Here is a 52,082-nt window from a genome sequence, read left to right as displayed (position 1 = left end):
CTTGCAGGTGCCTTGGTGGAAGAGTGGGGTAACATCTCACAGCAAGAACTGGCAAATCTGGTGCAGTCCATGAGGAGGAGATGCACTGCAGTACTTAATCCAGCTGGTGGACACACCAGAGACTGACTGTTACTTTTGACCCCCCCTTTGTTCAGGGACACATTATTCCATTTCTGTTAGTCACATGTCTGTGGAACTTGTTCAGTTTATGTCTCAGGGAAATGCACTTTTGAGTTCTTGAACAAACCTTCCAGACTGCCTCCCCACTGGGCACAGACGTCAGTTAAACGTCTAGTTTTGATTTACATTTGGTTGAGTTGTCAACTAACGTGAAACCAACAAAAAAATTCACCATGTCATTGGATTTAGGTTAAAAGTTGGGTGAATAAAATAAGACATTCAATTACCTTTTACTTTTTTCAAATCCAATCAGTTTTCCACATTTATTCAATGTCATCAAAATATATTTTGTTGTTGTTGAAATGTTGTGGAAACAACGTGTATTCAACCAGTTTTTGCCCAGTGGGTATGTATGTCTGGCATGAACCATCAGATTTCATGGAAAGCTACAGTTAACTGCCAAAATAATGGAAACACTTGAGTAAATGAGTGATACAAAGTATATTGAAAGTAGGGAATTCCACACAGGTGTGGTTCCTGAGTTAATTAAGCAATTAACATCCCATCATGCTTAGGGTCATGTATAAAAATGCTATACAGGCCACTATGTTGGCTACCATAGCTATGCCCCCATTGGATCACAATGCCCCAACCACAGGGCATGAGCGGTCACTGAATGGTTTGATGATCATGAAAACGATGTGAACCATATGCCATGGCTGTCTCAGTCATCAGATCTCAACCCAATTGAACACGTATGGGAGATTCTGGAGTGGTGCCTGAGAGTGTTTTCCACCACAATCAACAAGTCACCAAATTAGGGAATTTCTCATGGAAGAATGGTGCATCATCCCTCCGACAGAGTTCCAGACACCTTTAGACTCTATACCACGGTGCATTGAAGCTGTTCTGGCTCGTGGTGCCCCAACGCCCTATTAAAATACCCTGAGTGTACAAAACAGCTCTTTCCATGATATAGACTGAACAGGTGACTCCAGGTGAAAGCTGTGATCCCTTCTTTATGTCACTTGCTAAATCCACTTCAATCAGTGTAGATGAAGGGAGCCTTGTTAAGCCTTGAGACAACTGAGACATGGATTGTGTATATGTGCCATTCAGAGGATGAATGGTCAAGACGAAAGTTTGTTGTGTGTATCAAGAATGGTCAAAGGACATCCAGCCATCTTGACATAACTGTGGGAAGCATTGGAGTCAACATGGGCCAGCATCCCTGTGAAACGCTTTTGACACCTTGTAGAGTCCATGTCCTGACGAATCGAGTCCGTTGTGATGGCAAAAGGGGGTGCAACTCAATATTAAGGTGTTCCTAATGTTTTGTGCACTCAGTGTACACTTAATTATTTAGATTTTTCCTTTATTTTGGCAGTTACCTGTACTTCTAGAGTGCAGCTAGATTTGGTTCTAAGGACATCCAGTGAGAGCATTCTAAAAATCAATAACGCCATTTGAAACATAATCAGTGTAAAGTGAGTGTCACGTAGCTCTGTGCCATCATGTGAGATTCTCTCCACAGTATTGGCCTCTACTGGAGATGGCTCTCAGGACCTCTCCACAGTATTGGCCTCTACTTGAGATGGCTCTCAGGACCTCTCCACAGTATTGGCCTCTACTGGAGATGGCTCTTAGGACCTCTCCACAGTATTGGCCTCTACTGGAGATGGCTCTCAGGACCTCTCCACAGTATTGGCCTCTACTGGAGATGGCTCTCAGGACCTCTTCCACAGTATAGGCCTCTACTGGAGATGGCTCTTAGGACCTCTCCTACAGTATAGGCCTCTACTGGAGATGGATCTTAGGACCTTTCCTACAGTATAGGTCTCTACTGGAGATGGCTCTCAGGACCTTTCCACAGTATTGGCCTCTACTGGAGATTGCTCTCAGGACCCCTCCCACAGTATAGGCCTCTACTGGAGATGGCTCTTAGGACCTCTCCTACAGTATAGGCCTCTACTGGAGATGGCTCTCAGGACCTCTCCTACAGTATAGGCCTCTACTGGAGATGGCTCTTAGGACCTCTCCTACAGTATAGGCCTCTACTGGAGATGGCTTTTAGGACCTCTCCTACAGTATAGGTCTCTACTGGAGATGGCTCTCAGGACCTCTCCTACAGTATAGGCCAGTACTGGGGATGGCTCTCAGGACCTCTCCTACAGATAGGCCTCTACTGGAGATTGCTCTTAGGACCTCTCCTACAGTATAGGCCTCTACAGGAGATGGCTCTTAGGACCTCTCCTACAGTATAGGCCTCTACAGGAGATGGCTCTTAGGACCTCTCCTACAGTATAGGCCTCTACTGGAGATGGCTCTCAGGACCTCTCCTACAGTATAGGCCTCTACTGGGGATGGCTCTTAGGACCAATCCTACAGTATAGGCCTCTACTGGAGATGGCTCTTAGGATCTCCTCTACATTATAGGCCTCTACAGGAGATGGCTCTTAGGACCAATCCTACAGTATAGGCCTCTACCGGGGATGGCTCTCAGGACCTCTCCTACAGTATAGGCCTCTACAGGAGATGGCTCTTAGGACCTCTCCTACAGTATAGGCCAGTACTGGGGATGGCTCTTAGGACCTCTCCTACAGTATAGGCCTCTACTGGAGATGGCTCTTAGGACCTCTCCTACATTATAGGCCTCTACAGGAGATGGCTCTCAGGACCTCTCCTACAGTATAGGCCAGTACTGGGGATGGCTCTTAGAACCTCTCCTACAGTATAGGCCTCTACTGGAGATGACTCTTAGGACCTCTCCTACAGTATAGGCCTCTACAGGAGATGGCCCTCAGGACCGCTCCTAAGGTATAGGCCTCTACTGGAGATGGCTCTTAGGACCTCTCCGACAGTATAGGCCTCTACTAGGTATGACTCTTAGGACCTCTCCTACAGTATAGGCCTCTACTAGGTATGACTCTTAGGACCTCTCCTACAGTATAGGCCTCTACTAGGTATGACTCTTAGGACCTCTCCTACAGTATACCTTCTACTGGGAAGGACCTTCTAATGCCTAGTCATTATAGGCAGCAGCTGCATTACAGCATCAATAGTCCATTGTGCAGTGCATCATTTATCAAAACATCTATAGCTCTGTGGCTTCCTTCCTCATACAGCCAGATGCATTTCCTGGCAAAGGGAGGGTTATTTATTACTCCCCCTCCCTCCCTTTCTTTCTCCACCTCCTCTCCCCCCCTTCCCTCCCACCTCCACTGTCACTAATGTGTCCTTTAAGCCCGTGGTCTTTTGAATATGAGTCGTGTCTGCTCTCTCATTTCCCTGCTGATTTGTGTATCTTTCCTTTTCTCGAATCAGCGATTGGATGGAGCGATAGGAGAGGTCCTGGAACATGCAAACTCAGTCAAATCTCCCAGGGTCCAAGGGCCAGGAGGAGGAAGAGGAGAAGAAGGATGCTTTGATGCTCCAGTGACAATCCTAAATCCTCTGGTACTCTCCTGGGGATGTACTGCTGTGTCCAACCTTGAGTCAACAGAAGAACCATCCAGACACACACAGAGACACTTATTCCTACAATCAAGCAAGTAACTTTCTAGCTGGACACCCTTCTCTTCTACCTCTGCAACAGCAACTCCAGGTACTGTTTGACTTGATCATATCTGCCCTCTGTGATTTCTGAGTTTCATGGTATGTATTGAGAGAAGATAATCAGGATGTTTTATAGCTGGATCGATATAGGCATACACAGCTTTGACCATCAGAACAGTAAGATACAGTATGTTGTGGACTTTGTGACATTGACTGAATCTAATGTATAGTAATGGATGTCAATGGCAACGCAGTGCTTTTGAATGCTTCTCCATCTTCTTCCGACAACACCCATTTTTTGATGCAAATACATTCGTTCTGCAGTAAAACTCCATAAATCCTGAAATTGATATTGAAGTCATTTTTAATATCCATCTCAATAACCTCCTGTGTCAGATAATGCAATTTGGTTCAGTGGTTACAGAAATACTCCTTCTTCCAGGGTCCAAAAATCAGGTCCAAGGAACTTTCCCTCATAGATTGAGATTGCCTGTATCTGAGAAACATGGAGTACACATTCAGAGCAGTATCCCACAATCCTGGGATTATAATCTGGCGAATCGAGGTAAGGCAGCTGTCAGTCAGTGTATTCTTTGAAAATGATCAGGGTGTGGATTTCACAAAGTAAGTTGTGAAAAAGACAGACGTCTGCATTTCTTTGTCCTCACAGAAAATGGAGCTGGTGCAGGTCCCTGAAAAATCACATGGAAACTTCTACGAGGGCGACTGCTACATCCTACTCTCTGTGAGTCTCGGGGCCATGATACTCATCAGGGATGTCATGTCAGCACATTCATTTGTTGAATGAGGGAGTTATGATTTGCAGTGCCTAGTGAAAGTCTACACACCCCTCTTCACATTTGTCTGTCTTAAAATGTAATCTAAAAGGGATTCAATAGTTTTTTCCCCTCTACAGATATACACAACTTCTCCCAAAAAATTTTGTGGTACTTTTTACCCTTTTTTTGTGATATCCAATTGGTAGATCCAGTCTTGTCTCATCACTTCAACTCCCAACTCGGGAGAGGCGAAGGTCGAGAGCCACACATCCTCCGAAACACGACCCTGCCAAGCCGCCCTTCTTTTTGACACACTGCTCGCTTAAGCCGGAAGCCAGCCGTAACAACGTGTCGGAGAAAACACTGTCCAACTGGCAACCGTGTCAGCGTGCAAGTGCCCGACCCACCACGGGAGTCGCTACAGCGCGATGGGACAAATACATCCCGGCCGGCCAAACCCTCCCCTAACCTGGACAACGCTGGGCCAATTGTGCCCTGCCTCATGGGTCTCCCGGTCACGGCTGGCTGCAACACAGCCCGGGATTGAACCCAGATCTGTAGTGACGCCTTTAGCACTGCAATGCAGTGCCTTAGACCACTGCGCCACTCGGCAGGCCTACTCCACATTTTCAAAGTGAAAGAAAGCTATAGAATAATTTCCAAATTAACACAAAAAACCCTAAGATTTCTTGAATGCGCATGTCTTCACACGCTAGAGTTAATACTTGGTGAAAGCATCTTTGGCAGCCATTACAGCTGTGAATAGTTTTCAATATGATTTTACCAACTTTGCACAACTCTTAGCGTAACATATATCCATAATTTTTGTCAAAACTGGTCAAGCTCAGTAAATTTGCTTGGGAATTATTGATGGAAAGCAATATTTAATCCTTGTCTCAGATTTTTTAAATAGATTTAAATCGGGATTGAGACTGGACCATTCAAGAACACTCAACTCCTCTTAGTATGCCATTCTGATGTCTTTACATAAACATTTGTGTAATTGTCCTGCGGAAATATAAAACCCTATCCCAAGGTTAGGTTTTCAGAAGACTACGGTAGGTTTTCCTCTCAACTTTTTACCTGGGATTTGCTCCGTTCATATTTATTTTGACCCTGGCAAACTCCCCAGTCCCTGCCAGTGACAAGCATACCCATAACATGATGCTGTCACCACAATCCTTGAAAATACAGAGGGATCCACAACATTGCATTCACTCCAAACTAGCCTGTGTGATAAAGTAAAACATCCACTCCAAATCATCCATTCTGTTTCCAACAAGGATGTTAAGCAATACTGCAAGACAACACAGTGAATACATTAAATAAAAAAACTACAGGTTTGGGTCAAATCCAATACATTACAGAGGGAAACCCTCACTATTTTCAAGTATTGTAGTGGCAGCATCATGTTATATGTATGCTTGTCATCGGCAGGAACTGAGGAGTTTGTCAGGATCAAAATAAATATGAAAATAGCAAAGCCCAGGTAAAAGGTTAGAGGAAAACCAGCCTCAGCCTTCTGAATACCCTGGGATAGAGTTTTATTTTACAGCAAGACAATTACACCAATGTTAATGCCAAAGACACACCAGAATGGCTTTCAAAGTGGTGTTGAGTGTTCCTGAATGGTCCAGTCTCAGTCCTGACTTAAATCTCCTTGAAAAATCTGAAACAAGGTTTGAATATTGCAGTCCATCAATGATTCACAACCAAATGTAATGTGATTGAGCAATTTTGACAAAAACAATGGATATGTTGCCCTATATGTTGGTAGAATCATTTTCTAAATGATTCACAGCTGTAATGGCTGCCAAAGGTGCTTCCACCAAGATTTTTTTATATTTTTTTATTATTTAACCACATATTGACTAGGCAAGTCAGTTAAGAACGCATTCTTATTTACAATGACGGCCTACCCAGTCCAAACCCAGACAACGCTGGGCCAATTGTGCGCCGCCCTATGGGATTTCTTAACTCTGGGTTGTGAAAACATACGCAATCCAGACATATTTGTCTTCCTTTAAACTTTGAAAATGTTGTGTTGATCTGTAGGGAACCCCCATCCCCCCACACACACATTTAATCAATATTTAGATAGAATTTTAAGGCAGCAAAATGTGAAGACTGTACATAGGGTGTGTAGACTTTCACTAGGCACTGCATGTTAATTAATGCCCTGGAGGGAATCAGTGTGTTTGCTTTGGAGTCTGTTTTGCATGATTATCATAGTGGTGACAGTATTTGCTTGCTAACGGCTATATACCATTGGTCCTGGTTTGAAGGCCTGTGAGTCACAAAATGCTCTTTGTGATGTTTCCTCTTTCTATCTCTGTCGGTTTGTTTGTTTGTCTGTCCGCCTCTACCTCCTCTTCTTTCAATCTCCCTCCATGCTTTTTATCTCTTTCTATCTCCACCCTCTCCCTATCTGTCGCTCTGTTAATCTATCTACAGTGCCTTCAGAAAGTATTCACACCCATGACTTTTTCCACATGTTGTTGTGTTACAAGGTGGGATTAAAATGGATTTAATGGTCATTTTTTTGTCAATGATCTACATAAAAATTATAATATTGGTCCCCAAAAAATTCATGAAAAATAAAATACTAATATACATTATCTTGATTACATAACTATTCAACCCCCTGAGTCAATACATGTTAGAATCTGTGAGTCTTTCTGGGTTAGTCTAGGATTTTGCCTGTGCTTAGTTCTATTCTGTTTATTTTTATCCTAAAAAAATCTTCCTAGTCCTTGCAGATGACAAGCACACCCATAACATGATGCAGCCAGCACCATGCTTGAAAATATGAAGAGTGGTACTCAGTCATATGTTGGATTTGCCCCAAACATAACACTTTGTATTCAGGATATAAAGTTAATTTCTTTGCCAAATGTTTTGGGGCCTGCAAACAGGATGCATGTTATGGAATATTTTTTTATTCTGTACAGGCCTACTTCACTCTGTCATTTAGGTTAGTGTTGTGTACAATGTTGTTGATCCATCCTCAGTTTTCTCCTATCACAGCCATTAAACTCTGTAACTGTCACAATTGGCTAGTGGTGAAATCCCTGAGTGGTTTCCTTCCTCTCCGGCAACTAAGTTAGGAATGACGCCTGTATATTTTTAGTGACTAGATACACCATCCAAAGTGTCATTAATAACTTCACCATGCTCAAAGGGATATTCAATGTTTGTTTTTTGTATTTTTACCCATCTACCAATAGGTGTCCTTCTTTGCGAGACATTGGAAAACCTCCCTGGTCTTTGTGGTTGAATCTGTGTTTGAAATTCACTGCTCGACTGAGGGACCTTACAGATAATCGTATGTGTGGGGTACAAATCATGTTAAACACCATTATTGCACATAGAGTAAGTCCATGCAATATATTATGTGACTTGCAATAACAAAGGGGTTGAAGACATTTTAGTAAAAACATAATTCAACTTTAACATTATGGGGTATTGTGTGTAGGCCAGTGACACAAAATCTCAATTTAATCCATTTTAGTTTCAGGTTGTAACACAACAAAATGTGGAAAGAGTCAAGTGGTGTAAATACTTTCTAACGGCACTGGATCTATTTCTCTCGCTCTCTCAATTCAATGGGGCTTTATTTACATGGGAAACATGTTTACATTGACAAAGCAAGGGAAGTAAACAATAAACAAAAGTGAGAAGACACAAAACATCAACAAACAATTATTAGAAATTAACAGTAAACATTGCACTCACAAAGGTTTCAAAATGATAAAGACATTTTAAGTGTAATATTATCAACTATGTACAGTGTTTTAGCAATGTGCAAATAGTTGTAGTAGGAATAGTAGGGAAGATAAATAAACAGATAAGTGTTGGTGGTATTTACAGTGTTGTTTCTGCTCCACTGGTTGCCCTTTTCTCATGGCTACGGGCCACACATCTTGCTGCTGCGATTGCACGTTGTGGTATTTTGCCAAATAAATATGGGAGTTTAATAATGTTTTATTTGTTTTCAAATTCTTTGTGGGTCTGTGTGATCTGTGAGAAATATGTATCTCTAATGGGGTCATGCATTTGACAGGAAGTTCAGCTCAGTTTCCTCCACATTTTGCGGCCAATGTGCACATAGCATGTCTTCTCTCGAGAGCTATGGAGCTATGGCGGACTCTCTCAATAGCAAGGCTATGCTCACTGAGCCTGTACATAGTCAAGGATGTTCTTTAATTTTGGGTCAGTCACAGAGGTCAGGTATTCTGCCACTGTCTACTCTCTGTTTAGGGCCAGATAGCATTCCAATTGGCTGTTTTTTGGTTAATTAATTTCCAGTTTGTCAAATAGTTCTCTTTTTGCTTTCTCATAATTTGGTTGTCTGATTGTGTTGCTGTCCTGAGCTCTGTGGGGTCTGTTTGTGTTTGTGAACAGAGCCCCAGAACCAGCTGGCTGAGGGGACTCTTCTCTAGGTTCATCTCTCTGTATGTGAGGGCTTTGTGGTGGAATGTTTGGGCATCGGTTTGTTTTAGGTGGTTGTACAATATAACACCTCTATTCTGGATTTGGATAACTACCGGATATAGCCCTAATTCTGCTCTGCATGCATTATTCTGAGTTTTGCGTTGTACACAAAATATATTTTTGCAGAATTCTGCATGCAGCGTCTAAATTGGGTGTTTTTTTCAAATTTTGTGAATTCTTGGTTGGTGAGTGGACTCCTAGACCTCACAACCAGAGAACAATGGGTTCTATAACTGATTCAAGTATTTTTTATCCAGACTCTAATTGGGATGTCAAATTTTATGTTCCTTTTGATGGCGTAGAAAGCCCTTCTTGCCTTGTCTCTTAGATCGTTCACAGCCTTGTGGAAGTTACCTGTGGTGTTGATGTTTAAGTAATGCTTGACTTGGGATGAAAGAAGTGCAGGAGCTGTCTTTTTCCAAGTTGGTTCATTAGACTATGCTCACCAAAATTCACAACTTACATTATGCTACAGAGACCTGATTATTCACTGTTAATGGTTTATACAAATTTTCCATTACTTCTCCAAGATTTTTAACCACGTTTTCATGACTATTATTATAGCGTACATGAAAAGCAAGCATTATTGACACTGACAGGCTGTTGTGTCTGATCCCATGTAGACTTACCATCTCCTGCCATTGTGCCCTTGATCAAGGCACTTAACCTTCAACTAAGTAGAACTCCAGTTGTCACATGTTGTCAACATGTGGTCAACCCTCAATCTGAAGAGCTCCTGTGTAAGGAGGCTTGGCTATTGATCCAGCCCTGAAACACCCAAGTCTACCCTGTTGAGCAGCTCCTGTTTTGACTACTATGTGGTTAGACCAGGGCTTGAACAAAAGCCTGCACACTCAGTAGCTAACCTGGAGGATGGTTACCACCCTTGATATAAAATATTGCAACATTACAACAAAATTATTTTGTCTTTATAAAATGATTCCCTCATTCAATGAATCAGGGATCAAATGGATAAAGTAAGCTACTTCAAAGCCAGGTATCTAACTAGACATATTTATATATAAGGCTATAATATTCATGTTTTGGGGGAGATCTATGCACAGCATGTTATTTGTCAATTAGACTATTCTTCGAATATTTTTTAACATTGTCGCAATTATGGCTACTGTCTAGTAGAGGGGAATCCCAACTTTCCAACATTGCAGATTTATTTAGGCTCTACAGTGGTGGTGGAAATGTGACAACGACATTAATGCTTAGTTAGCTATAGCAAGATAACTTGTAGAAATTATGTTTTGAATTGGCTATCTAGTTAGTCTTGTCTGTAATTATTTTATACCTTCTGCTGAAATGTCGCGCTCTTCCTCAGGCAACGGCCCACGCGCACTGGCACACAAACAGCACACACAGACAGGCACTGAAGGGTCATTCCCATTTAAAAATGTGCCTTTATGAATTACATAACAAAAATTATTCAACTAATTTCCATGATTTTTCATGACCTTACAATCCCTAATTTGACAACTTGGAACAGCATTCAGGCTGGCACATTTTCAATATGCGCACTTTCAAACAGTTTACTGTTACGCACAGATTCACAGACTAGCAGCAAGTAAACTTGAACAAAACGGAATCAGGAAATGAATGCCCACTCTACATTGCTATTCAATGCAGATCTCGCCTTCATTCCACTTCGATCAATCATTTTTTGCCTGTGTGTGAATCTGGGCCCAGCGATAGACTACTTTGTTTTATAGAGGAGGTGGTACGCAGTTCCCCTAAACTTTGAAGTGCCGGTATGGCGCTATGTACTGCTCTGGCCGAAGTCAAGCAATGTGTCACGCCCTGACCTTAGAGAGCTTTTTATGTCTCTATTTTGGTTTGGTCAGGGTGTGATTTGGGTGGGCATTCTATGTTTTGTATTTCTTTGTTTTGGCCGGGTATGGTTCTCAATCAGGAACAGCTGACTATCATTGTCTCTGATTGGGAAACATACTTAGGTAGCTTTTTCCCACCTATGTTTTGTAGGTTTTTTTTCTGTTTAGTGTTCTTCACATGACAGGACTGTTTCGGTTTCGTGTATTCACTTTGTTATTTCTGTTTATGTGTTCAGTTCAATAAAAGTAATGAACACTCACTACGCTGCGCTTTGGTCCGATTCCTCCTCATCCGACGACGACACCCGTTACCCAATGTGTTTAGGCCAGGAGCTCAACTTTCACATGCCTCCTAATGAAAATGAAAAATCGTTTTTTTTTTAGAAATGTTTGCAAATGTATTTACAAAAACAACAGATATGTAAATAACGTAAGTATTCAGACCCTTTGCTATGAGACTCGAAATTCAGTTTAGGTGTATCCTGTTTCCATTGATCATCTATGAGATGTTTCTACAACTTGATTGGAGTCCACCTGTGGTAAATTCAATTGATTGGAAATTATTTGGAAAGGCACACACCTGTCCTATATAAGGTTCCACAGTTTACAGTGCATGTCAGAGCAAAAACCAAGCCATGAGGTCGAAGGAATTGAATTTACCACAGGTGTCTCATAGCAAAGGGTCTGAATACTTATGTTAATAAGATATTTCTGTTTTAACATTTCTAACATTTCAAAAAACCTGTTTTCACTTTGTCATTATGGGGTATTGTATGTAGATTTGTAAGGTAACAAAATGTGGAAAAGTCAAGGAGTCTGATTACTTTCCGAATGCATTGTGTACGTGGTCTGTCGTATGTTTTTTTGGTAAGAAGCCAATTTGACATTTGCTCAGGACATTGTTTTCACTGAGGAAATGTTGGTGTCTGCTGTTGATACTGCAGAGGATTTTTCTGTGATTGCTGTTGACACAGATTCCACAGTAATTATTGGGGTGAAATTTGTCTCCACTTTTGTGGCTTGTGGTGATCAGACTTGGGTTCCAAATATTGGGGAATACGCCAGACCTAAGAATAATGTTGGAGAGTTTAAGAATAGCCCATTTGAATTTGTGGTCTGTATATTTTATCATTTTGTTTAGTATACCATGAACAACACAGGCCTTTTCAGGTTGGAGGGTTTGTAATTTGTCCGGTAGCTCATCCAATGTAATTGGAGAATCCAGTGGGTTCTGGTAGTCTTTTAATAGCTGATTTATGCTCTTATTCTTTGCCTTATTCTAGAATGTATTAAATTGGATTTTTCTCTCATCAATCTACATACAATACCCCATAATGACAAAGTGAAAACTGTTTTTTTTTTTTAATGTTAGAACTGTTTATATTGCTGAAGCGGTTGGAGAAGTGGTTTATCCATACATCTCAATTTTGAATAGATAGCTCTTCATTAAACCATGTCTCATTGAGGTTAGTTTTCTGCCTGAATTAAAATGTGATATGTTAGCTGATAGGTCAAATATATTGTTCAGGCTTCCTACTTCTAAGTTTACACCTTCACTATTGCAGGGAAACATTTTGTCCAGGAAGTTCTCTAGGGGTGATTGGCTTTGTTTTTGGCCAATTGTTTTTTGGTAGGTATCTACACTACCCTCCTTCCATCGATAGCATTTCTCAATAGCATGCAGTTTTTTCGGCTTCGATGCCTCATGGTTGAGTATTGTTCTCTTCAAGTAGATTGTGATTTTGCTGTGATCTGATAGGGGTGTCAGTGGGCTAACTGTGAACACTCTGAGAAACTCTGAGTTAAGGTCAGTGATAAAGTGGTCTGCAGTATTACTGCCAAGAGATGTAGTTCCCTCGAAGCCTATCATTGACTATGTACAGACCCAGCGTGAAACAGAGCTGCAGGAGTTGTGACCTGTTTATGTTGGTTGTTTTGTTGTAGTTGTGTCTAGGGGGGCATATTGATCTCTATCTCCCCCTGTCTATCTCAGACCCAGAAAGTGGGTAGCTCTCTCTCCTATGACATCCACTACTGGATCGGCTCCCAGTCCAGTCAGGATGAACAGGGTGCGGCCGCAGTCTACACCATCCAGCTGGATGAGTTCCTGGGATCAGGGCCCATCCAGCACCGCGAGGCCCAGAACCATGAGTCGGATGCCTTCCGGGGATACTTCAAACAAGGGGTCATGTAAGTACATACAGTGGCTTGTGAAAGTATTCACCGCCCTTGGATTTTTTCCTATTTTGTTGCCTTGCAACCTGGAATTAAAATAGATTTTTTTGGGGGGTTTGTATCATTTGACTTACACAACATGCCTACCACTTTGAAGATGCAAAATATTTCTTCTTGTGAAACAAATGACAAATAAGACAAAAAAACATACCCCAATAGGTGTGCACCATCAAGTTATGTCTCTATAAGCTTGGCACATCTAGCCACTGGGATATTTGCCAATTTGTAACAATCTTCATCTGAGGAACAGGAAAGATCAGACCAAAACGCAGCGTGGTAAGTGTCCATGTTAATTTAATAACTGAACACGAAATACAAAATAACCAAGTGAAACAACGAAAATTGAAACAGTCCTGAAAGGTGACACAACACAAAACAGGAAACAACTACCCACAAAACCCATGTGGGCAAGAGCTACCTAAGTATGGTTCTCAATCAGAGACAACGATAGACAGCTGCCTCTGATTAGGAACCATACCAGGCCAAACATAGAAAAACAACATAGAATGCCCACCCCAACTCACTCCCCGACCAAACCAAAATAGGGACATCAAAAAGGAACTAAGGTCAGGGCGTGACACCATTCTTCAAGGCAAACTGCTCCAGCTCCTTCAAGTTGGATGGGTTCCGTTGGTTTATAGCAATCTTTTAGTCATACCACAGATTCTCAATTGGATTGACGTCTGGGCTTTGACTAGGCCATTCCAAGACATTTAAATGTTTCCACTTAAACCACTCAAGTGTTGCTTTAGCAGTATGCTTAGGGTTATTGTCCTGCCGGAAGGTGAACCTCCGCCCCAGTCTCAAATCTCTGGAAGACTGAAACAGGTTTCCCTCAAGAATTTCCCTGTATTTAGCTCCATCCATTATTCCTTCAATTCTGACCAGTTTCCCAGTCCCTGCCGATGGAAAAACATCCCCACAGCATGATGCTGGGGATGGTGTTCTCGGGGTGATGAGGTGTTGGGTTTGCGCCAGACACAGCATTTTCCTTGATGGCCAAAAAGCTCAATTTTAGTCATCTGACCAGAGTACCTTCTTCCATATGTTTGGGGAGTCTCCCACATGCCTTTTGGCGAACACCAAACATGTTTGCTTATTTTTTTCTTTAAGCAATGGCCTTTAACTGGCCACTCTTCCATAAAGCCCAGCTCTGTGGAGTGTACGGCTTAAAGTGGTCCTATGGACAGATACTCCAATCTCCACTGTGAAGCTTTGCAGCTCCTTCAGGGTTATCTTTGGTCTCTTTGTTGCCTCTCTGATTAATGCCCTCCTTGCCTGGTCCATGAGCTTTGGTGGGCGGCCCTCTGTTGGCAGGTTTGTTGTGGTGCCATATTCTTTCCATTTTTAAAAATGGATTTAATGGTGCTCGTGGGATGTTCAAAGTTTCTGATATTTTCTTAGAACCCAACCCTGATCTGTACTCCACAACATTGTCCCTGACTTGTTTGGAGAGCTCCTTGGTCTTCATGGGGCCGCTTGCTTGGTGGTACCCCTTGCTTAGTGGTGTTGCAAACTCTGGGGCCTTTCAGAACAGGTGTATATATACTGAGATCATGTGACACTTAGATTGCACACAGGTGGACTTTATTTAACTAATTATGTGACTTCTGAAGGTAATTGGTTGCACCAGATCTTAATTAGGGGCTTCACAGCAAAGTGGGTGAATACATATGCACGCACCACTTTTCCGTTTTTTATTTTGTATAATTTTTGAAACAAGTAATTCTTAAAATTTCACTTCACCAATTTGGACTATTTTGTGTATGTCCATTACATGAAATCCAAATAAATATCCATTTAAATTACAGGTTGTAATGCAACAAAATAGGAAAAACGCCAAGGGGGATGAATACTTTTGCAAGGCACTGTACATAAAATATATATAGACAGAGACGGGGAGAAATCAAACAATCTCATCGTTATACTCTGTTCAGTATTCCTATTCTGATCTTATTCTGAGGCACTGTGGGTAATTCTTCTGTGGGTGTAGGTTGGGCAAAGCATCATAGTTATCAATGGTGATTAGTGTACCCACCCATACAGATTTGATTATTGAGCAAAAGCTCTTATTTCAACGTCACTAAAAACAATGTATATTGTGCACGCATTACAGACATTACACTGTAATAAAACCAAGAGAAATGTATTTTATAGCCTACTTACCTCTCTGTCTCCTACAGCTATAAGAAGGGTGGGGTGGCATCAGGAATGAAACACATAGAGACCAACAGTTATGACATCCAGAGACTGCTGCATGTGAAAGGGAAGAAAAGGGTCAGCGCCATGGAGGTGAGAAACATAGATACAGGGGGATTTCATTCTGTGTAACACAATAGGAAGTGCTGCTGAAATGCTTGAAAATTAACTTGTAATGTATCTGGCACAATTCTGCCTATACTGTAGGTAGAGATGAGCTGGAAAAGCTTCAATCTTGGGGATGTCTTTCTGTTGGACTCTGGTAAAACCATCATTCAGTGGAATGGACCAGAGAGCAACAGACAGGAGAGGCTCAAGGTACGGTAACGATCTGTGCAATTGCTATTCTCAAGGAGTGCATCAACAGTGAAGTCAATGTAATCTTATTAACACCTACCTCCTATCAGTGACACGATGAAGCTAATTCCACATTGGTAGCTCAATAAACCAAGAGTGGTTGAAGTGAAATCCACTTCACTCCCCTAAAGATTGGCTGAAGAGACTCCTAGTAGAAACACATTAGAAGCAACACTTTAGATTAGAATCACAGTAAATCAATCACGCACCTCTGGGTTATTCCACCAATTCTGTGCCTTTTGAAAATATTTGATTTCACCTAATTTTAACATTCTGTCATAAAGAGCACATGTTCATGTAATGCGGTGTGTGCTGGTGGCAGGGAAGTCAGGCGCAGGAGAATGAACTTGGTAAAAATGGAGCTGTTTAATAAACATACAAAAAACCTAAAAAAAAACAAATACAAAAATAACATAATAGGGTGCAAAACCCATCTCACACCAGAACAAATAACACACCTACATATAACAAACTATCTCTGACAAGGACATGAGGGGAAACAGAGGGTTAAATACACAACATGTAATAAATGGGATTGGAACCAGGTGTGTAGGAAGACAAGACAAAACCAATGGAAAATGAAAAATGGATCAATGATGGCTAGAAGGTCGGTGACTCGACCGCCGAACACCACCCGAACAAGGAGAGGGACCGACTTCGGCGGAAGTCGTGACGGTTCAACTTTATTCAAAACAAATCTTTCCATCTTGAAAGGTTAAATGAATAAAAAATACTAAGTGCCTATTAAGTGCCAAATAAAGTAACAGGGTTGACCATAACAGGGTTGATGATTTCATCTTAAATCCGACATAAATCCCATTGTGACAGGGGGAATGGAAGCTTGTTGTGTGCAACAGAGAGCGGCAGTTGAATGCAAGCTTCACAAAAAAAACGTTTATCTTGCCTGTCTATCTTATGGGTAACAGGGTTGACAGGTGTTATGCTCGACCTGTTTAGTTGTCCCATCACAAAACACCAGAAAATTGCCAAAAAGAGTAGAACCAGCTCACTTGCGTTTACACTATGATTTGACTATTAGATGTTCAATGTTTCTTTTGGAAAAAATGATCCAAAACTCAATAAAAATGCAGTTATTGTAACAGAGTTGACCTTAAAAGAGGGAGAAATGTAAATTGAACCACTTATCACATTAAATAAATAATCTTTTGAAATTAATTTGGCAAATCAAGTTAATAACTAGGGCTTTACAATGATGATGAAACTTGGGGAAATGTTTGGTGGGTTGAAGTGGGTTGAAATCTTCCTGAAAGTGACACAGGGTTGATAGAGGGACATGTACAAATGCAGAAGTTTTGCACTTTATAAGCCATGATTCATATAAACAAATCTGATTTATCGAATTCTCCAGATGGTATATATTAAAGGGCACTTCATTTAATTTAACAGACTTTTAAAATGCAATATTGGTGAACAATTTCTACTGAAAATATCAAAGGGACGCAACATACACTCTTTTCATGGAATGACATCTTTAACTTTACATTCTGTGACTCTTAGGGCATGCTGCTGGCTAAAGACATTCGGGACAGGGAGCGAGGGGGTCGGACGGAGATAGGGGTGATAGAGGGGGAAGCAGAAGCAAATTCCTCTAAACTGATGGACATCCTGACTAGCATCCTGGGGCAACGGACCTCCAAGCTGCCCAGTGGAACGCCTGATGAATTAGCTGACCAACAACAGAAAGCACAGCTTACTCTGTACCAGTGAGTGGCTAAGGGCCCATGTCCAGATGTCCTGTATTTTTGCCTGTTTGGATTGTGTCAGGCATTTATTCCAAAAAAAGTTAACTCCAAAAAGTTTAAAACTCATTCTGAATCATAGTTAGCCTAGTCCAAGCCATGTTTGGCATGACAATAAGATACAAGGAGTTGACATGATAGCATGCTTAGTCATTAGTAAGTATGTCCTGTCCCCAACAGTGTATCTGATGCTGAGGGCCAGATGAAAGTCATAGAAGTTGCCACTAGGCCACTGGTTCAGGACATGTTGAATCATGACGTAAGTCTGCAGAGCAGAAAATTGTACAAGTCGGACATCATTTGATATAAGCATTATGAAGAGTTGTGGGCTCCCAGTTATAGACATTTGCTCATGTGACTTAATCATTCTCCAGGACTGTTATTTCCTAGACCAGGGAGGGGTGAAGATCTTTGTGTGGAAGGGGAAGCGAGCCAACAAGGCAGAGAGACAGGCTGCCATGTCCAGAGCTTTGGTGGGTATAAGAGATCACACATACTGTACATACTGTATGGTATCTTCTTTTTGTTTCCTCTTTTGTAACCAAAAAATCAGCTATAGTGGCAGCTTGAGTTTTGTGTGCCAAGTAATCAGTTGCAGTATCTGATGGGAATGCACTGAATCTGTCTCCTTCCTCTGTGAACAGGAGTTCATTAAGCTGAAGAACTACCCCACCACCACCAATGTGGAGACAGTGAATGACGGGGCAGAGTCTGCCCTCTTTAAGCAGCTGTTCCAGAGCTGGAGTGTGAAGGATCAGACTGTAGGCCTGGGCAAAACACACAGTGTGGGGAGAGTGGGTATGTGTTTCTATGTTAGGTACCAGATCCAAATCAATAGCTAGAAATGGGATAAAAGTTATCGTCTTTAAGTGACTACCTTTCCCCCTTTTGGATGTATGTTTGACATGAGTGCTTGGAAAATACTATCTTTAGTATCTAATTGCTCACTTTGTATTTGTCTATATTTTGTGGAGTCATTAACTCATTTTTCAACCACTCCACAAATTTCTTGTTAACAAACTATAGTTTTGGCAAGTCAGTTAGGACATCTTCTTTGTGCATGACACAAGTAATTTTTCCAACAATTGTTTACAGAGAGATTATTTCACTTATAACTCACTCTATCACAATTTCAGTGGGTCAGAAGTTTACATACACTAAGTTGACTGTGCCTTTAAACAGCTTGGAAAATTCCAGAAAATTATGTCATGGCTTTAGAAGCTTCTGATGGGCTAATTGACATCATTTAATTCAATTGTAGGTGTACCTGTAGATGTGTTTCAAGGCCTACCTCCAAACTCAGTGCCTCTTTGCTTGACATCATGGGAAAATCAAAAGAAATCAGCCAAAACCTCAGAAAAAAATGGTAAACCTCCACAAGTCTGGTTCATCCTTGGGAGCATTTCCAAACGCCTGAAGGTACCACGTTCATCTGTACAAACAATAGTACGCAAGTATAAACACCATGGGGCCACGCAGCCGTCATACCTCTCAGGAAGGAGACGCATTCCGTCTCCTAGAGATGAACGTACTTTGGTGCGATAATTGCAAATCAATCTCAGAACAACGGCAAAGGACCTTGTGAAGATGCTGGAGGAAATAGGTACAAAAGTATCTATATCCACAGTAAAATGAGTCCTATATCGACATAACCTGAAAGGCCGCTCAGCAAGGAAGAAGCCACTGCTCCAAAACCGCCATATAAAAGCCAGACTACAGTTTGTAACTGCACATGGGGACAAAGACCGTACTTTTTGGAGAAATGTCCTCTGGACTGATGAAACAAAAATAGAACTGTTCGGCCAAATTGACCATCGCTATGTTTGGAGGATAAAGGGGGAGGCTTGCAAGAGGAAGAACACCATCCCCACCGTGAAGCACGGGGGTGGCAGCATCATGTTGTGGGGGTGATTTGCTGAAGGAGGGACTGGTGCACTTCACAAAATAGATGGCATCATGAGGAAAGGAAAATTGTGGATATATTGAAGCAACATCTCAAGACCACAGTCAGGAAGTTAAAGCTTGGTCACAAACTGGTCTTCCAAATGGACAATGACCCCAAGCATACTTCCAAAGTTGTGGAAAAAATGGCTTAAAGACAACAAAGTCAAGGTATTGGAGTGGTCATCACAAAGCCCTGACCTCAATCCTATAGAAAATGTGTGGGTAGAACTGAAAAAGCGTGTTCGAGCAAGGAGGCCTACAAACCTGACTCAGTTACACCAGCTAGGAATGGGCCAAAATTCACCCAACTTATTTTGGGGAGCTTGTGGAAGGCTACCCGAAACATTTGGCCCAAGTAAAACAATTTAAAGGCAATGCTACCAAATACTACTTGAGTGTTTGTAAACTTCTGACCCACTGGGAATGTGATGAAATAAATAAAAGCTGAAATAAATCATTCTCTCTACTATAATTCGGACATTTTACATTCTTAAAATAAAGTGGGGATCCTAACTGACCTAAGACCGGGTATTTTTACTATGATGAAATTGTGAAAAACTGAGTTTAAATGTATTTGGCAAAGGTGTATTTAAACACTTTTTTGTTTGTGTGTTATTATAAGTGTTATATCATAGTTTTATATATGTGTTTTCATAGCTTTGATGTATTCTACAATGTAGAAAATAATAAAAATAAAGAATGAGTAGGTGTGTCCAAATTTTTGACTAATACTGTATACATGTATATGTTAGCCAACGTCACTCAGGAGAAGTTTGATGCCACACGGATGCATGTGATGCCAGATGTAGCAGCACAGGAGCGCATGGTGGATGATGGCACTGGCCAAGTGCAGGTAAACTCACAAAAACATTAACTCTGATTTATGTCATTTGTTCCAAGATATCTCTCGGTCATTTGACTCACTGTTTGTTCCTTGTGGACATTTCATACACTCTCTGTGACACATGCAGGTGTGGCGTATCGAGGACCTGGAGCTGGTCGCAGTGGAATCCCAGTGGCATGGCTTCTTCTATGGAGGAGACTGCTACTTGGTCCTCTACACTTATGAGGTCCACAACAAACTCAACTACCTCCTTTACATGTGGCAGGTAAAGGAGCTCACTGCCATTGTAGAATGCATGAAGGTTCATCCATTTATTTGGAATAACATGGCAATAAAATTGCATTACTTTAGACCTAAATACATCATTATAGTTCTTTTTTTTTCAGGGGCGTCATGCCTCTCAGGATGAGATAGCAGCATCTGCCTTCCAGGCCGTGGCCCTGGATCAAAAGTATGGTGACCAGCCTGTACAAGTAAGGATCACCATGGGCAAGGAACCCAGACACTTCATGGCCATGTTCAAGGGTAAAATGGTTATATTTGAGGTGAGACAGTTTTATTTTTTGATTTAATGGTACAATTATACAATTTAAGAATTGTGAAACTGGTTTTCATTTTCTGATATCCATGGCTTGTCTTTTGTTTATCCGTGATTATAGGTTGATTTAGGATTTCAAACCATGAAGTAATTTATTACAACATATTTAAATCAAACCTGACCTGCTCTCCTCATCTTCTGTTCCTCAGGGTGGTACCTCCAGAAAAGGGACATCTGACCCAGAACCCCCCATCAGATTGTTCCAGGTCCGCGGTTCTGACGCCTCCAACACCAAAGCCATCGAGGTGCCGGCCCTGGCAGCCTCGCTCAACTCAAACGATGTCTTTCTGCTGAGGAGCCAGTCCGGGATTCACCTGTGGTGTGGCAAGGTACTGTAGGGAGGATAAATAGATATATCCAGGTGTGGAATCTGCTGGTTTTCTGTTCAACCAGATAATTAATTGCACACACCTGGTGTGACAGGTCTAAATCAGTCCCTGACTGAAGGGGAACAATTAATAAAATGAAGTGGAACATGCTTCGAGGTCCAGAGTCGAGTTTGTGGGGAATAGGGTGCCATTTGGGACACAGATATGGTACAACATTCTGTCTAATAGTCTCTCTCTGATTGGCCAGGGATCAAGTGGGGATGAGAGAGCCATGGCTAAGGAGGTCAGTTCTGTAATTGGACAGCACTCAACTGCTGAGGAGATTGTGGCGGAGGGTCAGGAGCCTGTTGAATTCTGGGATTTACTTGGAGGGAAGGCCCCTTATGCCAACGACAAGAGGTAATAAACGGTCATAAAGTATGGCAGTATGTTACCGTGCCATTATCTGTATTTCAACCAAATATTCTCTCATATAATGTCAATTGGAGCAGCTGTATTACGTTAGTGAAGTGATTGCAATCCTAAACCATGTACAATTGATTGATGTGAGTCACTGTGCTAGATATGTTGGATTTCAAGTAAACAGTTTGGTGTATTTACGTGTGTGTGTGTGTTTCTTGTCTCTGATAGACTACAGCAGGCTGCTCTGGATCATCAGCAGCGTCTCTTTGAATGCTCCAATAAGACTGGCCGTTTCATCGTTACCGAGGTGACCCAGTTCACACAGGATGACCTCAGCGAGGATGATGTCATGCTGCTAGACACGTGGGACCAGGTACAGTGTGTATTATTAAAACACAACTTGCAATGTTAACCAAATTGGTATAAAGTAAATCACACAATTATAAAACATTATACGAACAAAAAGGTAATAGGTCTGCAATCAAAGCGCTGTCACATGAAGCTTACTTTATTTTGTATATTTTATATTACATTTGTGAACTGTCATCAAATATCTGATCATGTTGCATCCAGGTTTTCCTCTGGGTAGGGAATGAGGCCAATGAGTTGGAGAGGAAGGAGGCTGTGGTCACCAGTCAGGAGTACCTGCGAACCCACCCAGGGTCCCGGGACCCTGACACCCCCGTCCTCCTCATCAAGCAGGGGTACGAACCCCCCACCTTCACCGGCTGGTTCACCGCCTGGGACCCCTCCAAATGGAGCGTGAGTGCAAGTGATCTCCTTCTCTTCCAGTTGAACTCTCGGCCTGTGTGTGCGTCAAAAATTGTACACAACTGTTTAAGTATATAGATTCCATCAATAATACTGTACACACATTTGTTGTGTTAGGGAGGGAAAACTTACGAAGAGCTGAAGAAAGAGTTGGGGGAGGTGACATTCCTCGTAAGGATCACAAATGTAAGCACAATTTTATTTATCTATGCATTCACCAAAACTTGGTGTAAAGAGGGGGATTGAGAAAATTATGAGCTGAATCCATCAATCAATTGACCTAACCTTGCTGTGAACTCAACCCAACAGACGAAAGGATACCTCAATTGTATTGGCCCTGTACACACTCAGGCCATTACAAAATATTTACAACCCACTTTGGTTGTGATACAACTGATCGTTTAGTTTGTCTGAACAAAAATTATTACACATCCATTATGCCTCGCCAGCCGTTGTGTAAAAAAAAATTGTCAGACAAACTCCTGAATCTAATCTTTGCCTCTCAGGAGCAGAATGGTGTTGAGACCAAGAAGAACTTCCAGTCTTACCCACCTAAAGACCTGATCAACAAACTAGCCAATGAGCTGCCTAAGGGTGTCGAACCCACCCAAAAGGAGGTAGGTGTACTGAGCTGCTATAATGAAGTGACTAGTGTTCAAAGTACTGCCACACTGATACACTGAGATGCTGTATTCATTGGTAGTTTTTAAAGTGTGAAAAGTATATTCTCTCCTCAATATGAGTTACGCTGTAGTACAACTTGTTTTAAGTGTCTTGACAAATGTATTCTTTACACTTGAATGTTGCCTTGAAACATGTAAATGGTCTCCTTCTATCTCTCCCTCCTCTGTCTTCCAGAAACATCTCTCAGACTCAGACTTCAGTGCCATATTTGGAATGTCTAAAAACCTGTTTGCCAGCCTGCCTCTATGGAAGCAGCTGAGCATTAAAAAAGGCAAAGGCTTATTTTAAGGGGACTGAATCTCTCATCATTTTGCATCAATTTCCAGATGTTTAAATTTGCAAAGCATACTAATTGTACCTTGTTCCAACATTACTTTTAATTTGTGTCTTTATTATTTTGTTCTAATTTCAAAGACTGTCATAAATTCAATGGATGTCAGAAGACATGAACTGAGATATTTAATGTTTTGTGCACTTAAAAAAACATTTTGATTGTACATGTCTACCTCTCAATCAAACATCCATGTTAAATACAATCAATCAAATAAAAACATCAATGTGTGTATTCTCTGATTATATTATTGCCTCTTCGGACCACGCGCAACTACCATATCCTGTAGTTTAGTTGATTGTAATATGGTAGGACTCAATATACAAATAAAAAAGGGGATATGTCTATCATTGTTATGTGTGTAGTTCACAAGAGGCTTTCAGGGTCTTGATTTCTTGGTGTAATTATCTTTCTCCTAATCCATCTTCAATAAATTGATAATGTCAAAATCAAACATGCATAATTGTGACTGAATTGTTTTGAGTCCTGAATATATATATTTTATGGCAAACTATTTTTATTAGCAGACATTTTTGGAGGTGTGTTGTGTTCAATGCAATGCATGCAACCTTTGTACCATGTCGTTGCACTATATTCAGGGCGTGTCTATTCCTATGATGTCACCACGTACCCTATAGTTACATACACATTGAAACAACAACAGAATCTAAAGCAGAGCTACAGAAATACACTATAGAAAAAGAAGGAACAGCACTGTCAGAAATCAACTCAATGTAATCGAAGACTCCATAGACTAACCACTTCTGGGAAAATTGGAAAACACTAAACAAACAACACGAAGAGTTATCTAAAACTGAGATGCATGGGTAAACCACTTCTCCAATCTTTGTGGCCCAATAACAAAGAACAAACAGCAAAAACATATACATTATCAAATCTTAGAATCAACTATTAAAGACTACCAGAACCCACAAAATGCAAACCCTCCAACCCAAAACGGCCTGTGGTGTTGATGGTATCCTCAATGAATTTAGAAAATATACAAACCACAAATTCCATTTGGCTATACTTAAACTCTTTAACATCATCATTAGCTCTGGCATCTTCCCCAATATTTGGAACCAAGGACTGATCACCCCAATTCACAAAAGTGGAGACAAATTTGACCCCAATAACTACCATGGGATATGCGTCAACAGCAACCTCGGAAAAATCCTCTGCATTATCATTAAAAGCAGACTCGTACAATTCTTCAGCGAAAACAATGTACTGAGCAAATGTCAAATTGTTTTTTTTTAACCAAATTACCGTACGACAGACCACGTATTCACCCTGCACACCCTAATTGACAAAGGGTCTGCTATACAAATTGATGGAAAGTGGTGTTGGGGGAAAAACATACGACATTATAAAATCCATGTACACAAACAAGTGTGCAGTAAAAATGGAAAAAAACCACATTTCTTTCCACAGGGCCGTGGGGTGAGACAGGGATGCAGCTTAAGCTTCACCCTCTTCAACATATATATCAACGAATTGGCGAGGGCATTAGAAAAGTCTGCAGCACCCGGCCTCACCCTACTAGAATCTGAAGTCAAATGTCTACTGTTTGCTGATGATCTGGTGCTTCTGTCCCCAACCAAGTAGGGCCTACTGCAGCACCTAGGTCTTCTGCACAGATTCTGTCAGATCTGGGCCCTGACAGTAAATCTCAGTAAGACTAAAATAAGGGTGTTCTAAAAAAGGTCCAGTTGCCAGGACCACAAATACAAATTCCACCTCGACACCGTTGCCCTAGATAACACAAACAACTATACATACCTCGGCCTAAACATCAGCGGCACAGGTAACTTCCACAAAGCTGTGAACGATCTGAGAGACAAGGCAAGAAGGGCCTTCTATGCCATCAAAAGGAACATCAAATTCGACATACCAATTAGGATCTGGCTAAAAAATACTTGAATCAGTTATATAATTCATTGCCCTTCATGGTTGTGAGGTCTGGTATCCGCTCACCAACCAAGAGTTCACAAAATGAGACAAACACCAAATTGAGACGCTGCATGCAGAATTCTGCAAAAAATATCCTCTGTGTACAACGTTAAACACCAAAAAATGCATGTAGAGCAGAATTAGGCCGATACCCGCTAATTATCAAAATCCTGAAAAGAGCCGTTAAATTCTACAACCACCTAAAAGGAAGAGATTACCAAACCTTTCATAACAAAGCCATCACCTACAGAGAGATGAACCTGGAGAAGAGTCCCCTAAGCAAGCAAGCTGGTCCTGGGGCTCTGTTCACAAACACAAACAGACCCCATAGAGCCCCAGGACAGCCACACGATTAGATCCAACCAAATCAAGAGAAAACTAAAAGAAAATTACTTGACACATTGGAAAGAATTAACAAATCAACTGAGCAAACTAGAATGCTATTTGGCCCTAAACAGAGAGTACAAAGTGGCAGAATACCTGACCACTGTGACTGACCCAAACTTAAGGAAAGCTTTGACTATGTATAGACTCAGTGAGCATAGCCTTGCTATTGAGAAAGCTGGCTCTCAAGAGAAGACAGACTATGTGCACACTGCTCACAAAATGAGTTGGAAACTGAGCTGCACTTCCTACCAAATGTAGAGACACATATTTCCCTCAGATTACACAGATCCACAAAGAATTCAAAAACAAATCCAAATTTGATAAACTCTTATATCTACTAGGTGAAATACCACAGTGTGCCATCACAGAAGCAAGATGTGTGACCTGTTGCCACAAGGGCAACCAGTGAAGAACAAACACCTTTGTAAATACATCCCATATTTATGTTTATTTATTTTCCATGTTGTACTATTTGCACATCGTTACAACACTGTATATAGACATAATGTGACATTTGTAATGTCTATTATTTTGGGTCTTCTGTGAGTGAAAAAAAAACAATAAAAATGGACATTACTGTTCATTTATATTGTTTGTTTTTTTCACTTTTGTTTATTATCTACTTCACTTGCTTTGGCAATGTTAACATATGTTTCCCATGCCAATAAAGCCCTTAAATTGAAATGATATTAAAGAAAGGAGTAGCTCTGGCTAAAGTACGTAAAGAAGCTGCAAGATTATTCTACTCAAGATAGACCACAGCATTTCGTTTCAAATGGGAACAAATAAGTCATAGTGGGCAGAGCCAAGCAGCATGTATTTGATAGAAATCTAAACAACGCAATTTTTAAATAAACTTTTGCAAAGGTTCAAATCTACAAAACTCAGTCCACTCTGTTCATAACAGATTCTAGTTTTGGCAACAGTAAACGGTATTGAGATCAAATGTTTCATCGATGAGAACCTTTACATAATTCCGGCCAAATTCCATCTCACTCCATCTTCTCCCACTGGGCTTCCTCTCATCGCCATATTTGGTAGTGAGCGGAAACGCCAACCGGATGCTTCACACTTGTACTAACAGTGAAATATCTGGCTCATCTGTGGAAACAGCTTGCCTTTCGTTAGCTATTTAAACATCTATCTGTTGCTGATCGTTGTCCAAATATCACCATCAGGTAATTAGTATTATATATAAAATGCAGCTATCCAGAAAGTTGTAAACGACACCTGCCCTTATGTTCGTTTTGACGTCTGACAATGAAAAGCGTTGTTAGCCAATGTCGATGCTAACATAAACTAGCTAGTTAGTGGGCTTGTTCGACATTGCAGCCAACAGTGTAGGCGGCTACCGACTGACTGATCTAAATAACTGTCAATTAAAATGTCTAGATCAGTCAGTCAATTCACCCATGCTACATTACGTTTTTGATGCTCTCGAACACGGCCAATGTTAGCTAACTAACGTTAATTAGTTGACTTTCTACTCACATTTTATTTATCCACAAAAATGATCTAACGTTATCATGTTACCTGGTTTTTATGTAAAGGGTTGTGGTTATCTATATTACAATAGGCAACTGTAATTAATCGGAGTGAAGTTGGCTAGTTTTAGATAGCTTGTTCGCCGTTTCGTGTAAGGTTAAGTTTGTTTGAGTTACGCATGATTGGGTAAGGGCCTTCGTTAGCCAAGTTGTCTAGGATAGCGTGCTGGCATTAGATGTCTGGCTATCATGACAGCGCCCCCTTCAACTAGCCATCTGTTTGGGAGCATCTAAGCGCTAGCTATCTTAGTTTACGATTGCATTAAATAGCTAGATACATTAACAATGTAATCTGAAGTTAGTTAGCTTCCTGGTTGCACTATCCTCTTCCACCACTAAAAGCACTTGCCGCGTTCATGTACTAATCGGAACTCGGAAATGTACGACTTGCTTACTGGTTGTCGTTATACTCGTGACGCGTTTAACCATTTGGCAAGGTGTACAATTCCGAACTTCCTGGACGGTGCCAAGATGGCTGCTTGAACAGATGCGTTTTTACCGAGCTCCGTACCAAACTTCAGAAAGATTGTGAAAAATGTAAATAAAAAAAAGTTTAGTCATTATCTTTATTTGTTCAAGATATAAGACCTTTCCTGTGACTGGAATGATAATTGGATCATTTATTTCAGCATGTCCATGCAAAGTCGTGACAAAAGAAAGGAAAAAGTTAGCCGTTCTATTGCTAATCAACAAGAGAGAAACGTGCTTTTAGACAACTGCCATAACTACACTTGGCCTATGGATAATATCATGCTTTCGAATGCTGAAGATGACGAATTCCCCTCTTTACCGGTTACTCCGTGCAAACCTCCACCCTCCAAAAAAACCAACATGAACTCTGACATCGTGGCTACCCTCTCCTTACTCATCAACTCCAGGTGTGACGCCATTGAGAAAATGGTAGGCGCGAACACCATGGTTATCGAAGGCTTGAAAAAGACTGTGGAGTTTTTGCATGTGGTGAAATTAATGATGTGAAAACGAGAGTGGCAAAAGTTGAAAAAAATGTGGAAAGGGTGGAAAAGAATAACAATGTCTACCATAGACGTCTCAATGATCTGGAACAATACACAAGAAAATGGAACCTGAGACTCTACGGCTTGCCAGAGGTGGAGAAGGAAGATGTGCGAGGAGAGGCTATCCGTACCTGCCAAGAAGTTTTGCCTGCAGAGAAGAACAAAGTTGGTGATACCATCGACGTTGTACATCGCCTCAGCAAGAAGCAACAGCAAAGCGATTCAAGACCCAGGGGTATCATCATCCTATTCACTACCAGATTCTACAGGGATGCTGTCTGGAAAGCTGCTAGGAAGAACGCCTTCCTTCAGAGCCATGGTATGCGTTTCGCCGAGCATCTCAGCCCGGAAGACATAGAAAGAAGGAACCAAGTTGTGGCCAACGATCAAAATAGCACGAAGTGAGGGGAAGGCTGCTTACTTCGTAGGAGGACAAGGTTTCATCAACGGTTCAGAAATCCATATTCCTCCCTAAAATCTCACCAGAAGGAACAGGTTGATGGTTTCAGCCATGGTATTCTCATTTTCCTTATGTGGTTTACCTAACAAGCATCAGGTGACTATTTTACAGGAATACTCAGGTATTTCAATTCATTAGTTTGTTCTTGTATGACCAGAAGTCCTATTTTGTTTACAAACTTACGAAGAAGATTGAAAGCTGAATTTATGTTTTATGTATACAGTAACTAAGATGCTGTTTTAAATGGCATACAGGTCTGCTCTGACTTTACACGGTTATTGTTCTATTTAGTTATTAATACTTATTTCCAAAAAAGGTCTTAGGAACGTTTATATGTAAAACATTTTGTTATTCAATTATTTTATGATCAGTTTTCATATGTACTTAATATAGTAGGTACCCTTTTATTTAAATTATTATTTGTTGTTTTATTTCTCAGAATAGTTCCTGATTACACTAAAGAGGGTTTTTAGTCTCTCTTACTACAAGAACCCTTGGTTTGGTCTTGAACATAATTTCCAGTTGAGTTGAATTTCAAAGGTTATGGAATAAGCTATTTTCACTTTAAATTGACTTAAATGGTGCAGGTCTCGTTTCCTTATCGTTTACGTTCACTGCTCCTACGTCTTTGACTCATCCTACTACAGTTTATACTTTTATATAATCTTTGTTGTTTTGTCTTTTCGAAACAGTGTGAAGCGCAAGGCCTTATTTTTATTTGCTAAACAATTTCGAACAGATTTTTGCTTTTTTTCAAGAGTCTCACTCAATTTCTGCTGATGCCAACTTCTGGAGGTCACAGTGGGGCAACGATATTTGGCTTTCCCATGGATCTGAACGCTCTGCTGGTGTCACTACAATGAAAAATACCTTTGGTGGTAATATTCTACACTCGGAAAGTGACCCCTTTGGTCACTTTATTTGTCTTGTGATCAGTTACAATGACATTACACTCATTACTGTAAACTTCTACGGGTACAACACCAAACATGAGAATGATGAGTTGCTTGAATCTATAGAGACACATATACTTCATTGGTTATCTAAATTTCCCAATTCGCTATTATTGATAGGAGGGGACTTTAACATTACAATAGATAATTCAACTGATAGATGGACCCCAGGTAGGCCAACCAATCAGAATTTGGGTTTAATACTTTTTATGGAAAAGTTTGATCTTACTGATATATGGAGAGAGAGGTTTCCGTCCGAAAGATCATTCACCTGGAGTAACAAAACAGGCTCCAGACAATCCAGAATAGATTTTTGGCTTATATCCAAATGTATTGATAGTGAGTGTGTTACTACAAATATTTGTACTACTCCCCTCACAGACCATAAGGCTATTTACATTGATATCAAAATATTTAACCCTGATACGAACCTTGGTAGAGCATCCTACTGGATGCTAAATAGCTCATTATTAAATAATGATATAGTTACATTTGAGGTTAAAGATCTGCTCTCACACTTTTGGGAAAAGGCTTGTGAAGAAAAATCTTATTGCAAGAACTGGGAGCTCTTTAAATTTGAGGTGTCCAAATATCTTAGAAAATATGGTAGTAATCTTGCTAAGACCAGAAGAGCTGAGGAGGAAAAGGTATCTTCCCTTTCTCAGAGGTCCCCAGCTGACCTCTTGGGGGAGGAGAAGATGGAACTAATTGAGTTACAAAATAAACTGGATAATATATATAAATTAAAAGCAGAAGGAGCCTTTATTAGATCTAGGAAAAAATGGATTGAGGAGGGAGAACAGAATTCATCCTATTTCTTTAGACTTGAGAAATTTCACTCTAAAAATAACACTATCCAGAAGTTAAACATTGATGGTGTTATTACAGATGACCAAAAATGAATCGCTAAATACTGCAGCAATTTTTACAGAAAATTGTATAGCTCCTGTCAGGAATCCACAGATATGTTTTTTAACTCACTGAATAATGTTCACTCTATCAGTGATATAGAATCTAAACAGTGTGATGAACCCATCAAAGTTGAAGAGATTATAGAGTCTATAAAACATCTAAAGAACAATAAATCACCAGGTGTTGATGGAATTACATCAGAATTTTACAAATTATTTTCTGAACAAGTAGCTCCCTTCCTATTTGAAGTCTTTTTAGAGAGTATTAAAAACAATGTTCTCCCTCCTACAATGAGTCAGGGGTTAATAACACTGATACCTAAGCCTAAAAAAGAAGTGCTGCTCATCGATAACTGGCGTCCAATTTGTCTTCTTAATAATGACTAAGATATTAGCCTCACTACTTGCAAAAATAATTAAAGAAGTCCTGGATGCAATAATTTATGAAAGACAGTCTGGCTTCATGAGGAACAGACATATTTCTAACAATGTCAGACTAGTATTAGACATACTTGACTACTCAGACCTAATAACTGAGGATAGCTTCATATTATTTTTAGATTTTTATGAAGCATTTGACACAGTAGAGCATCAGTTTCTCTTCCACTCCCTTGAGAGACTTGGCTTTGGGGATTTTTTCTGTAAGGCTATTAAGACTCTCTATGCAAATGGTAACAGCTCTATCAAATTGAAATATGGCACCTCACATAGATTTGAGTTAAAGAGAGGAATTAGCCAAAGTGGTCCTATCTCTCCGTACCTGTTTTTATTAATCACCCAACTTCTTGCAAATTCTTTAAATAATAGTCCTGTACAAGGTATTTCCATAGCTGGTAAATAAATTATTATAAACCAGCTGGCTGACGATACTACACTTTTTCTGAAAGACGCTAACCAAATTCCCATATCGATCAATGTGATACAATCCTTTTCCAAAGCATCTGGTCTATATCTTAACATTAAGAAATGTGAACTCATGGCTGTCAACGATTGTGTGAGACCTTCATATTATGGTATTCCAGTAAAAGAAGAACTTACATATTTAGGCATAACCATTACAAAGGATCAGAAGTCTAGAGGCTTACTAAATTTTAACCCTCTTATTAAAAAAACCCAGAAGAAACTAAATCAATGGCTACAGAGGGACTTATCTTTAAAAGGTAGAGACCTTCAGCCTTGGTTATTAGGAATCTCTAGACTAACATATAGTGCTCTATCTTTATATCTTGACAGTAAAATAAGCAAGGAGATAGACCAGATGCTTTTCAACTTTCTTTGGAGAAACCGTACCCATTACATTAGGAAAACTGTTGTAATGAACACTTATGAGAATGGTGGACTGAATGTTCTGGATTTTACTACTTTAAATAATACTTTCAAGATCAATTGGATAAAACAATTCCTAAGAAGACCCACTTCTATCTGGAATTTTATTCCTCATCATGTCTTCTCTACTTTTGGTGGCCTTAACTTCATGTTGTTTTGCAATTATAATTGACAAAGTTCCAGTGAAACTTTCTGCTTTTCATCGGCAGGTTTTCTTGTCATGGTCCTTAATTTATAAACACAATTTTTCTCCACACAGATATTATATATGGAATAATCGGGATATATTGTATAAAAATACCTCTCTGTTTTTAGAATATTGGTTCAGAAATAATGTCCTATTGGTGAGCCAACTGGTAAATGCAGAGGGTCTTTTACTCAGTTATAAAGAATTCTTATCACTTTACAAGGTCCCTGTAACACCTAAAGATTTTGCAATTGTTTTAGATGCCATTCCCTCAGGTGTTGCTATGTTATTCAGGAACATGTCAAGACCTGACCCTCAGAGCCTACCTTCTATTGACCCTGTTGACTCATCAGTAGGAAAGATTTGTTTCTCTTTTGGTCCATTCAACAACAGAGCGATACGATCCTTGTTTCAGCAGGATGTTGTATCTATACCTTATGTCATGCCTTATTGGAATGGATTTATTGATAATATCTGTTGGAAAAAAGTGTGGATGTTGCCACACACATACCTACTTGTTAACAAAATTAAGGAAGTTTCCTTTAAAATTATTCATAAATATTATCCTGCCAACCACTATATGAAGAAGTTTAAGGAAAACATCAACTCCAATTGCTCCTTTTGTAATGACCACCCAGAAACAGTTGTGCATCTTTTTTGGCATTGTATGCATGTAAGAAAACTGTGGCAAGACATCAGTAGGTTTATAATTGAACACATTTATGAAGATTTTACACTATTGTGGAGAGATGTACTGTTTGGATTCTTTACATACAATAGAAATAAGCGGAATCATTTTTATGTAATTAATTTCATTATTCTTTTGGCCAAATTTCATTTACACAAATGTAAATTTACAAACAGAAAACCACATTTTCGTACCCTACAAAAATAAATGTAACTGTATTTAACTGTATTTTAAGACGGTTAAATGCTCTACTAACAAAAAATCTGTTAGAATTGTAAGTATATGCATGTCCCTTAAGGTCCTTGTGTAATGTAATGTGATATTGTACCTCCTAGCTCGATTGTCCATTGTTTGTAATCTATGTATGCTTGTGTTCCCTCATGTGCTTTATGTATTGATTTGTTGTTAATAAAAAAATAAAACATGTAAAAAAATTCCGAGCTTCCTAGTTCAGACTAGCAAATGAACCTGGCAACTGTCATTTTGAATCAGTGCGTCTGTGGCCTGAGGTCAATTGTCGACTCTTGTGCGATTACGACAAGGTTTCATTACGTTTGACAAAAGTGTTGACTATTTGTTTACTGTAGGCCTAATTACCCGTAATAGTTTGTTACTCTGGGGGATTTTGGCCAAGGTGTATTAGCTAACTGTAGCAACAGTTGCTTACCGATAACTAAGTAAATCTGAAACGTAGCCAGAGATGGTCATGGTGAGACCGAGTGCTATATAAGAATTGAACTCAGGAAGCCCCTTATCATAATCCCTTACAACCAAGTCAGTAAAAAGCTCAACCCCATCCCAGACCTTCGTAATGCCAGACCTAATCATTACACAAATTATTGCTTTGCATAAGAGGAGGCTACATTCATTCAATTTCAGACCCACACAGTTAACGTTAGCTGTCTATTTGATCTGTCCAAGTATGTGATCCATAATATAAAGAATGAAGTGAAAAAAGTACTTTTGGCTCGGGTGATTCAGCCAGATATCTTTTTTTCACTTTCATTCCAGGACATATAGCTAGTTCAAATTTGATTTAATTAAGAAGGCTGTTTTTATTTCAATCCATTACTGTACTAATCAACAGTAATGCCTAATGTCCATCACATATTTGTTTTGTTTCAGGAAATTTTACTCCAGGAACAGGGTCCAACCAAGTCCAGACAAGATGAACATGTTTGATCGGAATATACATTTTGATTCCCTTTTTAAATTTTCCCAAATGTAAGTAACTTGCTTGGTTTACTATTTCCACACACTATCTGACAACATTAAGGAGACTTACTGGCATCATTAGTGTTGGCATCATTAGTGTTGTCATCATGAGTCAGTCATTGAACAGAAGCAGTCTGTACTGGTTCACTAACAGGCTTTGCTACTGTTGCAGGCATTGATGTGTTACTAAATTACAATATGACTAGATTAGTCCTAACTGATGAGTTGGACATTTTATGTTAAAATACATTTTCTGTAGAGCTAAACCTGTTCCTCATACAATAAAAACTCTCCCCTTGATCTCACCTCCTGTTCCACTCAGGCTACAAGCATACCTGATGCTGGGTGGGTTGGGTGTAGTCATAGATCAATTCTCTGTTGATGTTAGGCTTTGTGGGTGTTGCATGTGATGTGCACTACCGTTAAAATGTTTGGGGTCACTTACAAATGTCCTTGTTTTTGAAAGAAACGCTCATTTTGTACATTAAAAACACATCAAATTGATCAGAAATGCAGTGTAGACATTGTTAATGTTGTAAATTACTATTGTAGCTGGAAACGGCAGTTTTTTTAAAAGGAATATGTACATAGGCATACAGAGGGCCATTATCAGAAACCTTCACTCGTGTTCCTATGACTCGTTGTGTTAGATAATCCAAGTTGATCATTTTAAAGGGCTAATTGATCATTAAAACACCCTTTTGCAATTATGTTAGCGCAGCTGAAAACTGCTGTCCTGATTTTAAAGAAGCAATAAAACTGTCCTTCTTTAGACTAGTTGAGTATCTGGAGAATCAACATTTGTGGGTTCAATTAGACTCAAAATGGCCAGAAACAACTTTCTTCTGAAACTTGTCAGTCTATTCTTGTTCTGAGAAATGAAGGCTATTCCATGCCAGAAATTGCCAAGAAACTGAAGATCTCATACAACGCTGTGTACTACTCCCTTCACAGAACAGCGCAAACTGGCTCTAACCAGAATAGAAAGAGGAGTGGGAGTCCCCAGTGCACAACTGAGCTAGAGGACAAGTACATTAGACTGTCTAGTTTGAGAAACAAACACCTCACAAGTCCTGAACAGGCAGTTTCATTAAATAGTACCCGCAAAACATCAGTCTCAACGTCAACAGTGAAGAGGCGACTCCGGGATGCTGGCCTTCTAGACAGAGTTCCTATGTCAAGTGTCTGTTTGACCATCTTAATCTTTTCTTTTTATTGGCAAGTCTGGGATATGGCTTTTTCTTTGCATCTCTGCATGAGACATGAGATACATGAGAAGATTAAGAGAGATGTGTATGTATGTGCATGTATATACAGTTGAAGTCGGAAGTTTACATACTTAGGTTGGAGTCATTAAAACTCGTTTTTCAACCAGTCCACACATTTCTTGTTAACAAACTGTAGTTTTGGAAAGTCTGTTAGGACATCTAATTTGTACATGACACAAGTCATTTTTCCAACAATTGTTTACATACAGATTATTTCACTTAAAGTTCACTGTATCACAATTCCAGTGGGTCAGATGTTTACATACACTAAGTTGACTGTGCCTTTTAAACAGCTTGGACAATTTCCATAAAATTATGTCATGGCTTTAGAAGCTTCTGATGGGCTAATTGACATCATTTGAGTCAATTGGAGGTGTACCTGTGGATGTATTTCAAGGCCTACCTTCAAACTCAGTGCCTCTTTGCTTGACATCATGGGAAAATCAAAAGAAATCAGCCAAGGCTTCAGAAAAAAACATTGTAGACCTCCAAGTCTGGTTCATCCTTGGGAGCAATTTCCAAACTCCTGCAGGTACCACATTAATCTGTACAAACAATAGTATGTAAGTATAAACACCATGGGACCACGCAGCCGTCGTACTGCTCAGGAAGGAGACGCGTTCTGTCTCCTAGAGATTAATGTACTTTGGTGCGAAAAGTGCAAATCAATCCCAGAACATAAGCAAAGGACCTTGGGAAGATGCTGGAGGAAACCGGTACAAAAGTATCTACATCCACAGTAAAACAAGTCCAATATCGACATAACCTGAAAGGCTGCCCAGCAAGGAAGAAGCCACTGCTCCAAAACCGCCATTAAAAAATAAAAGCCAGACTATGGATTGCAACTGCCCATGGAGAAATAGAACTGTTTGGCCATATTGACCATCGTTATGTTTGGAGGAAAAAGGGGGAGGCTTGCAATCTGAAGAACACCATCCCAACCGTGAAGCACGGGGCTGGCAGCATCATGTTGTGGGGGTGCTTTGCTGCAAGAGGGACTGGTGCACTTCACAAAATAGACAGCATCATGAGGAAAGGAAAATTATGTGGATATATTGAAGCAACATCTCAAGACATCAGTCAGGAAGTTAAAGCTTGGTTGCAAATGGGTCTTCCAAATGGAAAATGACCCCAAGTTGTGGCAAAATTGCTTAAGGACAACAAAGTCAAGGTATTGGAGTGGCCATCACAAAGCCCTGACCTCAATCCTGTAGAAAATTTGTGGGCAGAACTGAAAAAGCGTGTGTGAGCAAGGAGGCCTACAAACCTGACTCAGTTACATCAGCTCTGTCAGGAGGAATGGGCCAAAATTCACCCAATTTATTGTGGGAAGCTTGTGGAAGGCTACCTGAAACATTTGACCCAAGTTAAACAATTTAAAGGCAATGCTACCAAATACTAATTGAGTGTATGTAAACTTCTGACTCACTGGGAATGTGATGAAAGAAATAAAAGCTTTAATAAATTATTCTCTCTACTATAATTTGGACATTTTACATTCTTAAAATAAAGTGGTGAGCCTAACTGACCTAAGACAGGGAATTGTTACTCGGATTAAATGTCAGGAATTGTGAAAACTGAGTTTAAATGTATTTGGCGAAGGTGTATGTAAACTTCCGACTTCAAGTGTGTGTGTGTGTGTGTACACACACACACACACACACACACGTACGTGTCTGTGTGTTCCTCATACAGTGCAACTCTCCCTTCTGTCTCAGCTCCCGCTCCACTCAGCTGCACCTGAAGAATGTCTACTCCAGCCTGGCCCTGTGCATGTTTGTGGCTGCAGCTGGAGCCTACGTCCACGTCATCACCAGACTATTCCAGGTAAATGGAGATAATGGTAGCCATAGGAACAAGTACAACCAAACTGAAGCACTCTATTAGTGTTGTAACTATTAAGAACACTTAAGTGTGGAGTTTGGGGTAGATTTCACAAAAGAGGGCCATATAACATATGATTGTGTGGTAATGTTTCGTATTAACTGGTAATTGACAATCACCCTTTATCTTATTACATTATAATAACGGTTGCTGTGTGTTTTATGTCCATTAGGGTGGGCTGTTGACAATAATGGGCTCCCTGGCCATGATGGTCTGGCTGACGATGACCCCCCACTGCCCTCAGACGGAGAAGAAGAGACTGGCTATCCTCTCTGGCTTTGCCTTCTTCACAGGTAATCTCTTGTGGACAGATCTACGTAAATATAACTGGTAACGTAGAGTCTGTCGGGAAGGAATGGGACGCGTAGGATAACGAGCAGCAGTAGTTTTGTTGTTTGGGTTTTCCGTCACTGGTTATCTGGACAATCACGATTTCGCAGGTGTAAGCATTTTTTGGAAGGGGAGGGGACATTCAGCCCCGTAACTTGCAAAGAGGGGGTGGAGCTCCTCGTTCCAGTTCCGCTCTGTTTTAGCATCTCTTGATCCCTTCTCTTAACACCTATGGACCCAGAACTTAATTGAGCAGCTGAGCAATTACACAAGACTTTAGTTCTGGGTTAACCAAGGTTACTTGACATCTGGTTACCAAGGTTACGTGACCTCTGGTTACCAAGGTTACTTGACCTCTGCCTCATAGCACTGTCAGGGCCTACACTGTGTGTGTGTGTGTGTGTGTGTGCTTTTTCACTCACCCTCATGCATTTTAAAAGCTTTGGATTGGTGCAAACATGGCTGGAGGGAGTTGCCACCATATTCCTAACACCAGTCCATTCTTTTTAATAAATCCTTGATTGGGAGGGTACGAGTGCACACTTCCAAAGAAGGGTAGAGAACCTAAACGCAGCCTATGTATTTTTAGCTATTGTAGTGGTCATGTGCTGATATTTTGTTTTGTTTTCTTCTCCATTCCAGGTGTTGGTTTGGGCCCAACCATGGATTACATCATCTCTATTAACCCTAGGTAAAATGACAATAATGATCTGTAAGTAGCTAGTTTCCTTTTGACTGAAGATTTTTTCTAAATGTTTCTCAATCTACTCTCCTTCTCCAACCAGCATCATAGTTACAGCCTTCCTGGGGACCTCCATCATCTTTGTGTGCTTCACACTGAGTGCTCTTTACGCCCAGCGTAGGAGCTTCCTCTTCCTCTGGGGTAAAGTGTTGTCTGCTGCTAACCACATTGTGTAATGTAAAAGAATTGAAACTATAGAACGTAAACTTGCACACCTTGACATGCTACTAGGTCAGATACATGGACAAAATAGTCTAGTCATTACCAGTGTCCTGGAGTTTTATTTTTTATTAAGGGACTGAAACTAATCACTCCGGTTTTAGTGAAACTGTACTGTTGTACAAAATAAATGTTACTAAATTAAAATACCCCATGTCTGCCTTTCAGGTACTCTGACATCTGGATTGTCCATCCTGCTCCTGGTCTCTTTCCTCAACATGTTCCTGGGGTCTGTCATGTTGTTCAAGGTAAGAGGAAAACAACCTACTATAGTCATGTTTGCATTGTTTTGAATAATAATAATAATAATACTATACACAGTGCTGTCCAACACTACTCTTCATGGACTTAGGTATAGTATGACTTACAGAATGTGTGTTAGTTGTCATTTTTACCAATCAAGCGTTTTTGTGTGTGTAGGCTCACATATACCTTGGCCTGGCCATCATGTGTGGATTTGTGCTGTTTGACACTCAACTCATCATTGAGAAGGCTGAGATGGGAGACAAAGACTACATATGGTAAGGGGGACACACTCTCTGGACCTGGTGAAGAGGGTGGGGGACTAGTTGTTGAAACAGTCTTTTGCCATTGTGATCTGGAATTTACAAATGTGTATGGGTGTGTCTGTGAGACCATGCAATCTTTCCTTATCTAACACAGTAAAACGTAGAGTAGGGTATACAATGCAATTGGTACGGACTTGGTATTATGTAGACTGTGTCAATTGCTTGGCTCTTTTACAATGAGCTTTTCAAGTGTTTTATAAGATATTTTTTAACTCTTTTCTCTCTTCACCCTATTGAAGGCACTCTGTGGATCTTTTCTTGGACTTTGTGACTATCTTCAGGAAGCTAATGGTTATTCTGGCCATGAATGAGAAGGTACAATTACTGGCAAGAGTGCTCTAACACAGTGCATTTTTATATAGTATACCAACTATACTATACTTCCACTAACTCTTATACACATTGCTATGTTTTGAACAATCTAATAACATGCACATAGGACCAGAAAGCATCTTAAATACTATGTATGATTAACCAGCATAGTGTACCTTATAGTAATCTTGTACTTTGCACTGCCAGGTTAATAATGGTTTTAATAATGGTCTGTTTTATGTAGAGCTGCATTGAAAATATGTTATTTATTTAGCAGGACAACAAGAAGAAGTAAATTAAGTGGAGGAAAGATCTGTGACCTGGAATTGCATCAGGAGTGCGTCTGGTGCATTCGCCTTAACTGCTTGATCATTATGAATTATTTAGACCATGATTTGATTTTGTTCTTTGGTATATTGTCTTAATTTTTAGGAACCGATTGGTTGCATTTGGAATTTGACTTTGGCATAAGGTTTGATGTCTGAGCTTTGATGTAAAGGTCTAGAAGTCCCATTTTGAAGGGACCGTGTAGTTGCTTTGAAGTAATTAACACAGACTTATTTTGATAGTTATTTTCACATTGTGTTGACGAGACGATTATATATATTTTTCTTTTCCATGTGAACAATGCCTCAAATTATTAAAGGCCACTTTTTATATACCTACTGATAAGTACAATAACAGTTTGCATTTGTGGGACCTCTTCAGCAGCTGTTAATATAATGGAAATGGATACATTTACTGCAAAGAGGATGATAATTCTGTGAATATTATCTGTTCAGTTGGGAATTCTGCCATTTAAATAACCCCCCACACCATATTCGTCTCATAACGATGACATCGCAGGATTTCAGTGTTGTGATTAATGAAGAACATGAGTTCGTAGGGTGGTCATTTACATGGTTTATCATTGTTATTAGCATACCGGTATAACAAATATTACTACTTCTATTACAGTACAATCCCTTTCTAGGACATTTATTTTATGTCAACTGATCGGAGTAATTTACTGGTTTCATTTAAGGCATTGTCTTTCTCAAAGTGAGGATGCTCTTATCAGTATTTTTTTATTTTGTAGGTTGTCATTTAGGGGATGTTCTCAGAGTTTTTTGATGCAAACGATTGCATTCGAGGATTTTAATCATGTTAAATATCCAGACCTGGCCCAAAGCACCTCAATCAACATAAAAAATGATTGCTATAGGAGTTGTATGGTAATTGCTGGTGGTGTTGTCTGCTATGGTGTCTAGAAAGTGATATATATTGATTGACTTGTGTTGAAGTGTAATATATTTTTCCAGATATTTCTTTTGTCAAGCTTGTTCTGTCTTTTCCTTACTAAAAAAAGATTCAGTGCTTGAAATGGGTGAACAGAAGAGAACCTGTGTTTCATGTGCTATGGATTTTATTTTATGTATTGAGGTGAAATGAAATAAATAAATCCAACTCATCTTAAAGGAATGTCCAGGAGTAACAAAATTGATTTACAAGGTGCACTTAGTTTAATTGAGAAGTAATCTCTTGTGACAGGGGTTATGGGATTAATTGAGAAGGTATGGCATTTCTGCCAAATTCAAACTATTCCAGTCAATTCAGTCACTGAAGCACATGGCATAGCATCCAATTACCAGTCAGAACTAGTCCTCTTCTACCCATTAATTATGTGTCCTTGGCTAAAGGATGAGCTGTTACGAATGTTTCTTCCTTGATGTTCAGGGGAATCAAGATGCAGGGAAATTAACAGTTTCCATTCTGATATGTGTCATATTCCCTAGGTTTTCAACATTGGTTGAATGAAATTAAACAGTCAAAGATCCTCCCTGCTAGGCTTTATTTTCTTAGTGCCAATAACAATACAGGTTTACCAAACTATTACTTCTCATCTGATGATTTTACGGTTTCAAAAATTAAACAACTGCTCTCTTATACTGTGAAAACTTTTGCTTTTCTGCAACAATTGCTGTTGTAAATCTGCTAAATTAATGTAAGAATAAAAATGTGTTAAAATAAAGTTTAAATCAATGGGACTTGTAATTTATGTTCATTATTTTTTATGGGTTGCAAAGTATCACACACATCCCAAGGGTTTTTTAATCCTTAGTCTATTGACGCACCTGTGCATCAATCTAATTAACATGATAAAAACATCCCCATCAAAATCTGTCAGTTTAAGATACATTTTTTTTGCATGGGCTTCATCTCATCTTTGTCAGCCTTCCAAATCTGCGGTGGAAAGTGGAGACATCAGGAGACATCCCAAAAGTCGGTATTCTCACGAAAACCTCTGTAGCATCCTAACAGTTTGGCCTTTAACTATTTTGACCACTAAGGAAAGAGTCCTGTGGGACTCGCCTGAAGTCAGTACCGCCGATGTGGCAACTTCTGTCTCTACCGTCCAAACTGTTTGGACAACAAACTAATATGCTAATTTTTTTTGCCATGTCTGAATGTATTATTCAATGTGTTTCTATGGGCTATAGTAGTAAAGGCCAAATTCAATATTTTCTTTTTTTAATATATTTTTTGATACATAGTGGTACTAAAATTCAAAATCAAATTGCTTAATGATCCATGGCTTGAGCATCTTAAAACAATTATATATGTTATCTTTGTAGACAAATTTCACTTATGTTTGTCACTCTTTTTGGTCAATGGAGCCATATGTGTCAGTCAGCCCTGTTGGTAGATTGTAGAATCTCTGTCCACAGTAGACCTCGTTTTTCCAGTCATCTCTCAGGGCAGTGTCTGTTGGCTCCAACGCAAGGCATCTCCACATCTGAGAACCTTCTATCCAATCCAGCCAGTACTAGTGTCCACATCAGGGAAGTGTTCCCATGGCAACAGTGATGATGAGGAGAGTAGTGGGTCTAGTGGGAGGATGTGTGGGGGCCAGGGAAATCCTGGGGGGGCGGGGTCCGTTGCAGAGGGGGGTGTTACAGCAGCTGATGCACACAGAGCCCACCCGACCCGGGACGCAGAAGGACTGATACCCTGCTGATACGATCAGACAGGTGGAGAAAGAGGCACAGGTCTTCCTGTAGGACACACCTGGAGAGAGAGAACACTGAAACATCAAAACCTTAGCCAAACATTACACAAGTCAAAGGGTGCAATTTTGTTTGTTATTGTAAAACAACAAAGATATTTTTTTAATATTACTATTAACCCTGCTAGAATGGATTCAGACTTGACAGCAAAACAAGTCCACCAGGCTCACCATTTTCACCCACAATCACCTCCTTCTGACAGGCATTCTGGATGTTTGCTGTGCAGTTGACAATGAACTTTGGAGCTGAACAGTCATTGTCCAACAGAGTCTCTTCACAGTGGTAACACTGCATCTGAAAAGGCCAGCCTGACACACACGCATGCTTAAAATACATGGAAGGAAACATCTAGTTATGGTGCAATACAACATGGAAGCGCATTCACGTGTTTCCAAGCAACGTCCATGGAGATAAATGCAGTGCAGAATATCCACAAGAGGGAGCCATTTCCTTCTGTTGATGCCTCTATTCCTTCTTTAATACGAAGACATGACCATTTGCTAGTACCCTTTTCAATTAGCATGGGTTTAAACCCTCTAAAAATGCTACAGCTATTGCTTTTACACGGTTTCTCGTTTTAACACCATATTATTATGACCACTGTCTCAGCAAAAAAGGGAGCGATCATCACATGCACCTTCAAGTTTGAAAGCTATCCAATCACTGCCACGATACAGAGAATCATTAGTATTACGAATCCTTGGCAATCAGTAGTCACCCAGCTCTGATCAACATAGATGTTTGGAGTTGATCTGTTGTTCGTCCTCTGACTATCTGGGCTGGATCGATGTTTATTTATTTTACATTTATTTTTTACATTTATTTAAACATTTATTTGAGACCAGGGTCTCTTTCGCAACGGAGACCTACACATACATAAAAACGAACTAAATACAGTACAACAAACAATCAAGAAAAACAGCCACATTCCTCGGCAAATAGTTCCCCAATCAACATTTTAAATTGCCCAAGTGTTATCAGAGCATCCAATTGCAGTGTATTTTGCAATTGGTTCCAGCAATGAGGGGGATTAAAACAAAACAAAAATGACGTATTTCGAAGGAACCTCAAGAGTTAACCAAATCCTGGGAGCGGGTTTGGTTTCTCATGTTTTTAAAAAACTTTAACAACGAAGTTAGGTAAATTGGAAGCTTGTGTTGTAGGGGTTTTTACACAGAAAGAGAGTAATGAGTTGATCTACGGGACTTTAATGAGGACCAGCCTACCTTTTGATACAGGATGCAGCGGTGAGTATTAAAACTGTCACCAGTGGTAAAACGAATGGCGCTATGGTAGACGGCATCCAAAGGTTTAAGAGTAGAGGCTAATGCAATCTGGTATGCCAGCATGATCTGATGGGTATTGCTTGCAACTCATGAACAACATTATAGCAGCACGTTGTACAACACATATCTCTATACAGCTCCACTATTTTGAAATCGTATTACTATTTTTCTGTGTGATTGCATCCTATATGCATGGTTCAACATTGATCTGTCTGTCTGTCTGTAGGGTCATCTACCATAAAGAATAATCCAAAGTGGCCACACATACAGTATTATTATTGCATTATCCACATTTCAAACAAAGAGATTAACTGGTCTAACTATAGGCTAATGCTGTTGGAGCAGAAATTATTCATGCGTCTGTCTAAATGACAGACTGGTTTCACGATTTTGTGTTTATGACAGGTTGTCTCAGACTTCAAAGGTAAAACAAGTTAAATAAATCATTCACTTCTGTCAATGTTCGTAATTGTGCATGGTTAGCTTAAATTTAAAACGATTGCATACATATTTAGTCTACATTTTAGTTTAGAAAGTAAAATAAAATACATTTGTGAGAAGCCTTCCCACGACTAAAGGCTATATTCTTAATTTGAGAGATTTTAGGGCACCGAGGCAATAATTGAGAAAATAATCAATACTGGGGATTGAAAATATTATACATAATATAAATAAACCTACACTGAACTGTACAAAAGAGAAACAGTAGATATGTACCTGAGCAGAGGACGCATCCACATAGAGAAGCGAGGAGAACAAACGATTGCATCTTCCATAAACTCCATCAAAAGGTTACTGTGTCTCCAAAAAAATATTACCCAGGTGTAAGGTTAGGCTAGACTTTAATTCACGCCTGATAAAGTATAGTGGAAGCAGTAATATCACCAGTAAGCGTCCAGTAGCCGAAATTGGTTCCAGTGGGTGGGCTTGCGTTTCCTAACTTGGATGCGGTGAGTGCGCTCTTGTGGGCAATCAATCTCAGAGTGCTGTGTGTAGTGATGTACAATTCGCAAACGATTCGTTCCTTTTGAACAACTATTTTTACTGACTCGAGAGTCATGATTCATTTTTCTGAGTGACTCGTTCATTTTAGTCGTACATTGACCTGCTAGTGCTGGTCGCAATGGGCCCTACAGGAGGATTAAGAGCAAATGTATGCTTCATCTGTAAATGTGTCCGGAGACTCCATTTGGAGGGTGTGACGCAATTGCGAAGCTTCCAGTGGCATGCAGAGGCCAAATTGTGCTCTGTACTGCATCGCTGTGCAGCTCCTAAATGTTGTAGGGCTCTGCATGACCAATCCGACGTCTGAAGTGGCCGTACATAATTTACCGTGATACAGCCACTAAAGACGTCAGGGCTTTCATACTTCTTGCGCTTAGTGGAGCAGAGCTATTGCGAAGGAAGTTGTCAAGGAAGTGAGTTTGTGTTCAAAGGCGCTGCATGGTCAATCTGTTTGCTGCACTTAGGGTGACACTGCCTATGCAGAAGTCAGGGCATTCATACTTCTGACACTTCGCCGAGCACCACAGACAGAGCTGTTGTGAATGACGTTGTCAAGGAAGTGAGTTTATGTTTATACAGGACGTCCTGCCCTCACCTACTGTCAACCAATCATGTCAACGCAGCGCTATTGCCCTCTACATTTAAAAAATAATATTTTTTAAATACTATTTTTTATTTATTAACAACAAATCAATACATAAAGCACATGAGGGAACACAAGCATACATAGATTACAAACAATGGACAATCGAGCTAGGAGGTACAATATCACATTACAATTACACAAGGACCTTAAGGGACATGCATATACTTACAATTCTAACAGATTTTTTGTTAGAAGAGCATTTAACAGTCTTAAAATACAGTTACATTTATTTTTGTAGGGTAAGAAAATGTGGTTTTCTGTTTGTAAATTTACATTTGTGTATATGAAATTTGGCCAAAGGAATAATTAAATTAATTACATAAAAATGTTTCTGCTTATTTCTATTGTATGTAAAGAATCCAAACAGTACATCTCTCCACAATAGTGTAAAATCTTTATAAATGTGTTCAATTATAAACCTACTGATGTCTTGCCACAGTTTTCTTACATGCATACAATGCCAAAAAAGATGCAACACTGTTTCTGGGTGGTCATTACAAAAGGAGAAATTTGAGTTGATGTTTTCCTTAAACTTCTTCATATAGTGGTTGGCAGGATAATATTTATGAATAATTTTAAAGGAAACTTCCTTAATTTTGTTAACAGGTATGTGCATGGCAACATCCACACTTTTTTCCAACAGATAATATCAATAAATCTATTCCAATAAGGCATGACATAAGGTTTGCATACAACATCCTGCTGAAACAAGGTTCGTATCGCTCTGTTGTTGAATGGGCCAAAAGATAAACAAATCTTTCCTACTGATGTGTCAACAGGGTCAATAGAAGGTAGGCTCTGAGGGTCAGGTCTTGACATGTTCCTGAATAACAGAGCAACACCTGAGGGAATGGCATCTAAAACAATTGCAAAATCTTTAGGTGTTACAGGGACATTGTAAAGTGAACAATGTAAACAATTCCTTATAACTGAGTAAAATACCCTCTGCATTTACCAGTTGGCTCACCAATAGGATATTATTTCGTAACCAATATTCTAAAAACAAAGAAGTATTTTTATACAATATATCCCGATTATTCCATATATAATATCTGTGTGGAGAAAAATTGTGTTTATAAATTAAGGACCATGACAAGAAAACCTGCCGATGAAAAGCAGAAAGTTTCACTGGAACTTTGTCAATTATAATTGCAAAACAACATGAAGGCCACCAAAAGTAGAGAAGACATGATGAGGAATACAATTCCAGATAGAAGAGGGTCTTAGGAATTGTTTTATCCAATTGATCTTAAAAGTATTTTTTTAAAGTAGTAAAGTCCAGAAAATTCAGCCCACCATTCTCATAAGTGTTCATTACAACAGTTTTCCTAATGTAATGGGTACGGTTTCTCCAAAGAAAGTTGAAAAGCATCTGGTCTATCTCCTTGCTTATTTTACTGTCAAGATATAAAGATAGAGTGCCATGTGTTAGTCTAGAGATGCCTTCAGCCTTGGTTATTAGGGGACTCTACCTTTTAAAGATAAGTCCCTCTGTAGCCATTGATTTAGCTTCTTCTGGGTTTTTTTAATAAGAGGGTTACAATTTAGTAAGCCTCTAGACTTCTGATCCTTTGTAATGGTTATGCCTAAATATGTAAGTTCTTATTTTACTGGAATACCATAATATGAAGGTGTCACACAATCTTTGACAGCTATGAGTTCACATTTATTAATGTTATGATATAGACCGGACGCTTTGGAAAAGGATTGTATCACATTGATCGATATGGGAATTTTGTTAGCGTCTTTCAGAAAAAGTGTAGTATCATCAGCCAGCTGGCTTATAATAATTTATTTACCAGCTATGGAAATACCTTGTACAGGACTATTATTTAAAGAATTTGCAAGAAGTTGGGTGATTTAATAAAAACAGGTACGGAGAGATAGGACAACCTTGCCTAATTCCTCTCTTCAACTCAAATCTAGGTGAGGTGCCATATTTCAATTTGATAGAGCTTTTACCATTTGCATAGAGAGTCTTAATAGCCTTACATAAAAAATCCCCAAAGCCAAGTCTCTCAAGGGAGTGGAAGAGAAACTGATGCTCTACTGTGTCAAATGCTTTATAAAAATCTAAAAAATAATATGAAGCTATCCTCAGTTATTAAGTCTGAGTAGTCAAGTATGTCTAATACTAATCAAATCAAATCAAATCAAATCAAATTTATTTATATAGCCCTTGGTACATCAGCTGATATCTCAAAGTGCTGTACAGAAACCCAGCCTAAAACCCCAAACAGCAAGCAATGCAGGTGTAGAAGCACGGTGGCTAGGAAAAACTCCCTAGAAAGGCCAAAACCTAGGAAGAAACCTAGAGAGGAACCAGGCTGTGTGGGGTGGCCAGTCCTCTTCTGGCTGTGCCGGGTGGAGATTATAACAGAACATGGCCAAGATGTTCAAATGTTCATAAATGACCAGCATGGTCGAATAATAATAAGGCAGAACAGTTGAAACTGGAGCAGCAGCACAGTCAGGTGGAAGTTGAAACTGGAGCAGCAGCATGGCCAGGTGGACTGGGGACAGCAAGGAGTCATCATGTCAGGTAGTCCTGGGGCATGGTCCTAGGGCTCAGGTCAGTTGAAACTGGAACAGCAGCATGGCCAGGTGGACTGGGGACAGCAAGGAGTCATCATGTCAGGTAGTCCTGGAGCTCAGGTCCTAGGGCTCAGGTCCTCCGAGAGAGAGAAAGAAAGAGAGAAGGAGAGAATTAGAGAACGCACACTTAGATTCACACAGGACACCGAATAGGACAGGAGAAGTACTCCAGATATAACAAACTGACCCCAGCCCCCGACACATAAACTACTGCAGCATAAATACTGGAGGCTGAGACAGGAGGGGTCAGGAGACACTGTGGCCCCATCCGAGGTCACCCCCGGACAGGGCCAAACAGGAAGGATATAACCCCACCCACTTTGCCAAAGCACAGCCCCCACACCACTAGAGGGATATCTTCAACCACCAACTTACCATCCTGAGACAAGGCTGAGTATAGCCCACAAAGATCTCCGCCACGGCACAACCCAAGGGGGGGGGCGCCAACCCAGACAGGATGACCACAACAGTGAATCAACCCACTCAGGTGACGCACCCCCTCCAGGGACGGCATGAGAGAGCCCCAGTAAGCCAGTGACCCAGCCCCTGTAATAGGGTTAGAGGCAGAGAATCCCAGTGGAAAGAGGGGAACCGGCCAGGCAGAGACAGCAGATACTAGCCTGACATTGTTAGAAATATGTCTGTTCCTCATGAAGCCAGACTGTGTTTCATCAATGATTGCATCCAGGACCTCTCTAATTATTTTTGCAAGTAGTAAGGCTAATATCTTATAGTCATTATTAAGAAGACAAATTGGACACCAGTTATCGATGAGCAGCACTTCTGACTCATTGTAGGAGGGAGAACATTGTTTTTAATACTCTCTAAAAAAGACTTCAAATAGGAAGGGAGCTACTTGTTCAGAAAATAATTTGTACAATTCTGATGTAATTCCATCAACACCTGGCGATTTATTGTTCTTTAGATGTTTTATAGACTCTATAATCTCTTCAACTTTGATGGGTTCATCACACTGTTTAGATTCCACATCACTGATAGAGTGAACATTATTCAGTGAGTTAAAAAACATATTTGTGGATTCCTGACAGTACGTAGAGCTATACAATTTTCTGTAAAAAATTGCTACAGTATTTAGTGATTCATTTTTGGTCATCTGTAATAACACCATCAATGTTTAACTTATGGATAGTGTTATTTTTAGAGTGAAATTTCTCAAGTTTAAAGAAATAGGATGAATTCTGTTCTCCCTCCTCAATCCATTTTTCCTAGATCTAATAAAGGCTCCTTCTGCTTTTAATTTATATATATTATCCAGTTTATTTTGTAACTCAATTAGTTCCATCTTCTCATCCCCCGAGAGGTCGGCTGGGGACCTCTGAGAAAGGGAAGATACCTTTTCCTCCTCAGCTCTTCTGGTCTTAGTGAGATTACTACCATATTTCCCAAGGTATTTGAACACCTCATATTTAAAGAGCTCCCAGTTCTTGCAATAAGATTTTTCTTCACAAGCCCTTTCCCAAAAGTGTGAGAGCAGATTTCTAACCTCAAACTTAACTATATCATTATTTAATAATGAGCTATTTAGCTTCCAGTATGATGCTCTACCAAGGTAAATATTAGGGGGTAAATATTTTGATATCAATGTAAATAGCCCTATAGTCTGTGAGGGGAGTAGTACAAATAGTTGTAGTAACAAACTCACTGTCAATACATTTGGATATAAGCCAAAAATATATTCTGGATTGTCTGGAACCTGTTTTGTTACTCCAGGTGAATGATCTGTCGGCCGGAAACCTCTCTCTCCATATATCAGTAAGATCAAACTTTTCCATAAAAAGTATTAAACCCACATTCTGATTGGTTGGCCTACCTGGGGTCCATCTATCAGTTGAATTATCTATAGTAATGTTAAAGTCCCCTCCTATCAATAATAACGATTTGGGAAATTTATATAACCAATGAAGTATATGTTTCTCTATACATTGAAGCAACTCATCATTTTCATGTTTGGTGTTGTACCCGTAGAAGTTTACAGTAATGAGCATAATGTCATTGTAACTGATCACAAGACAAATAAAGTGACCAAAGGGGTCACTTTCCGAGTGTAGAATATTACCACCAAAGGTATTTTTCATTGTAGTGACACCAGTAGAGCGTTCAGATCCATGGGAAAGCCAAATATCGTTGCCCCACTGTGACCTCCAGAAGTTGGCATCAGCTGAAATTGAGTGAGACTCTTGAAAAAAGCAAAAATCTGTTCGAAATTGTTTAGCAAATACAAATAAGGCCTTGCGCTTCACATTGTTTCGTAACCCCCTAGCATTAAGAGATACTATAGACAAAGACAAAACAACAAAGATTATATAAAAGTATAAACTATAGTAGGATGAGTCAAAAACGTAGGAGCAGTGAACGTAAACGATAAGGAACCGAGATCTGCACCATTTAAGTCAATTTAAAGTGAAAATAGCTTATTCCATAACCTTTGAGCTAGACGTTATCCGGCTTTGAAATTCAACTCAACTGAAAATTATTTTCAAGACCAAACCAAGGGTTCTTGTAGGAAGAGAGACTAAAAACCCTCTTTAGTGTAATCAGGAACTATTCGGAGAAATAAAACAACAAATAATAATTTAAATAAAAGGGTACCTACTATTTTAAGTGCATATGAAAACTGATCATAAAATAATTGAATAAAAAATGTTTTACATATAAACGTTCCTAAGACCTTTTTTGGAAATAAGTATTAATAACTAAATAGAACAATAACCGTGTAAAGTCAGAGCAGACCTGTATGCCATTTAAACAGTATCTTAGTTACTGTATACATAAAACAAATTCAGCTTTCAATCTTCGTAAGTTTGTAAACAAAATAGGTCTTCTGGTCATACAAGAACAAACTAATAAATTGAAATGCCTGAGTATTCCTGAAAAATAGTCACCTGATGCTTGTTAGGTAAACCACATAAGGAAAATGAGAATAGCATGGCTGAAACCATCAACCTGTTCCTTCTAGTGAGATTTTAGGGAGGATTATGGATTTCTGAACCGTTGATGAAGCCTCGTTTCACCACATGCAAACTCCACAGTCTTTTTAAAGCCTTCGATAACCATGGTGTTCGCGCCAACCATTTTCTCAATGGCGTCACACCTGGAGTTGATGAGTAAGGAGAGGGTAGCCACGATGTCAGAGTTCATGTTGGGTTTTTTGGAGGATGGAGGTTTGCATGGAGTAACCGGTAAAGAGGGGAATTCGTCATCTTCAACAGCATTCGAAAGCATGATATTATCCATAGGCCAAGTGTAGTTATGGCAGTTGTCTATAAGCACGTTTCTCTCTTGTTGATTAGCAATAGAACGGCTAACTTCTTTCTTTCTTTTTTTGTCACGACTTTGCATGGACATGCCAAAATAAATGATCCAATTATTATTCCAGTCACAGGAAAGGTCTTATATCTTGAACAAATAAAAATAGTAATGATTGTAAACTTGTCTTTCTGAAGTTCGGTACGGAGCTCGGTAAAAAAGCGTCTGTTCAAGCCGCCATTTTGGCACCACCAATTGCCCTCCACATTGTTACAACATTTGAGAGGAGCACTGGGATACTGTATGGAGCTCAATTTGGCCTCTGCGTGCCTCCGTAGGCTCCTCGAACGCATCACACCATCCATACAGCATCGCCGACCACATTTTCGGATCAAACATAAATTGTCTCTTATACTGGACCTCCCACCCCCAACTACCGTCAACCAAGCATGTCAATGCGGAGCTATACTGAGCCCTCCGCATTGTTACAAAATTTGAGAGGCGCACGGTGATGCAGTAAGGAGCTTGATTTGGCCTCTGCATGCCTCCACCGACTTCGCATTGCACCCTCCATAAGAAGCCTCAGACCACTTTTTCAGCTCAAGCATAACAAAAAATGCAAAGTCAAAGGTTGCGAGTTCGAATGTCATCACTGACAACTTTAACATTGCAACTTTTCAACTACTTACTACGTTTTAGTTACATTGCAACTACTTAATATGTTAGCTAACCCTTCCCCTAACCTTAACCCTTTTAGCTAACACTTCCCCTAACCTTAACCTAACTCCTAAACTTAACCCTAATTAAAAGTCCCAACATTCAACCTTCAATTGTCCATTTCACTCTCAGTGTTCCTTTTCTTTCCTTGTTGGTTTTCTTTTTGACTGGTATCTGACGGGTCTCTTCACAGGTCGTCCCGGTAACTTTTGGTGACTCTGTAGACCTAGGGTTTTTTGGTGTGGTTGGAGGATCACCAGTGTGGTTTGCTTCCAACTCTGGCTCTGGGGTAGCAGATGGCAGACATTCCACTAT

General features: G+C 39.9%; 3 protein-coding genes and 1 long non-coding RNA gene across 6 annotated transcripts; 2 read left to right on the top strand and 2 right to left on the bottom strand.

The window, feature by feature from the left end:
- The first annotated feature begins 3,512 nt into the window (after positions 1-3,512).
- LOC112254725 (advillin) lies at positions 3,513-23,698 on the top strand. 2 transcript variants are annotated; one of them, XM_024427511.2, is made up of 20 exons: positions 3,513-3,724; positions 4,118-4,240; positions 4,346-4,420; positions 12,780-12,976; positions 15,205-15,313; positions 15,428-15,538; positions 17,096-17,301; positions 17,518-17,596; positions 17,712-17,810; positions 17,982-18,135; positions 20,034-20,134; positions 20,253-20,390; positions 20,512-20,670; positions 20,873-21,052; positions 21,300-21,451; positions 21,683-21,827; positions 22,028-22,216; positions 22,343-22,411; positions 22,732-22,842; positions 23,084-23,698. In XM_024427511.2, the coding sequence occupies exons 2-20, from the start codon at positions 4,181-4,183 to the stop codon at positions 23,195-23,197; spliced, it is 2,448 nt and encodes an 815-aa protein (XP_024283279.1). In that variant the 5' UTR covers positions 3,513-3,724; positions 4,118-4,180; the 3' UTR covers positions 23,198-23,698. The 2 variants fall into 2 exon arrangements, with proteins under 2 accessions (XP_024283279.1, XP_024283280.1); XM_024427512.2 differs by having other exon boundaries at positions 4,091-4,240.
- LOC121846806 lies at positions 21,942-28,980 on the bottom strand. The gene is made up of 2 exons (XR_006083780.1): positions 28,272-28,980; positions 21,942-22,259 (listed from the first exon to the last, which is right to left on the bottom strand). It is a non-coding gene; the product is annotated as an uncharacterized LOC121846806 (long non-coding RNA).
- On the top strand, positions 26,614-40,661 carry LOC112254727 (probable Bax inhibitor 1). 2 transcript variants are annotated; one of them, XM_024427514.2, is made up of 10 exons: positions 26,614-26,758; positions 33,791-33,889; positions 36,867-36,975; positions 37,205-37,325; positions 38,005-38,053; positions 38,148-38,245; positions 38,492-38,571; positions 38,744-38,844; positions 39,132-39,207; positions 39,482-40,661. In XM_024427514.2, the coding sequence occupies exons 2-10, from the start codon at positions 33,834-33,836 to the stop codon at positions 39,497-39,499; spliced, it is 708 nt and encodes a 235-aa protein (XP_024283282.1). In that variant the 5' UTR covers positions 26,614-26,758; positions 33,791-33,833; the 3' UTR covers positions 39,500-40,661. The 2 variants fall into 2 exon arrangements, with proteins under 2 accessions (XP_024283282.1, XP_024283281.1); XM_024427513.2 differs by having other exon boundaries at positions 39,479-40,661.
- Positions 40,662-40,683: 22 nt separating this feature from the next.
- Positions 40,684-45,069, bottom strand: LOC112254728 (ly6/PLAUR domain-containing protein 1-like). The gene is made up of 3 exons (XM_024427515.2): positions 44,255-45,069; positions 42,422-42,559; positions 40,684-42,252 (listed from the first exon to the last, which is right to left on the bottom strand). The coding sequence occupies exons 1-3, from the start codon at positions 44,304-44,306 to the stop codon at positions 42,023-42,025; spliced, it is 420 nt and encodes a 139-aa protein (XP_024283283.1). The 5' UTR covers positions 44,307-45,069; the 3' UTR covers positions 40,684-42,022.
- Positions 45,070-52,082: the final 7,013 nt, after the last annotated feature.

This window comes from Oncorhynchus tshawytscha, linkage group LG07, assembly GCF_018296145.1.
Source record: "Oncorhynchus tshawytscha isolate Ot180627B linkage group LG07, Otsh_v2.0, whole genome shotgun sequence".
NCBI classification, from domain to species: Eukaryota; Metazoa; Chordata; class Actinopteri; order Salmoniformes; family Salmonidae; genus Oncorhynchus; species Oncorhynchus tshawytscha.
Note: the sequence above shows the minus strand (reverse complement) of the source record. Positions and strands in the feature narration are given on the sequence as shown.

What these genes read in the sequence shown, in the direction of transcription:
- LOC112254725 (XM_024427511.2), top strand. Translation starts at nt 4,181, where the DNA reads ATGGAGTACACATTCAGAGCAGTATCCCACAATCCTGGGATTATAATC. An exon ending in AGGACATGTTGAATCATGAC is followed by an intron (nt 17,597 to 17,711) that starts GTAAGTCTGCAG and finishes ATCATTCTCCAG; the next exon opens with GACTGTTATTTCCTAGACCA. An exon ending in ACCTCCTTTACATGTGGCAG is followed by an intron (nt 20,391 to 20,511) that starts GTAAAGGAGCTC and finishes TTTTTTTTTCAG; the next exon opens with GGGCGTCATGCCTCTCAGGA.
- LOC112254727 (XM_024427513.2), top strand. Translation starts at nt 33,834, where the DNA reads ATGAACATGTTTGATCGGAATATACATTTTGATTCCCTTTTTAAATTT. An exon ending in ATCATCTCTATTAACCCTAG is followed by an intron (nt 38,054 to 38,147) that starts GTAAAATGACAA and finishes TTCTCCAACCAG; the next exon opens with CATCATAGTTACAGCCTTCC. An exon ending in GGTCTGTCATGTTGTTCAAG is followed by an intron (nt 38,572 to 38,743) that starts GTAAGAGGAAAA and finishes TTGTGTGTGTAG; the next exon opens with GCTCACATATACCTTGGCCT.
- LOC112254728 (XM_024427515.2), bottom strand. Translation starts at nt 44,306, where the DNA reads ATGCAATCGTTTGTTCTCCTCGCTTCTCTATGTGGATGCGTCCTCTGC. An exon ending in TGGATGCGTCCTCTGCTCAG is followed by an intron (nt 42,560 to 44,254) that starts GTACATATCTAC and finishes CGTGTGTGTCAG; the next exon opens with GCTGGCCTTTTCAGATGCAG. An exon ending in GGTGATTGTGGGTGAAAATG is followed by an intron (nt 42,253 to 42,421) that starts GTGAGCCTGGTG and finishes CTCTCTCTCCAG; the next exon opens with GTGTGTCCTACAGGAAGACC.